Source organism: Chelon labrosus, assembly GCF_963514085.1.
Source record: "Chelon labrosus genome assembly, chromosome: 20".
Lineage (NCBI taxonomy): Eukaryota > Metazoa > Chordata > Actinopteri > Mugiliformes > Mugilidae > Chelon > Chelon labrosus.
The window spans coordinates 21,785,677-21,849,954 of record NC_140353.1 but is presented as its reverse complement, the minus strand read 5'-3'; the positions used below and the strand labels follow the sequence as shown (position 1 = coordinate 21,849,954).

At 41.8% G+C, this 64,278-nt stretch overlaps 4 protein-coding genes across 5 annotated transcripts; 2 read left to right on the top strand and 2 right to left on the bottom strand.

The window, feature by feature from the left end:
* Nucleotides 1-30,948: 30,948 nt before the first annotated feature.
* On the top strand, nt 30,949-44,872 carry rin3 (Ras and Rab interactor 3). Of its 2 annotated transcripts, none has more exons than XM_084569617.1 (14): nt 30,949-31,203; nt 34,813-35,353; nt 36,168-36,279; nt 36,406-36,478; nt 36,782-36,873; nt 38,152-39,211; nt 39,871-40,051; nt 40,157-40,328; nt 40,631-40,752; nt 40,918-41,104; nt 41,635-41,766; nt 41,901-42,067; nt 43,347-43,461; nt 43,754-44,872. In XM_084569617.1, exons 1-14 carry the CDS (start codon nt 31,169-31,171, stop codon nt 44,029-44,031), a joined length of 3,267 nt encoding a protein of 1,088 aa, XP_084425743.1. In that variant the 5' UTR covers nt 30,949-31,168; the 3' UTR covers nt 44,032-44,872. The 2 variants fall into 2 exon arrangements, with proteins under 2 accessions (XP_084425743.1, XP_084425742.1); XM_084569616.1 differs by having other exon boundaries at nt 40,631-40,779.
* A 5,449-nt stretch (nt 44,873-50,321) lies between these two features.
* On the top strand, nt 50,322-51,389 carry pth2 (parathyroid hormone 2; the record flags this gene model as incomplete). The annotated part of the gene is made up of 3 exons (XM_084569701.1): nt 50,322-50,425; nt 50,627-50,803; nt 51,199-51,389. 3 exons carry the CDS (start codon nt 50,322-50,324, stop codon nt 51,368-51,370), a joined length of 453 nt encoding a protein of 150 aa, XP_084425827.1. The 3' UTR covers nt 51,371-51,389.
* Nucleotides 51,390-52,109: 720 nt separating this feature from the next.
* Nucleotides 52,110-58,489, bottom strand: tedc1 (tubulin epsilon and delta complex 1; the record flags this gene model as incomplete). The annotated part of the gene is made up of 9 exons (XM_084568539.1): nt 52,110-52,466; nt 53,508-53,651; nt 53,970-54,056; nt 55,616-55,684; nt 56,726-56,863; nt 56,945-57,159; nt 57,308-57,392; nt 58,151-58,184; nt 58,473-58,489. 9 exons carry the CDS (start codon nt 58,487-58,489, stop codon nt 52,110-52,112), a joined length of 1,146 nt encoding a protein of 381 aa, XP_084424665.1.
* Nucleotides 58,490-59,602: 1,113 nt separating this feature from the next.
* dnal1 (dynein, axonemal, light chain 1) lies at nt 59,603-63,247 on the bottom strand. The gene is made up of 8 exons (XM_084569764.1): nt 63,069-63,247; nt 62,562-62,603; nt 62,170-62,279; nt 61,839-61,894; nt 61,683-61,738; nt 61,391-61,517; nt 61,071-61,211; nt 59,603-60,626 (listed from the first exon to the last, which is right to left on the bottom strand). Exons 1-8 carry the CDS (start codon nt 63,069-63,071, stop codon nt 60,577-60,579), a joined length of 585 nt encoding a protein of 194 aa, XP_084425890.1. The 5' UTR covers nt 63,072-63,247; the 3' UTR covers nt 59,603-60,576.
* Between the last annotated feature and the right edge of the window lie 1,031 nt (nt 63,248-64,278).

Genomic DNA, 64,278 nt, shown 5'->3' with positions numbered 1-64,278 from the left:
ACAGAAGCGGTATGAGACAGTAATATATACATATATCGATACACTGTATATATAATCTCTGTCTGCACGAAGACATTGGACCACTAGAAAGGAGCTTCACTCTTCTAAAGTCAGATCCTGGTTTTTGAAAGCACTGCTAATGCTCAGTGCAGACACAGAAAGCCATCAGCACCTTGTCAGTGGGAAGATAAATTACAGTGTTTTATGACATTACACGGTGGTGCTGTGGCATTTTTATTTGGCACATGCAGTTTTTTCTTCTAATATCTTCTCCTTTGATATTTCGGTCAATTACCACGGCTATGGCGGCATACGAACGGAAAACAAGGAACTTCACACTGAGCAGACCTACCCTGGATAATCAGGCAGCGTACAATGCAGCCGCCTACATGCTCAGAATAGGTCAAAAAGCACCTGGTGAAAAGCTAAGTGGTGTACTGTGCTGGGCTGATAAACAGAACACTAAGAAATCCTCTAATCAGCTGTTTCAGGCCTCTCCAGAAAAACACCGGCATCAGCCATGAAAATGGGCGGAAGGTGAAAGTAATGTTTTATTATTAGACCGCTATAAAACCTCAGAGGAAGGTGGTCGTCATCGTTGGTCTATTTTACAAATGATAAAGATTCTTCCGTCATCTGAGGGCGGAATTTCCACCGGGAATGGGAGACAGGTAACAGATGTGCAAATAAAGAGGCTAACATCATCTCCTTCACAACCAGGGAACTCCCTGAGCTGTGGAAGGACACCAGATGTAATTGAACTTGGAAACAACACATGAGCTGGCAGATCAGAAAAATGTCCAATGAATAGCAATGTTGGTTGTTTTGGAGGGTATGATTGAGTGTGATGATGACGAGCCATCCTGCCAATGAGAAAATGCTCCTATGGGTTGACATATTGTTACCCAATCTTCTATTATAAGAGTGGATGAGTTTTTTAGAGACTATAACTATGTCCTTTACCCAAGAATATAGAATACAATAAATCACACTGCCTTTCTAAATGAAGCTTGAGCTAGGACACCCACAGATAAGCATTTCAAGACTGGACTGAATGTAGCATTGAACTATTCAAATAAACTGTAGGGGCAAACAAAACTATTTTTATTTAAAAAAAATAAATAAAATAAAAAAGGAGAAAGGAGATCATATTTATAACAAAACGCTTGAGTTAAATGGAAATGTCAGATTAAAGATAGGTAGGAATGAAGAAAGGCTATTAAGTTGCGGAATCCAGCATCTTTAGAGCTTGACCCATACTAAAGAGAAAAGTAAAACACTTCTGCTGCAATTATTACTTCTTATTTTCCACAACAATTACATAAATATTACAAAAGTGCAATACTAAATGTATCATTTTACCCTGACTTTGAATGAATATTTTGCCAAGATTCTTGTTTTATATTCTTCTAAAAGGGATTTTTGACACTGTGCTGTAAGGGTGCTGTCAAAGGAAGTCCACATTGTTCTTTTACATCATGATCCTGCAGCGTGCTCCTGGCAAGCAGCACAGTGCTCCTAGAAAAGGGAACTAAAATAGGTGACTGGATTGGTCGCTGCTGACACAGTTCCCACCACTACTATCAGTAATATATATTCCAACAATACCCATTTTCTTTCTGTGCGTACCTCTTTGGCCCCCAACAATATCAAAAGCCATTCATCATACTAATCCAGACACTGGATCAGACCAGATATACAGTGTGTAGCAGGATCCTGGGCTGGTTCCATTCCAACGATTTAAATAGAAAATGCGTTGTTTGTTTCGTGGTCTTTGCAAGGACACAGAAGAGTATTCTGATCTGGGCAGCAGGTCAGCCATCCAAAACACCTGTTGAAGAAATCCCTCCTTTAATAATGTTACCATACAATGGATATGACGTGGTTAGGTTTAAGAACTAAATTCCTGGCTCAAACTAAGTACCTAAGTTTAGCATAACATCTGAATCTGGATTAAAATGGCTATTTCACTAATGTTAGTGAAGCGTCACCATCACAGCAATTTACAGTGGGGTGTAATGGACAATCATGGTCTTCTGCAAGATATTTTAGCAGGAGACAAATGGAATATTGTGGCGATGAATTTATTAACTGATGTGATCAGTACCAGCAGTTTCAGCATGTGTTAATTAACAACATGAGAGCAACAACCTCATCAGTCTGGGAAGACATACAGTATAATGGTGATATTGTGAAACAGACTAATAGTTCATTATGTAATTATCATGAGGTGACAACAAAACATTTTGGACTAAATACAAAGTTCATTGAAATTAACCCCACATTTTTCACAGCATGAACTGATCTTGAAAAGTTTTTAATTTTCTTTTTTTTCCAAATTAGTCCTGGAATCATAATTAATCTGGTTGCATATTTTTGCACACTACACTGTGTGACAAACAGACTGTGTCATCCGGCCCAGTAAATCACCACAGTCCCTGTGGTGACTGTGGAAGTGGCACATAGATTAACTATTCATAATGGTAGTCTCTCTCCCCGTTCTCTCTCTCTCTCTCTCTCTCTCTCTCTCTCCCTCTCTCTCTCTCTCTCTCTCTCTGTGGCCTTATTCAGAGTGTTCTAATTAATCAGCCTTAAATAGATGGACAGACCTACATTACTGACACAACTCCTCATGCACCATGTACTATTTAATACACAGACGGCACCGCAGGCAGTGTGTGTGTGTGTGTGTGTGTGTGATATTTTTCATTACCTCATTTGATTATTGTTCCATCTGACTTTGATATTACAGACATCAGAGTACATTTAAGAAGAGCACTCCAATTAAACTCGAGTTTAATTTTCCAATTTACAATCAAGATTTGTGTTTCATGTTCATTTAGCTTGGAGAAGTCCAATTTATTGCAACTTGGGAACACTTTGCACGATATACTAAGTGTGGTGGAGTTCAACCATGAAGTCAGTCATGAGAAATGTAAAGTATCTTACTACGTTTGGCTAACCATGGAGTTTGTTTCTCATTTTTAGCAGCATACTTGCATCTCGTTTCTATATTTGTTGTTGTTGTGAGTATTTGCAGGGCATTTCTGTATTTGTTGGTGTTGTATTTGCTGGTGTCATGAGTATTTGTAGTGCATGTGTTTTCAAACTGATGACGACATTTTTGTACTTTGCTTGAGTTTTGTCTACTTGCATACAATCTATTGCAGATTGCGGATGTTGCAGATTTAGTGGTCATTTTAAGTAGGTGTCTGAGAACTAAGCCAACCCTTTGATATTACAGTACATATAGTCAGTTGATCCATTTTTAACTTTGAAATGCACTGTTAACGTATGGGTTGGTTTTCACAGCATCAAGGTGACTATGTTCCATGTGGTATGTTATTTATCAAAATAATTGTTGTATTTTTACTATCAATTAGATATGGGAGAAAAATAAGCATCTTAGTTTTTTTTGTGTATGCAAATATATAAAGAAATTAAAAATAAAATAATCATCAGAATCAGTGTGACAAAAAGCATGTCAGCAGCCTATCAACATCCAACCTATCTGCTATTTCCAAAGCAATCTAAATTTTGTTCTTTTCATTTACAGTCCATTTATCATCCATTCATTTATGTGTGGACACTAGATGCTACATTAATGTGCCATGACTCATTAGTTTTGGTAGGTTTGCCTCAGTACAGTGGGATACATAGTTCTTAAGGGCCACGACACATGAAGCCGACGGCTGGTCATTGCTGCGCGGGTGATGAGAGTCTGTGGCCCTAGTGTAATGTATCCCACACTGGTGTGGCACATGTTGGACCACTGTCAGCAGCTTTTCCAGTCGGTTGAGCGTGTTGAATCAGTGATGGAACAAGTGCATGAAAAGAGAAACACAAGTGTAAAGTAAACAAAATACTCTTTTCATTTCATTTTCATCTGATCTGAGCACTGATACACATCATGGCTGTGGACAAATTAAAAATCGTAGTTAATAGTTTGCCTGCTTGAATGTTGGACCCACAGGCACTCCTTGTGTCTTCCAGGTGTGGCTCTCCCAGACCTTCACTGCCGCCACTTTCCTGCTTGTTCTGGGTTCTCTGTCTTTAGTCGTCAGTTGAGGATATTCCACCACTTCACCCTGAAATGCTCTTTTGTTGCTGTCATCGTATTGTATGATTAGGGTCAGTGTCCTGCTGAACGATGAAACGTCATTCAGTAGGTTTTGTAGTGTTTGGTTGAATGTGAACACACAGAATGCGCCTATATACATCGACACATTGCAGCAATCAACTTTGAAATCATCGAGCTGGTGTGCTCTAGCTCAAGCCACAACATAGGTGATGCTTTGGGTCATGAGTTTTTCTTTTGTCTCTATTTTGACAGTATGTTTTTTAATTCGTCTGTTGTCTTAACTCTCCAAAAGCAAAGTAGAGCCAAAGCAAGTAGAGCTCCCCCTGGTGACTGGCTGCAGTATAGGTCATAAGCTCCACCCCTCCATGTTATTGGATGGGACTTGGGCCATTTCTCTGATTTTAGGTAGTTAATATAATGCCAATGCATGTTCAAGCGTCAGTTTTTCTGATATGTTCTGTTTAGTTAGTTATTTGATGCTATAGAAACAGGATGTGACCCCATGATGAATACCAGTTGCCATGCTAACTGCTCTGTAAAGTGGCCCTGTAGGACCATGAGAGTAGGAAAAAATAAATAAACAAATGTGTATAATCCAACATTTCTTTGTAACTAGTGGAGGCAGAGCAGAGCGCAGTAGTGAGTCTTGTGGAAGTGTATACGAGTCATCAATAACGCGGCTCCGCATGACTCCACTCTTGGCCAGTACTGCACAGACTCTGGCACCAAACTCACATTGCCTTATCCCCGGGAACATAGCGTCAGTTCAGCCAATGCAAGGGAGTGGGGATGTGTTATCCATATTTATATACAGTCTATGGTTGAAATCAAAACATGTATGCCTACTTCCAAATGTGAGGTGTGTATAAGCTAGCGTTCAAGCTGCCCAAAAAATGTTTGGTTGCCTAGTGTCCAATTACTTTTCTTGTAGTAATTCCGAGTTAAATATCTCCCGCAGGGTTTATCCAATACTACACAAGATGTGGCACCAAACGTTTTAATCTCTTTGGCAGCCCCTATAGCAACGACTTGTTACTGTCACTGCGCTTTTGTGCCACACTTCTCAGAGAACAGTGTTGGCTGAATATTAGCTCTGCCTACTCTTTCTGACAAAAGGACTGCTGGGTGATGGATTAAGGATTACTCATTGTGCGGGAACGTCTCCCCAGACACCCAGTTTATAATACAGTGACTGAATGGACTCTCATTAAATTTCATCATCGGGTCATAGGCTCCAGTGTTACCTCATTTAGCAATAAATTCAACACATATGTATTAAATGAAAATGTAAAATATTGTCAGTTATGTAGCGTCCATTATTTTATTTTAGACTGTGTGTGTTGAAGCACTGAATCTCAACAATGTTGTATTGCTTACATTGGTGTAAAGGAACAGGGCAGCCTCTTTAGTGCAGTGGGGTAACCCAGACATTGTCGTACTACTTCCACAGAGACAGACAACAAACTGGCCAAAGTGAGTCACATTCCACCATCAAGATTAGTCTTTATTTGTACATTAATGCGTTTCAACAAGGCTTGGGAATATGGCACACAGTAAGTATTACATCAATCATTCCCCCCCGTGGATCCATCTCAGGTCTTAGTTGTTAATCACCACTAGGCTTTAACAGTGATCACCGTTGACAGGAACAGCAAAGTATTTAGTAGCACATGGCCTGATACTACTGGATTTTACAAAAGTCAGCAGAGGATGTGTTGAGTAATTTATCCATAGTATTTCACAGTGAAACTAGATGTCTTGCCACAGTTTAATGAGAGCAAAAATCACTATGTCTTTGATAAATCCTATTCATACACCAGTCTGGCTCATCCTTTCATTTGCTCTGATTCGTGAGCTGTATTCAAATTTAGTAGCTCAGACTAAAATCCCTTCCTAAAGACATGTAAAGCAGCAAAATGTCATTATTCCAACAGAATGCAGGTTTTCAAGTTGTAAAAAGAAAAGTACCAAATGTCTAATATATTATTAAAAAATCACATGAAGGTTACATTAACTAAGTGCCATTTAAACATCCGTTTTCAGAATGAGACCTCATCCAGAACAGAAGGTCAGTATGATGTAAGAACAAGAAGAAACAGGCAGTTTGGATCATCACACAGTTTATCCAGGTAGCTTCATAATGGCGTGACTCTGACCCACCTCTACAACATGAAACATTCAGCTTCAAATAGACAGCACAGCCCTCCATACATGACCGTGTCTTAGTGCCAGAGCTGGCAGAGATTCACCAAGAAACTGCCTGAAGCCCAACTGTGGATCTGCAGGCTCTGTGAACTTGATCTACAGCCATGTTCCAATACGGTCTTCCATATAGAATAAACTGGAGGGGATATAAGACTGCATCAGTGAAAAATATGTTAACACATACATCCTCTCCATGCCTTTATATTGCTCGGACGTGGGCGGAATGTTGTGGGATGCCATTAGAATGTGAGCTAGGCCACTTTACAGCTTCTAAAAGCTCATTCTGAATTAAATATTTCACTCCCACATCCCATAATGTAATGCTGGATTACTAACAAAGCTTGCAAATGACCTGCGACCCCAGACCCGTAGATGTGTCAGAAAGTTGTTGGTAATTTGATTACACGTGGATTCATCGTCATCAACACCAAATTTAAATACCTTTATTAGTTTTACCGTGGCCACTGGGAAATTTTGGTGAGTAAATCTCAGAAGGCTATCCCTCACTGGTGGGTTAACATCTGTACCAAAATGTTAAAGCCATAAAAAGTCCGTCTGCAGCTGTCTGTGTCTGAGTTTGAGTTCTTTCATTATTCATTTCAGTAATATTATCGATTTTATAGACATTTTACGTTTGCTTCACAGAGATCTTATACAGTGACTGCTATTGTAAACATTACTGCTGCTGCGCTAGAAACTACATTTTGTTACTGTATTGTAAACTTAATGTCTTATCATCTCCTTGTTGATGAAATGTGCTGAAATAAATGTACTGCTGCCAGGAGTAAACTGACTTCGGCTGGTATACCAGCATAGGCGTATGTTCGCTGTTCTAGAGTTAGGCGAAAACAGTGAGGCTCAGATAGTTTGAGGTTAGTTTTATTAATCGAAAAAAAAAGAAAATTGAATTGGCAATTGGAGGGATAGCTGCAGGGGAACTGGAGAGGACATGTGACCAAACTGGAGAGATGTGTTGTGTGTGTCTCTGAGAGAGGGAATGACTGACACACAATGTATCTGTGTCTGTAATCTCAGGCATTGTTCTACTTTCAGATCTTGCAGGCAAGTAACATTACAACTTCTAGTCCAAGTGCTCCTTTATGTTTTACTATATGTAGATTAGCAGCACAAATGACATAAAAGAACAACAGTACATTTTATACATTCAAATGGTCAAAGTGATTTTTTAGCTAGATTTGCATCTTTTATAACAGATTTTGTATTCCCTTATATAAGCTTGTTCATTTATTCCATTGTGATATTTTCCATTCTATCTAATCCAAAGAGAAGTGAATTTGTTGGTTCAATTTAATCTACTACCAACTCTCTGAAACAACTACAGAAACAGAAGATGATACTTTACATTATGCACTTACACTGATCAGTCATAACATTATGACCACCTTCCTAATATTGTGTAGGTCTCCCTTGTGCCTCCAAAACAGTTGTGACACACCAGAGAATGGACATAGGCCTTCTGAGGGTGTCCTGTGGTGTTTGGCAACACAATGTATGTGTATGTGTATATGTTAAGGGGTGCCTGGTCCGCTCTAGGTGGGTGGTACATGTCTAAATATCATCCACATGAATGCCAGGTCCCACCAGAACATTGAATTGTCACAAGATGGTCAATGTTATTCACTTCTCTTGTGGTTTCAATGTTGTGGCTGATTAGTGTATTCCTTCCAGAACGGGCAGCTCCAGCAGTATACTACACCTGGCTGCAGCTGCTTTGCCTGTTTGTGCTGGGTAAAGTGTAGATATGGATATGGTTTTTGCTCAGGCATTATGACGCTGTGGGTATGTCTAGCTCCACCATAAATACTCCTCACTGCTCCACTTAACACTGGCCAAGAGAGGATAACAATAGCACATGGCATTTGAACCTGCACAGCTCCTGTCAGATATAACAGATGTGTTACCACAGGAGTTCAATAAGCCCCCAATAAAATGCACACCAAACACAATTATGTCAGCTGTGCACACACAACCCCTTAGCATGTGCACCTGACAATGAATGAGTCATAACCAACCACAGCCATACAGCTACAATAATAGCGACAGCTCTGTCATCCCATGGCCACAGTCTGGCAAGAGAAGTGATCTACCTTCTCTTGTCTTCTTATGGCCCAGACACAGCTATGTCCTGCTAGCGGTCAGCTACACAATGTGTAGTACTATATTACAATACAGCTCAACCTTTCTCTGTGGATCAGAGAGAATGGAAATGTATTGCGATGTCCAATAAGATAATAAGAGGGAATCAAAAACTTAACATGAGAAAACTCAAATCTATAAGGAGGTTCATAATAGTTCCTAATATTTAAAGAAGGAATGAAAGAAAGAAATCCAAGAAAAAAAAAAACAACAACCAATATTCCAGTTAATGAACTGCTGGTATTTTCTAATTTGAATACTGTATATGGCATGAGGACCCATGGTTAAAGTCGGATGCCTATGGATTTGTGATGAAAAGGAATATGTTTTTTTAATTTGTGTTAAGTCACATTTCAACAAGCTGACACAAAAACACCTGGGGCCGGGTAATATTATTCCAGCATATATTGGATGATTTCTCCTGTAGAGGAGGTCAGTAGGTACCCATCAGGAGGGGATTCCTTTCAGGTTAATTCTGCCTTGTGCCAAAGTGTTCTCACGGTTCACTTTTCATGTTTCAAAAACTCTTTCACTGAGATTCCAAGTGTTATGATGTGGAACAGAATTATGAGGGAACATTCATGTACTGCATTCTGAGACATAGAAAATAAACATCACAAGCCGGCAGTTGTGCTCACTGTAAATCTCCACCAGCCATCAGTTCTATCCTGATCAACATTCACTTTCTAAGACATTCAGACAGTCAGAAACAAAGGCCTGCAGCTTTAAAAATAGAGATATGCTAATGAAACACCTAATTCCTCTGTGGATGTGTTTATAAATATGTGCTTAAAAGCACCAGAGAGAAATCAGTCACTGAACCTGACAGGTGCATGTAAGGCTCTACCAAATCCTTCTGGTTTACACAGAGCATCCTCTTCACCAAGGATGAAGGCTGGCAAAGCCAGTGTTCATACTGGCATCTTGTTCCAGAAACTGTAATCAAGAAATGTGGCAGCAGCACACATCTGAAGGATTGACCCTTCAAATCCTTGTGTTTTCACTGTCACTTTAACTTTGACTTGGAAGTGCTCTCACTGCCCAGTTTGAAGTTCAAGTTCAAATAATTTAATCTGCTTAGCAGGCAGTTTGCCTCTCAGGCCATGACTTCCAACACAACCTTTCACAGCCACATCATATTTGTAACAAGAATCCTCAATGTGCTGTTGACAATCATTTGTTACCCTCCACCTTCATTTCCCTGCCACGCTGGTAACAAATCTGACAGCACTGTTCTCTCCTCTGAAGGTGCTACATGTATCATTTTTAACATCAGTAAATGATTGCCACATTCATCGTGATACATTAGCATAATTATTCAACAACCAGACCACTGCAGGGATGATTGGCAGCTTTACCAGCCTCCACACTGCACTTTACATTGCGTATTGCCGCCAACTCAGATTTAGAGGGGAAATCTTCTGGATTACTTTTCTTCAGCGCAAACAGAGCTGAAGCTGTTTAATTTTCTCGCTGTGACAAATGGTGGAGGGCAGCAAGAGGCAAATGGGACCAAAATTATCTCCAACATTTTTATCCTTTTCAGTAAAGCCAAAGACGTCCTGGAGGTTGAGACGCTATGGGAGGAGTGTCTATTTTAAAAAAGGCAAAGTCCATCGATCATCTCAATCGCGGTCTCATTGTTTATGGCACTTACACCAAACTACCTGATGATTAAAAATGTTACACACAAAACCTCTAAATGAGCATAAGACTGCATTTACAATCAGTGTTTGGCTGTAAAAAATAAACTTAAACTCAGCCATTATAATACATATCAACAATTTCCACATATGAAACATAGAATATAGCATGACTCTGTAAGCATATTGCTCCAATATAACATTCACAATTTCAAATATAACTGATAAATAAAACATTTTAATTAAATGTTATTAAACCCTTTCATTTGCTGTTCATGTTTGCACATTCACCACATATATCTATATATATATTTTGCTAAATAAGTATCTCAATGTTTAAAATATATTATCGACACACTGTCAAATTCATAGAGTTGGATGTGATTATAAAATACATTATACACTGCAAAGTTCAACCCCAGCCACTTGTCAAAAGCTGTAGTTTTTAAAGTACAGAAGGTGTAGTGTTATATAGGTATTTTGATGGAAGGGCTGATTCCAGTACGGTAATAATGTTTGAATACAGGCAACCAGTCCAGGTTACCAACAGTTCCTGATATGTGAAACCTCCTTGTGTAGGTTGGGTATATCCTGTACAGTACATTCAACAGCGTAAATGTCCAACAGAACTACTTATATTTATTGTTTAGAGAGAATATATAACTAACAAGTCCACCCTGTGATCCAAAATTTGACTGATGAAGGTAATAAAGACGCCACTGTTTCTTTAAAGCCTGAGTCTCACCATCCATCTTTACAGTGCTTCTATATGATATTGTGTCAGCTAATCTATGAAAATGCAACAATTAACAACTCTTTATGCAGCCTTTACAAGGTCAAAGAAGGCAATAGCAGCAGCTAGACGCAAAATTCAGAGTATGCAGGCAAAAAACTGAAGTTATTCAAGCCATTGGTTTCTACAGAAAGTTAAAGATCTTTCAGCTTCAGGTGTTGCATCTCTCAAAGGATTAAACAACATTTCTTTCATCAGTTAACCAGATGATGATGAGGAGGGTGATGATGATGATGAAGATGATGATGAAGGTGAGGGCCTATGGGTCTCGCCGCCTTCCTGTTCCGTGAACCTTACCAATGATGATGATGTCATTTCCTTATCTTTTTCCTTCCTGCTTCCAGTGCAAACTGACCGCTGGGCTGGTTTAAACTGCCACGTCACCTTCTTTGTGGTCGACTGCTCTGCTGTTGTCGTCGTTTTGACTGATGCAGAGACAGGTGGAGTTGCCGTGGGTATGGCAGATGTTGCTGCCGTGCTGGTGGAAACCGCAGCGGCTGTTCCTGATTTGCCGTTGTTGTTCCTGTCCTGTTCGGTGAAGAGCTCGCTCAGCACTTCAGGCTCAGTGGTTTCCCCAAACAGGTCCCAGCCTGGTTCAGCGGGCAGCCGCTTGGGCCGTGCTACGCCAGCAGATTTGTTACCGGACGTGGAGATTCTAGAGGAACGGCTAGGATCAGAGTCCGACAGGTCTGAGTCCCAGTCGCTGTCCCCGGCCACCGAGTCGCAACCTAGTACTGACAGGTCAACAGGTCCAGAGCCAGAACTCTCTGAATCTGACTCCCTGGAAGACAGACAGAAAGAAAAATAAATAAGACATTCTACTCTAGTAAGACAGACTAAAAGCAAGTATTTCACAGATTCTGAACTCTGCACCATGACTCAAGAAATCTAATAAAAACTATTAAAATATAACTAGAATCAAACATATTGCTCATAACAGCCTGGACCAAGCCCTGTCTCTCCTCCTGTTTCATCTGACAGTTTGCCAGACACTTCTTCAGGGCCTTCCAACTCCTCCCCACCAGCATTTTTGTGACCAAACGTCTCCTGCTGCAGTTTGATGATCTCCTCCTAAAAATAGATTTACGCTTCTGTGTTGGATATAGGTGTAGGTATGGAATACCTTGCTACCTCACAATATGGTGACGCAGACCGCAACAACCGTTTAGTTCCAATCGCCAAGGACACAGCGTGACTGAAAAGCTCCCGACTAGCATTTTAGCAACGTAATTACAGAGCAATGCCAATACACCCGCGCACGTATAAAGGCTTACAGTGGTACAGGCCCCTTATTGACACTATGACGTAGGTTCTGAGCAGATCCGTCGCAGAAGTATAAATGAACATGAACATATATAAATGAACATGGCTCACCATCGCCCAAACAAACAACATAAATTGAAGCTGACCTCTTAAAAATGTGTGCCTCAGCCAGACATTCTCAGCTTACCCTAGTGAGGAAATGCATTTCACAAATATATTGTGATTTACAGGCTCAATTTATCAGAGGACATACATTTCAAATGTCAAGCAAATGCAAAAACTGGATGGATGGGTGGACATATGTGCCAATTATGAAATAGTTTTGTGTTGTTTTCTGATCCCCACTAAATTACAAATACTGAAATGTATATAAAAGCTACAGTATAGTAAACACAGATATGAAGGTATACATACCTGCCACTGTAGGGTGTGGTTCCTGCAGGGCCCAGTAGGAGGCAGTCTGGAGCGGCCAAGTAGACAAAGCTGTCAGTGCAAAGAAAATCTCCTTCCTCTGGTTTTTGTGGGGCAAGATGAGTCAACTTGGTATACTCAGGGTTTGACTGGTCCACAATTGTTTTTGTGATGTCCGTATGTGGCGGCACGCCATCTTGTTTTTTATGATGACTGGAAATTTCTGTCGCTGTGGTGACGTCGGCCCCGAAGGCAGGCCTTGCAGACACAGCGAGGTAAACAAAGCTGTCCGACTGGACAAAGGGATCTAAGTCGCCACAGTCTAGTCCCGAGGTTCTGATTGGCTTCTGACTAGGGTCTAGAAGGTGTTTGACAGGTTGTTTTGAGGGTGACAGAGGGAGAGGGGAGTCTCTTCCCATGATGGTCACTTTTTTCCTGGGTGGCATTTCTTCACCTTGTGGGGCATTTAGAGTCACAGAGCCCTTAAAGGCTGTTTGTTTTGATGGGGACTTGGTTGAAACCATTCCTATTTTACCATACGTTCTTCCATTCTCGTCTTTTCCTCTCTCTTCATCTCCTGCCATTGTTCCACACCCCACTTCCTCTCGTTCGCCATCTCCTTCAATGTCTTCATGTGAGGCTGTGTCGAGGAGTGATGGGTAGCACCACTGTAGGTCTGCACTCTCCTCCCTCCCCCATTCCTTCAACCCTCCATCTTCCCCATCTTTCTCCAGTGATGTGTTGCTGCTGCCTAGGTCGGAGCCACTGATTGGCTGGTCACTGTCAGAGCCGGCCTCCTCTTGGCTTTGATTAGATAAGGAGAGGAAGACACCGCTGGAGTCAGATTCTAGCGTCAGATTGGAGTCTGGAGAGCTGTCCTCTTTAGTGGAGCTAGAAAGAAAACACAAAAAAACTGAAATGACTTCTTCATTCTCATGTGTCTGCTAAGGTTCTGTGGCTCCTAATGGTCTCTCTTTACTGCTGGTTACCACGGATGCCATCAAACTTGTTATAAAATACTTTTTCACATCAGGGCCATTGATTTGTTTTTATCGCACAGCCCTAGGACATCTCACGCTCACAGATGTATTTGGTGATGGATACATCATTACAAATACATTAGCACTCTCATTTGGACGAGATTGTGGCATGGTTTGGTTTGTCATGGCAGTTTGACTGATATCATGATCTGGTAAAGACAAGGGTAATTTGATAATGTAGCTTCCTCATCAACCTAGAAGCTGCGTCTGACTCATACAACCATTTCAATTATTTCTCAATGGTCCACACTGCAAATCATAGCCAGAACAATTATACATCAGCTGTACGGTGACATATGAAGCTCAATCTTTATTAGAAAATTATCATTATGCATCTAATTACAGACATACAATATAGATTGTATATTCTTGGCTTTTAGTGCTTTTTAAAGTCAGCTGGAAATACACTGTCAACTCTGAGGTTTAGAACTGAATTTCAGTTTCATGCAACAATCCCATGCTGCTCATATGTACTTATTGCCTATTCTCCACTCTCGCTATGGGCAGGTACTCATCTAGTTTCCCCATTATGTGGAGTACATGGTAATGACAGATGAACAACAATGATAAAGCAACACACTGAAAGTTCACGGACTGGTCACCAAACAACCACGTACACACAAAGTAAACACAGAGTTGCAATGGAAAGCTGGCTGGCTTTCCATTGCAACAATACAAGTGAAACACAACACAAAATTTATCAAATAACTAAATGCTGAAGCAAATCAAAAAATTGTGGACATGATTAAAGAACCAAAGTACCACTGTTTATTTAGTTTGTTTGTGAGGAAACAAAAACATTTCATATTCATAATCTCAGTAACACCTGTCTTGTCCAGTTTACTTGCTGTTCATTCTGACTTGTTGATTAGACATGGCGTGCTTCAAGGCTCAGTTCTTGGGCCACTGCCATTTTGGTCATTGATAACACTCATGGTTCAGAATTTACTTACATGTTGAATCCAAACGCGATCAATTTTAAACTGCGAGAAATCTCGACACCACACTGCACGGTACACTGCCGCAAGTCAAAATCTGGTCCTGATATATTTCATTGCTCTGTGAGTATATATCAAAAATATAAAAAAATAATGAGAAATGAGAAATGGAAGAAAAAAAAAAAACATCCAGATGTTATATTTTTCTGTTTAGATTAGTGCTGAAAATCTCAGAAATCATAAGATAAGATAATCCTTTATTTATCCCTATTCTCCGTGTCACTGTGGTGACACCAACAGAATGTATCTAAAATATCCGCATTAACTGAACTTAGCACACAAGCCAGTAAATATCAGCATGTAATAGAAAACAGAATTGAACTGAAAATCCAAGCCCAGCTTGTGACCAATGCATATATAACCCCGTCTATTTGTATTCTTGGTTTTGTGCAATGACCCCCGAGTCACCCAGGATGTATGTAACGTCTGGTGCAGAGTAATTAGGCGTTTCTGACAATGGCAATGTTCATGGGATTACCTTGTGCCAACAGTGGAAGTCCCAGTAGATTTGGTTGACCAGTCAACCGGTCTGTCTGTGTCTGTAGCTGGTGAGGCCATAGCACTGAGCTCCAAACTGACCTGCGATCTGCTGCCCACCCCTGAAAAGTAGAGCATATATTAAACAATATCAAGCAAGAGAAAGAGGGCAACATATTCAAGGTACTACAGCATCAATCATCCGCCGCTCATGTCTCCAGATATTGGCTCGATACCGATTAGTCAGAATTTTGTTCTGCAGCAAAGGCCCTTAGTAAGATAGAGATCAAGTAGATGTAGAATGAACATTTATTGAGGAAACGTAAACATGAATGTGCAAGGTAATAGTTTGGTGGAGAAGAAGAAATTCAAGAAATTGTGAAAGCCCACATTCACTCAAAAAGACCGGAAAGCGCGGGAACAGATCTTCCTTGTTGAGCTTCCACCTAAGCTTCATAAAAACGTCTCACATATAGGTGTCTACGATGATAAGTATCAGCTGAGGCGAGCAAACAGCTTTCACAGCTGCTTAGGCACAAGGCAGTCAAGTACATAAACTGTTCTCTTCAAGCTGAACGGGCCGATGTGTCACCGCCGATACAGTTCATAAGGCATTTCAAGATCACCTCCTTCATTTCTTCCATCCGCTCTGAGTTTAACTTCCCCCTAGGGGGTAAGGTATTGTTACCCCCTGCTGTGTCATTGCTGTCCATATTTAGCATTTACATACAGTGATATCTAGTCCACATAAGTCTCCACCACAGTACAAAGTTACTGAGAGGTAACTGAGATCTGTCTATAAAATAGATCCCTGTTAAGCATTTGAGTCATACATGCATTCATTTATTACACATTGAGGTTATTTTTTTTTTAAAACTGGAGTCCATCCCTTACCTCCTTTGACTGAGAATAATCTTAAAGCTAAGATGATCTTAGAACTAAGAAAGCCAAATATTTTAATACATCCATTTTATATTATACAAAATCTGTCATGTTATTGTATCATTGTATAGATGTACCTGGTGATGTTGTTATGAAATAATGTGTACAGTGACACAGTATTAAGCAGTGTGTCCAGTCAGACAGGAACAATATATTCAATATACTGTATAATAATATAAGATGGATTATTTTTAGCAAGGCTCGTTTTCCGAGGGAGCCAGGATAGACAAGACAAAACAAAACTGAATCACTTTAATTCGAGAAGCGTGTTCTCATTTGAAGCTCCCCTTGGGGACAATGTCTTCTTAGTCATTTTATTTTAAGTGGACAGTACAATAATAGAAAGCTACATTTCCTGAGCCCCAGTGATCATGTCACAGCTTCTCCCTCACCCATCTTCTTTTACCTCTTTTACCTTGATATTCTTTATTGAAGCCATATTAAGAGATAACCCTGACATTTATTAGAAAAAATTATTTAATATGGTCACTGCAAAATGTTGCATTGGTTTTAAATGAAACAAGATTGTTTCAGATAAAAATACCAAAATACAGCATACAAATTATCCCAGCCTAAGATTTTAGCCACTCAAAAACTTGTCTTTTAATTTAATTAGATTTGTCAGTTTATCTCTATTTTCACTGATACAGCTTGATTTCCTAATTGTCAAATTACATTTTTGTTTTGGAACTGAAACGAATCAATTTGTGATTGTGATTTCTGATGTTTGATAATTGTGCATAACTCCAGGATAGCACCCCAAACCTCCCCCAGACCTAAGTTTAATCTAGCATGGTTATTTGGTGATTTGGCTAATTGCTAATTTCTTACAACTGATAATAATCTTCATCACTAAAGTTCATCAGTGAAGGTAGGTCCAGCATTGTTACCTGATCTTCTACCCTTGTCTTGCAACGACGCTGGAAATCACAACACACTTTCGTTATCAGTTCACAATGTGCAGCCTGTACTGGCCTGCCTTTTCTCAAGCCCTTATTGCATGGTAGAAGACCACAGCTGTTAAACTCCATGTTTTCAGTTTGGTCCTCAGCAGCAATTGTCTCAATGACAGGTGAACTTACACATAAAATCATGCATTATACTTTACATAGTAGTTTCCCAATACCAGTATACAGGCCAATAAATTAAAAATGTGAAGGATAAAAACAAACCAAATGCAGCTACCTGTGATCAGAGCAGCTTTCTCTCTCTGTGGCCCAGGGTGTGTTTGGTACATGTCAGCTCGTTCCCTCTGTGGCTCTAGCAGCGTTGGGTATAAATCCTGGGTGTCTCTATGAGGCTGAGACAGATCTAAATGCTCCAGGTCAGAGTCCAGCTCCCTGGCTCTCCTTTCTAACTCCGTCAGGCTGAGCTCCGAGGCTGCTGAGGAAGGGGGGTGGGAGCCGCCAAACCCAACAGGGGGCCGGAGGAGAGGCCAACGCGGTAGGGAGCCTGAGAAGGAATCGGTATCTCCTCCTCCTCCCCCTCCTCCTGCTCCTCCTTTTTCCCAGCCATCATCCCACAGTGTGTTGACCATCTCGAGGACTGCATCCCAGCTCTCCATGCCCCTCTCCTGCCCAGGTGGCCCCCCTTCTCCTTCCTCCACCTCACCCTCTTCTTTTTGTAAATTAGCCACAGCCTCATCCAAGTCTTCCCCATGCCACTCTTGTATTCCAACCTTAATCTTCATAGCCCTATCCTCCGTTTTTTCAGATGCTATTTTGACAGTCTTTTTCACTTCCATTGTTTGGTTTGCATGTTCTTGGAGTTTTTCTTCCCCTCTCTCCAACCTTTCTTGATCAGTTTCTTCCACCAGCCCCACACAAACAGTAACCTTCTCTTTCTCCTTTCCCACTTTCTCCTCCTTTTTGTCTTTCTCTTCTCTCCTGTCCTTCTCTCTCATCTCTTCCTGTCCCATCCCTTCTTCCTTATCAGTCATCTCTTTGCTCTGCTCTCCTTGTTTTTCCTTGCTCTTGGACTTCTTTGAGTCTTCTTGCTCTCTACAGACCCTCCAGTGCTCCAAGGTCTGCTCCCTCAGGGAAGCTCTGCCCACCAAACCTTGCCCCGGTTCTGGATGAGAGGGCTCTTTAAGTGAGCACCGTCCCACAATACTTGAACTGTTCATTACATTAGTTAATGGGTTCTCTGACAAGTGGCCTGGACGGGGGTGGAGGTGGGCATGTGGTCGCCTCTTCTCCAGTGCCGAAAGGACAGAAGGGAGTGGGGGGAGAATAGGGAGATTGTGGAGTGCCCCACCCTGACGGACAGTCCTCTTTCTAACAATGATTCGGCGAGGCCAGGTGGACTCGATGCCCTCAGCTGGGCTTGTTGATTCCAGGTCTTCGAGTCCTCTGCTTTGCCGAGGACTGGCTAAACCTGGTCGCAGCCCTGTGGCCGTGCCAGGTCGAGACCTGGAACTGGACTTGGATGATTTGGATTTCTGAGATTTTGAGCTTTTCTTTACATGGCTAGATTCAGTTTTATCAGTGTCCAGTGGCTTTTTCTCAGCTTGATCTGCAGTTTTAGAAACTTCAGTTTTATCTCCAGCCACAACAACTGTCTGTGCATTATCTGTGGTCCTAGAACTATTCTTGGCTTCGCTGACATGCCCAGTCTCACTCCTTTTTTCAGTCTCACTACCAACATCAGACACTGCCTTGGGCTTAGATGTAGGAACAGTTTTAGCATCTGTCTCAATTTTAGCTTCCAATCTGGACTCTACTACTGAACCAACCACATTATCAACTTTAGCTATAACTTCAGCTTCAGGTCTAATCCTGTTTTCTATCTGTTTCGAACTAGCTTTAACCTCAACATTTGCCACAAGCTCTGGCTTAATCCCTGGACCAGAGCCAGCTTCTATCTCAACTTGATCTCCATGCCCAACCTTGTTCTCTGTGTCAGCCACATCTGGGGGTATAGCTTCAGCAATAGTTTCTGGTTTAGTCATGTACCTTCCAGTTTTCTCTCCGCTCTTTGACCCTCCTCTGTGTCCCTCCTTGTGCATAGCAGGAGCCATATTTTCTATCTCTGCCCCAGATTGCACTTTTCCTTCCAAATCTCGACCCCCTGGCCTTGTTTTCACCTGGGAGCCCATTCTTTTTTCAGGCATGTTTTTAATGCTAGCCCTGGATCCATTGTCATATTTGTTCCAACTTCCAGCTCTATGGTGTTCTTGTCCTCCAGCCCTGATCTCAGCCTCTGACATATTTGGATTCCCAACCTCACTTACCAACCTTGGTCCACACCCAGATTTACTGTCAACTAACACTAGGCCCACACTCCCATTGTCATATCTGGGGACCATCCCTCCACCTACACTTTCAGGGCCAACTTTTGACCCAGCTCTATTCCTGCCTACTGCCCCAGTGCCCATTCTGGGAGCAGCACTTGGGGAGGGTGAAGGTGAGGGCTGGGGGAGCAACAGGGGTGTTGTGTCTAGACCTTGGTCGGACTCTAAAAACACAGAGTCTCTGTCTGAACGCAGAGGAACTGGTCTGCCATATCCAAAGGTTCCAAAAGATGTTTCCCTCCTCTCTCTTTCTCTTGCTCTCTCCCTCTCAAGCCTTCCCCTTTCCCTCTCTCTTTCCCACTCTCTCTGGGCCCATCCTCGCTCCATCTCCCTTTCTCTCTCCCTTTCCCATTCCCTTTCCCGTTCACTGCGGCCCCATCCTCCTCCTCGTTCCCTTAGGTCCTGCTCAAGGTCATGAGCAGACAGTTGGACCAGTGGGGAACGGTAGGGTGATCGTCTAAGCTCATGGGGTGGTGACATCCTAAGGCTCTGAGTTTGGGAGTAATGCCTCGGCTGGATTACATGAGGAGGGGAACAACGCAAACTCTGAGTCTGACTGGGGCGAGGTTTGGCAGGCGAGAAAAAGACCGGAGTATGGTAACCTGAAGAGAGAGGTGAGCCGGAGAACGGTGAGATGAGGGGGGAGGTGAGAGAGGTAGACTGGCCCCCAGGGGGAGCATAGTGCCCTGGGTTCAGATATCCACCACCTCTGTCCATCATTTCTGTTGTAGTAAGCTCCATACACTCAATGTGTTTTTGCGGTGGCAAGACTTTCCAGGACTGTCGTCCATCTCTGCTCTTTGTGCTGTCTCCATGGTGATGGTGGTGGTGATGGTGATGTTTCTTTGAGGAGGAGGACACTCCTGGTGCTGAGAATGAAGACACAGATGGAGAAACTGATCGAGTGAAGCGTCCTGGTGAATGGCAGCCGCTGCTATCTGCATCCTGACATCCAAGCTTCAGTGAATCAAAGATGGCTCGCTCATCCAGCCGCCTCACAAAGGAGGGGTTTGGAGTTAAAGAGCGGGGCTGTGAATCAAACATGTCAGCTGGGGACCTGCTGACTCTGAGGGACCCACTTGCAGAATAGCTAAAACTTCCCTCTCCCCCACCATCTCGCCTTACAGAACCTCCAGAGTGGTGGTGGTGATGACTGTCAATTTGTTGATTGATGCACATGGTATCGTATATGGATCGTTGGGGTACGTAGCCATCTCCGTATCCCCCTTCCATTCCCCCATCTCGCCCTCCCACCCCCCCATTCCCAGCTCCATGTTTCTCCAGGCAGCAAGAGCTTTTCCTGAAGCACCCAGGACGGCTAAGAGGCTTGCCCATGATTGGTTGGATGGCTGATGGTGGGAGGGGTTGGTGGGAGGCACGTGTGAAGCTTGAAGAGCGAATTGTGAAGTCGTTAATTTCACTACATCGGGAAAAAAAGTTTGCAAAATGTTTTTCAGAATGTGCAAGGTGCACAGCAGATGTTTTTGAGAGGGCCGGGGTAAAATAGGATCTGGAGAAATGTCATATTAAAAATGTTAGCTTTTTCTTTCCTATTAAAATACTGAAGCGTATTCCTTTAATGAGAACTCCAAAAAATTATCCATCGCATAAATGCAATGCAATGCAAAGAACGTAATGTCCAAATGAAATTTAAAAATGGAATCCTACTTTGAGAAATATTCCAACCAGTTTTTGGAAAGATAAGTGAAAATATGTCCAGTTTTTATGTCCACGAAGCTACTGTTCCGTTCTGTTTTCGATGTGACTGCATTTGTATTTATTCTGGCTGTTTATTGTTCTGGCTGTCTGTTCAGAGCCAATTAAATCTTTATCCAGCAGAGCGTTAGTCCATCTGACACAGAGCGACAGAGACAGCGAGTACAGTGGATGGAGAACTGAATCCAGTCAAAGCTTCTCCTCTCATTCTGGCTGTGTTTGTTGATTACCGTCGGCTCGCTGTGGAAGGCAAAGCAAAGAACAAAAATTAATTAAATTGAAGACAGCTTAAAAAAAATCTTGTCACACATGTAAAAAAAAGTCAATATATTAACATATCCAGTTTAACTACATATCTATATATCTCTATATATCGTAGAGTACATATCTACATTGATATCTAAACTCAACATTTTTACAAAATTGTGTTTGAAAGGCAAAGAAGTTACATCATGGAGGCTTTAGATCCACAGGTTTTGGAGCATGACCAACTCTTTTAATTAAAAATTATGACATCCTTTGCTGTTTTTATCAAGTTGTTTATCATTTTTGTTATCATGAAAGTGACTCTTATATTGATATGAGAGTAGCTGCTTTAGCTTGGCATAGCATTAGGATTTCAACTAATACAGAGGAAAAAAATTGCTTTATATTGGTGCTCAAAAGACTTCATAGTCCTGTGACGCATCTACCCATTTGCGGGTAGACAATTTACACAAGTGCAAAGAACTGGGAGCAACTTGAGTTTAAGCTTCTTGCTCAAGAACACTTTCGCATGTTGTCCGTGTTCCAGTAATTGAACCGCTAACCCTGTAGTACGTGGACATCCTGCCAGCTGCTCTACATACAGCTCTACCTACTGAGCCACAGCCGTTCACACAGTTTGATCTTTGTTGGAGCATAATCAGTTCCCAACTGAGCGACTCAAGAACAACTTTGCCCTGCAAACATTTTGTGGGCAGGGGAAATTTTGGCTGTCTTCCAGGTTATAGATGTATAGCATTTTACATACAAGTGAGAAGCAGCAAACACTTTCCTTTATCCTATTGATTAGAATATTAAAATCAATGTTAAATGATGCAATCAACTGAAAAAGCACTAACGTAAAAGCCTCCATGCATTACTGGATTGCCGATATCAGTATGCAAGGCAGTGGACAGGTGCTCCAAAAGATGGACTAAACCGATAATAGATAATACTTTAGATGAATTTGTAAGAATTATATGGTCTATTGTTGTGAAACTTAAAGGGCGAAAAAAGCAGGTGACCACATCGGAAAATAAAACCTCCGTATGATCTGTGTTTCCCCTCCAAAGATGGGGTAAACACAGAGCTCAATATTCGAATGCAAGCATAAGATATACTGTTTATTGTACTAAAAGACATAGGAAACCAACAGCTTTCACAAGCTTTTTGTTCCTCCCAGTTAAGACAACTTCAACTCAAACTGTAATTTTTTCCTGTGAGCCAAGCACTAAGCTATCTATGGAGGAGAAAATAATCAGTTTGGTTAGTTTTGAAGGTTTTATATCTCAGAAACACATTCAGTACAACGCACCAATAGCTATCACAACTAGAAGGCTGAAATATTCCCCGTAGCTAGGATTCTCTTGTTGTTTATTCCCAAAGCAAGTAAACTGAATCTCTTATTGGCAAATTCCTTCAGTTTCATAGACGTCATTTCTATGAACATATGTTGTCTTTGCAGCAAAGACACCAAAATAAAAAAGCCTTAAAAAAACTAAGGATTCATTTCAAAGTTGGACAGATTGTAATGCGACAGCCTGCATAAAGAAGCCTTAAAGCCCCATGCAAACTTAGTGCCAAAAATATAGTCAAGATGACGTCAGTAATCCTTTAAAGCTGCTTCATCCAATATGAGAAATAATTCACCATGGTATGACCATGTGAACATTTAGTTTGCTGTTGATATTCCTTCTTCATAATATACCAAACTAGTTAGTGAGCAGCGAGCAAGCTTTGCAGGAGATAACAACATTTGATGGTTAGCTTCAATTCTTGTAGAAACTCACCAACATGAACACTAGAAAAAGACATTCTAAGCTGGACCATCCACTGTCTCACTGTCTGATTTCACCAACACCGAACGCAACCACTTTAGTGGAAAATAAGTTAAAACTTAATTTACTCAAAACTCAAAACCTTTATCTCACATAATTAAAAGAACAGGTTGGTATTCTGTTTTTAGGAAAAAAAATAACAATCCATCTTCCAGCCTAAGTCTAATGTTTAAGGACTGTCTAATTAGCATGTATTAGTGACTCACAAACAAGTCAACCTCCTTCAAAGGAGCCTATTGATAGTTGAGGATCCTTCCTCTTTCTGTCTCTATCTCTTTCTCTATCTTTCCAGTGTGCCTTCGTTTTTAGCATCCTCTCTTGCTCTCTCTTGCTCCCTTTCATCTCTGCTGCTGCCACCTGCTCTATTTTCTCCCGATCAATAGAAAAGCCAGAACCTTATCAACATGGTCACAGTCGGCAAAAGGCATCAGTCAATCCAGCCCGTCGATCTCGGTCCCATCCTGGTAATGTGTTGTTATTCTGCCTCAAATCAGCATCCTCATTTGTTTTTCTCAGTGGCATCTCTGCCCCTGTCGTTTCTCTCTCACTCTCTTTTTCTGTATCTCTGCCGTTTTTCTCTTTTTCTGTCGCTCGTCTCCCTCTCTTGCTGCCTCTCCCCCCTCTCTCTCTCTGCTGTGAATCATGCCTTCTGTCAGTGGAAGGTTTTTTTGACAAGCGCTCTTTCTGCCAACCAACACACCAACGCAAACCCTCCTCCGCCTCTCCCTTTTACTCTCTCTCCCTTCTAGCTTTTCTTCTCCTCAATCCAGCCTCCCTCCACCTCTCGCTCTCTCCTTCTCTTCCTCTCCCTCTCTCTCTTTCTTTCTCCCTCTCTCTCTCCCTCCCATTTGCACTCCACACAGCTTCGGGGCTTTTAGATCTTTGAAGCTGCAAAGAGACCAACTTCTCCCCTCCATCTGCCTCTCCATCTCATCTCTCTTTCTCATCCCTCATTCACCATCGTTCTTTATGGTTATCATTCTATCTTTCGCTCTCCCCCTTCTCTCATTCCCTTCTAGATTTAGTATGACCTGAGTGGGTTACCCTTGGGAAATCATCACCATCTCACGTTTAGAAATGAGGTAACAAAGGAGAAGAGGACAGAACGAAGGACAGATCTATCTATCTATCTATCTATCTATCCCACATATCTGTGTTTTTCAGTCTCCCACACACTCTTTTCTTCACTGGCTCACTCCATCCCTCTTGTAGCCCTCTCAGTTTGCCCTCTACCTCCCACTCTTCACCTCAGCGTTAATGCAACACGCATCACCGTGGAGGCGGCAGGGAGAGAGAGAGAGACAGAGAAAGAAAGTGCAACAATGGATACTCACATACTGTACAGTGCAATTTGAAGGCATCACCATCAGCAACATCATTTGACCACATACAGACTTGTGGGGGAAAAAAATCTATCTTTCATTATTAGGAGATGCTCTAGTAATACCCATAATGGATGCTTTTTGCTCCTTTCTGTCTTCTATAAGTAGCCTATGCCTTTGCTTTCCTTAACAGTCTCTTACAAACAGTGCGTGCAAACTGATGTCCGTCTGGTTCCATTTCGTGTTGAAAGACCAGAAAAGAAAGGACAGAGTAGTTAGTGCAGCAGTGACAGCAGCAGCCATGCATGGGGGAAAAAAGCGCCACCTTCAGAATTGAAAACTTCATCCAAAATTAAATAAATAAATGAAATTAAAGGAATACTCCACAGTGGTTTCAATAGATCAGAAATACACTGCTGTAACACTTGAAGACTGCAAACCCTAGCCAAGGCTCAATAAACCTCTACAATGAATATTTGTATTAAGGATTGGGTATGAATTGACAGAGGCAGATGTCAATATACACATAGGATGCAGGGCATTTTACTCTACACTGTAAAAATGAACGTGACATTGATCTCTGGTGGTGGTCTCACGCAGAGACATTGTAGATTGTGTGTTGAGTACATCATATAGTTGAGAGAGTTCATTCTTAACCTCAGAAACAACAGGAAATGTACTTCTGAAAATCTACATTTCCATGACAACACGGTAAAATCTGGTGACCTGGCCTGCTAAATTTGAGGACAATGTTTTTTTTTTTTTTATAATTAGACCAAACCTGCATGAATGGGCAACCATGTCCAGAAAAACTGAATCATCCAGATATGTAATTTACTAAATCAGGCGGCGGCAGCGATTCTTTTATTGGTCAATTTGGATGAAACTGGAACAGGGCCAAACGTTTGGATTGTTTTTGATTGTATGAAGTGAAGTCCCACATCAGACTCTCTCAATTTTAGGCAATGGATAGATTCATAAAGCAGAAGATACTCAGCCATAGCAGTCCTTCTGTAAGTGAGTCTGTGTATGAATTGAAATTCATTCATTCATTCATCTTCTGTAACCGCTTATTCCTGTTAAGGGTCGCGGGGTCTGCTGGAGCCTATCCCAGCTGTCATCGGGCGAGAGGCGGGGTACACCCTGGACAGGTCGCCAGTCTATCGCAGGGCTACCGTAGAGAGACAGACAACCATTCACACTCACATCCACACCTACAGCCAATTTAGAATCACCAATTAACCTAATGAGCATGTCTTTGGACTGTGGGAGGAAGCTGGAGTACCCGGAGAGAACCCACGCAGACACAGGGAGAACATGCAAACTCCACACAGAAAGGCCCAGTCGACCCATGGATTCGAACCCAGGGCCTTCTTGAACTGAAATTAGCTAAGTGAAATCAAATGCTGACAAATACCATAAACAGTCAATGTAATTTCTGAAAGGCCAAGGTTTCAGATCCAAGCTGTATTGTTCAGTCTTGTTAAAACTGGGCCAGTCGTTTCCATGGTTTGTGTGATTGACAGAGACAAAGACGGACTGTCCTAATGGTGGTTTTCTATGTGGGCCTGAGTGGTTTGTATGTGTGTGTGGTCTTGTTTTTATTAACTTGTGGGGACAGAGTTACATGGAGCATGCTATCATTTTGAGGATGTTAACATCTTGAGAGTTAACATGAGAGGACATGTTAAGTTAAAGTAAGGGTTGGGGTAAGTGTTAGGGAATGCATAAAGAAAGGTGTGTGTGTGTCTGTGTGCTCTTGTGCAGCTAGCTTTATGAGGACCACAGTTTTTTCACCATCAAAGTGGGGACATTTTGGCCGGTCCTCACTAGTTTCAGGGTTAAGATTCGGTTGTATGGTAAAGGTTATAATTAGGTTATGTATAGGGTTAGGAGCTAGGGAATGCATTACATCAATGAATGTCCTCACTAAGATAGCCATACAAACGTGTGTGTGTGTATGCTTCTTTGCTGAAGAGGAGAACTGAGACAGGAGACAGAGACAGGGGAGAAAACTCTCTGTCAACACAGTAAAAAAAAAAAAAAAAAAAAAAAACATCTGTGTGAAGAAAGCGAAGATTGACTGTGCCTGAAAATCTGTGTCCACAGCGGACAGCTGGGCATGTTGAGTCTGATAAGACCAGCAGCTGTGAGAGCATAAAGCGTGAAGCAAGTTTAAAAGTTATGTTTGTATTTTTAGTCTGTTTCCCGGTGTGTTATTATAGCCAATGACAGTAAAGTTTTGAGCTTCGTCTAAAGCCACGAGCATTGTCTTGTAATCCAAAGAATTGAAGCAGCGGACGCAGTTTGTCATGGCTGTCCTCACTGTGAAGGGCAGGTGTTACCAGCATAGTACTTGATTCTAAGCTGCACCTTCACACTGACACAAGGGTGTTGAGGTTGAACATAATTATGACTTTGGATTTTTAGGTTATGAGAGAGAAAAAAAATCATAATCATAAACTACCCAGGATAATGTGGTAAGTGTGGTCATTGTAGCCTGTTAACAACCCTCAGGTGTTACCAGGGAAACCAAGTAGTGGCTTGTGAAAAATGTAAAAGTTTGATCGCAAAATGCACACAAAAATATAAATGAAAATTCCCAAGGCAGATTGTATGCCCTCAACTGTCAGCAGTTCATTGTCAGGAGTGTAGGTTTATTCCTTCATAGGGACAAAGTTCTGTCCGCTCATACTAGCAAGAGAACACCTATGTACCTATATAACAGTCTGGCAACAGCCGTGTTGATAACACCATATACTCTATATCCTTGACACATAACTCATTCACATTTCTGATGGAGCTCCTCAGCTCCTCAGGTGAGGAGACTGCGGTGCATTATTGTTTGGTGGTTGAATGTCCTGGATAATAATTGGTGGACAATAAGTTCCCACATTAGGAATTATAGTACTGATTCTCTGATGTCTCCTCAAGCACCAGCAGGAGGTTCTGATTTGTCCAGTGCTTAGATTTATGACCAAGTGTAAAACTAACAGTAACACCAACCTTTAGCATTTATTGTGTTTAATATCAATTAGTAAATGTTATTATGCTAACATAGTAATAATAGATAAAAATGGACACAAACATGCTAGCATGCAGATATTTAGCATCCAGCTGAAGGCACTCCAGTTTACAGCATCACAAACCTCACAAACATATCTGTGTTAACTACATACACTGATCAGGCATAACATTATGACCACCTTCCTAATAGTGTGTAGGTCCCCCTTGTGCCTCCAAAACAGTTGTGACTCATCAGAGAATGGACATGGGCCTTCTGAGGGTGTGGTGTCTGGCAACATGACCTTTGGGTCCTATGGGTTGAGGGGAGGGGCCTCTGTGGATCATCCCACAGATACTTGATCAGTTTGGGATCTAGTGAATTTGGAGGCCAGGTCAACACTTTGTGCTGTTCTTCATGTTTTTTTGAGATGTTGAGTTGAGTTTTAAGTTTTTCTCCATTAAAGTCTCCTTTGAGTGAATTTCCTTTAAATCTGTTTAACTTAACCGTGTAACTGCTAATCTTAGTACCACCCTATTGTCAGTAATTATGTACCTATAAAATGTGATTTCTTTAACATTCCATGTGAGTACTTAAACTGTCTATGTTTAGATATGTATATTAAATATCCCTCAAGGGTATGCGAATTGTAATCGGCCAATAAGGGGTTTTATTACGTCTGTTTGTTCCATCTCCATCAGGAGGCAACCTCATGCTGTATGAACCGACAGCTGCTCCACTCTTTCATCACTCCACAATGATCATCATCAGAATGCTGAAACGCAGTCAAATCCTGCAGCCAGCCCCTGGTAAACAAGTGAATCACCTAAATCAAATGCCTGGTATCTATTTCAGCTGAGGCAGAAAAGAGTCTTCGTGTTCAGTAAGCGGATAAAAGACAAAGTCCTGGTTAGAAACCTACTCAGAGGCACCACAGTAGGCTTCGGGCGCAGCATATGGTGGCCTGTAACTGACACAAATAATACAAATCGTATTTTCACAGTATGAGTTGCCAAGCAGAGCAGAAGGCCAAAAGAAAAATCTTATAAGATATATAACGTTACATATACTGTACAATATTACAACTAAAAACTAACTGTATACAGGATAGCGATTCGTAGACCACGGTTACTGTATTGATTACTGTATATCTACAGGGATTAATTATGGGTTCGGCAGGTTGAGTAATTAAAAAATGTCATTCTAATTAATAGCAGATGGGTTGTGGGTGAGTGGACTAACAGCCTATGTCATAAATATAAGAAAATATTTGCTAAATACATTCTCTAAAGGTGATTGTCTTTAATCAGGCATGAATGAGAAAACTGGGAAATAAAGGTAATATGTGATCAGGTGCAGGCTCTCTGAAGTAGAGAAGGTAATTTGTAGGGGCGGGGTGGATAGTTTAAGTGTGCCTGCCTTCAAATAGAGTCTGGCTGATAATCAGAAGGAAAAGTGTTTAATGTTTTAATGAAAAGGGCTAATGAACTCAACGCACTGAGGTGACTGTGGCAGTCCCTGATCGGACACCAAATGCGCATCATGAGCAATAATTACACAAGCACAGGCGTACAAAACACTTGACAGCACACTAGATTTTAATTAGATTTCAGTTATCATGTACTGCTGGATTGTTCAGTTTGGATGAATCCCCAACCCAAAACCTCTGGCTCCAGTGTACTTTAACACTGATTTTGTCTTCAAAGGTGCACTTACCACCATTTAATATTAACATATGAACAAAATTGCGCAGATTGAACCCACAGGCCATTTTAAGGAGCAGATAAAGGACTAGCTGGCGAACACAGGGGAATCTTTGAAATCTAAACAGCTAACGCAAATGCCATTAGAACTTGCTAACAGTTTGCAGTTTATTCTGCTGCCCCCAAGTGGCCAAAGAAATAAATAAATCAATAAATGAAGCTTTACTGCTACTGTTTAATATTTCAGAAGAACAACTTCAGGACCTTCGAATCTAATTGGCCGTGTAGAGTTTGCATGTTCTCCCTGTGTCTGCGTGGGTTTTCTCCGGGTTGTCTATCTCTCTGTGTTAGCCCTGGACTGGAGACCTGTCCAGGGTGTTGCTCAATGACAACCCCCCCATGAATGAATGAACTTCAGGACCCAGCTGCCAACCTTTAAGCCAGTTCACAATTATCAATGAGATCAATGAATGCAGCTTTATTCATGTAGGTCAGAGTTAGGGTTCCCCCCTCTCATGGCATGTCTTTGATGAAACAGCACCAAGAAAATGATTGAGCATGTTTCTTGGTGTGTAGGTTTTGTTGTTGTTTTCCAGGCCATCACAACTGTAACTACAGTGTGCGGTGTTCTGTATCACAGCTCCATCCAGTGGTTGCTCACCGATAATGAAAAGCCATCTTCACACCAGACTGACGATGTTCAGCTGAGCGGAGAAAGAGGGAGAGTCTGCAGAGTCAAAGCACGTACGGTCACCGTTGTTCACACAGGAAGCAGCTGCACGGCAACCACACATGGCTGCACTGTGACTGCACGGTTGTGGAAGTGTGTATTTGACAATAGGTCCATGCACCTTTACCACAGTGGGTTATACAGTAAAAGCCCCCTGGGAGCTCATCAGAGTTAGGAGCTGGGGGCGGGGGGTATTTTCCTTGTGTGCTTGTGTGCTTTAGCTTCCTGATCGACAGGAACAGTTCATTTAACTACAGCATTCAAACTGTGTTTTCAGTTTTGTCTTTTTATAGCTGACAGTGTGCAATATTTTGTTAAGTAACGCTTAAGTAACTCTAGTCCAACTTCCACTGATCAGCCACAACATTAAACCCACTGACAGGAGAAGTAAATAACATTGACCATCTTGTGATAATTCAGTGTTCTGCTGGGAAACTATTGGACCTGGCATTCATGTGGATGTATCTTAGACATGTAGCACCCACCATGTTTTGGAGGCACAAGGGAGATCTACACAATATTAGGAAGGTGGTCATAATGTTATGCATGATCAGTGTATACGCTGTTCAGAAGACAAAAAACAATAATAAAAAGCCCAGTGACAAAAAAAAAAACAAGTAACTGAGAGGAGGTGGGGAAGACAAGAACCGAAAGCGGTCAGTTTATATAGCGAATGTTACAGGGGGAGGTGAAGATGAGGCAGGGAAGAAAGAGGGAAAATGGAGGGAGGGGTGGCAAAAAACAGTGAAGCTTGCAAGACACATTCCGCAGTTTGAGAGGGGGAGCATCTGGAAAACTTAAAAAGTAGAGGGGAGGGGAGAAGAAAGAAGAGGAGGTGGCTAAAAGAGCCCTTAGGCCACACATACAGGATGTCAGTGGAGTCGTATTTCAACATGAGCTTTTGAAATTGCAAAGAAATGTAGTAAAAATGAAATGATTAGGTTACTTTATTGCTCCACAAATGCAGTGCTAGGAACAGCTATAGCACAAGAAACAATTAATGCATGAAGATCTCAGAAGCGTGTCATAAATAAATTTAAAAAAAAAAAAGAAAAAAAAAAGACAGAGAGAGCAGGGGAACTCTGACCAAAGTGCTCGGCCTCTTCCTGTCTGACGATAGCTCAGGAAGTTGAGACAAAAACAGAGGGGAGGGCTGACACAGAGAAACATATTTTCCCTCTGCCTTTTAGCTTTTCCTTATTCAGTCCTGCTCCGATCAACAGGAGGAAGAAAAGGGGGGCCAGAGAGGAGGCGTGGTTTTCGATGGAGCTGAGAGAGACAGACCAGTTGAGCACTCAATCTGTGGAATTATGATGGAAGCCAGCGTTGCATCCCAGGACACAAGGTACGTTTGGGAGCGATATGTGGCAATGTAGCTGAGTGGAAATACAGTGCAAGGACTGTATACTGTCAGGACAGGGGGGGTGGTGGAACTGTCATGGAAAGGAGGGGGGAGTAGGGGTTCGAAAGTCAGACAGCCAGAGCAGGAAAAACAGATGTGATGACTCACTGACTAATAGGTCAGTGGCTTTTCAGTGTTTAAGGAATTTGGATGTTTCACCCAGTTTCTAAAGCATGAATGCAAAACAAAATACAGTCAAATATTTGGTGAAATATATTTCACAGCTGGAGTCTGTTGTTTTTTCCACTTGTACGGCAGAATTCAAATGGTTGAAAGTTGGCAATAAGTCTTTGAAAGAGGCAGACGGACCGTAATCAGACATGGAGGATTTAAAAAGCATGTTAGAGTTCAAATGTACATTTTGTATCAGTGTTTGCATGACTTCCCTTAGATTTAAACTTAAGAATTTGTTATGTGTCCTTACTAGCCAATCTTAGTTTTTGGCCTTGACTGAACTTTGTTATCATGCTGAATCACTGTCAAAGAACATTTTCAGGTTTAGTTTGAATAACAATTCCTGCTGTGTTTTATTTAGATCGTTTCCCATATGGAATAACTGTGGGAGTTCTGGTCACGTTAGGGTTTTGTTCAATTTATTTATAGAAGAATTAGAGCCATGAATCTTCTAACGCTTAGCATCCTAAAGGAGATTTTAGGTCATCCAAATCACTGTTACATAAAGTATTGATACTGCTACTTAGACTTAAATTGCAGATGAATTTTGGCACATAAAAACACTATTTCATAAACTATTTAACAGAAAAGTAACGTATACTTAAAGTATTGGAAGAAGTAATACAGACAGTGGCAAACAAATTAATTATAGCATTACTCCGTTATTTTATTGTTAGTACTATGAACCCACTGCAGTTGGGTGAGATCTTTTATATATGTTGTTATATAATGTTAACTAGTCTACATATTGTGGAGTAATTTGAGCTAAGGAGTAACTGTATCGGAGTAAAAAGCATATCCTCTGGGACGGCAAAGACAGCTGACATCACACTTTTAAAACCAGTGCTCCTCAGTGCTTTGGGAAAATATTCATTCTAACGTCCCCCTGACCGCATGAGTAGTAAATACGAGTGCGTTGTGTTTCCAAAAGGCTTTAAAAATCCAAGTCAGTATGTTCCAGGATGTCTGAGCTGAAAATTTTTACTGACATCTACGTTTTCAAGAGCCATCACAGCTCTGAAATGTAGCTGACCTGACAGTTTTTCTAACGTTCCCCTGTGAGCCAGCATGACGTGTTTGACACTAACAGGACTTTTGGGGTGTGTTGTGGAGTCATATGATTTCCTCAGCTTTGCAGGCTACTCCATTTTAAGTTATCAAAGTTAAAACCTGGATCAAAGTGGCATGATACATTTCAACAGAGGGAATTCAATATTTATTTGGCAGAAAGTAGCGCAGAATTGAAACGTCTGTGTGAGGTCTGCGGATTATCCAGAACAGCTGAGGTGTTTACAGAAATTGAAGAGGCTTTAAGGCGTGTTGCTGGATGAGTCTGGGGCTAAACATTCTCATGGCTGGCTTCAGGACTGGTTGAGAGGCGGTGTCCGTGATGACTTTCAGCTTCCCTCTCATCACTTCTCTGCCGCTGCCTCTGCACCTCTCAGTACAATCCCCACCACAGAGTTTGCATTTTTCACAGTCTTGCCCAGTTTCCTAACACCTCACCCCCTAGCCCACTACACCAAAGACAATAACACCGACCACCACACACTAGCAGAACATCTGCAGCAGCCTAGCCGACGCATTAAAGGATCTGAGCCCGCTACCTCCTTTCCTACACAGGTGTTGGGCCCAGGCTTGTTGCTAGAGAAGCAGCGACACTCTCCTCACAGAACCTGAGGTAGTCGGTTACACAGGCGTGAGGCGTTCATGGTCTTCCCTGTTATCTTGTAACACTCCATCAGGACCTCACCTGACTCCAGAGACCATTACTGGACAGTCCTGGTGCTCATCGATGTAGAAGTTCATCAAATAAAAGAGAGAATTCACTGATATAGCAGCTTCTTTATAGCAGAATCCTTATGGTAAATTACCTGCTATAATTTGCATCAGTTAGGTAACTGAAGCTTACAAAAGGGGAAGTGAGCTGTCTGATCGGCCATTTAAGCACCTATAGTAAGAGATGTTGCGGCAGTGTTTCCTTATTTCATGTGCCCTGTGTTTTGAGTCAGTTTAAGCACACATGCTGGGGTATCTAATGCGGGGCAGGGTAAACAAATATAGGTCCTTGAGTTATTTAAAGGAAAACCACCAGACTACTAGAGTTATGTTCTCTGTCGTCTAAAGGCAAGGTAGAGATAGTCGACAGCCTGTTGGTGTTGTCCAGAAAATAATGTGGGTCACACAGACAGGTGGAAACTGGAAAAAATAAATAAATAAACTAGTCTGACTACAAGAGACAGTAACCATCTCAGTTTGGATGTTGCAGCTTTCATATGTTGAAATGTTGCAGGGTTTAGTAACCTTTCTGCGGCAGGAACAACACATCAGTCTAAAAAAAAATAATCCTCTGCCGCATGCTGATGTATGTCTGTGGCTTCTGATTTTCTCCTCCTCTCCTCATTTTTCTTCCATGTCCCAGGTAACCTTGAGTTCTGCTCAAGGTTGCTTCCTAGTAATAGGGAGGTTTTTTTTTTCCCCCTGCCACTCTCTCTCCTTAGTGTTTGCTCCATATATCCGCACTGCTTTGTCTAACAATGCACATGTTTCACTTGACCCTCTACTTCCTTCCTGGTGTTGGCTCACTGTTTTAAAAATGATGAGTGGAGACAAAAACAGCCATTAGCCCCGTGTGGCTAAAAGTACTGACCAGCAGCTAACTGAACAGCGAACATAAAAAGAAAAGAATTAAAAACAGATGTGTATTTTAACAGACCGATGCAAAGAGAAATAACTTCAGATGCTGTCCCCTCTTTTCTGGCTTTTGTCATCTTTCATCATTTTGTTTTTACCTCCCATTTATATTAGCCTTTCTTTCCCTTTCCAGCATCAGCAGGCAGCTGCTTTCAGTCACTAAGTTCTGTTCCATTGGTTTGAACGTTGCAGACAGTCATTAGCCTGGAAGCCAGAACATCTTCCTCACCTACACATTTTTCTGTGACAGAAAGTTGGTCTGAGTTCACTGGGCCAATCAAATCATTTGGGCGTGCTTTTGGACAGAAGAGTAACAGTGACATACTTGTCACTGTTACTCTTCTGAAACACACCCCATAATAAAATCCAAACTAAGTACATTTTTTGGTTTTGGTCTTTTCATGGAATTCGTTTTTATACAGGTTCATCCTTTCGACAAGTTAAAGCCAGAGACAGCTTTCTGTTTGGTGCCATAAAGCCATCTCTGCAAAACTATGTAACACATTCCCTAAAGCAAACAGCTGACTGGTATTCTTCTCAACAACAGCCTCAGTCATTCACAGTAATGATACACATCACGTGTCACAAACCTCACGCATTACACAGGATCAAGTGTTTTCCTTGTCCCTGCAGTCACGTTCTCTCCATCCCTGATCATCAGCCTTTTTTTTCTTTTTTCTACAGCCCTCTGACAGGAGCACTTGGCACACCATCAATCCCACCGTCTTCTCCACTTTCTCCTCCTTCGTTTCCCTCACACCGTCCAGCCAGGCCATGTCGACCCAGACCACCACCTCCCACAGTGAGGTCCTCCCAGCTCCCCTCGCGGCCTCCTCTACCTCCATCCACCCCTCCATCCCTCCCTCCTCCGCTCCCTCCTGTCCAAGCGCCCCCTCCGCCGATCTCCTCCAACCCTCTTCCCCCATCTTGTCCTCCTCCTGTCTCCCCTCCGGACTCCCATTCCCCCCTGGTCTCTCTCCAGTCAACGGTCTCCTCTGATCTCCCGCCCTCTTTTTCTCCTCCTTCTCTTCCTCCTCCATTATCTCCCACAGTCTCGTGCTCTTCTTTACTCCCTCCTCCATCTCCCCCTGCCATCCCTCCATCCTCACAAGCTCCCTCGTTGCTGAGTTCTACAGATCGGCTGGTTGGGAGCACCTCTGTTTGGCAGCCCAAAGGACTCAGCCAAGACCAAATCACTAGTATAATGGAGAAGGAGACAGCTGGGGTGAGACACACATCTTTAAACACTCTTTTCACTGTTGTCTTTTGACAGTCAACCAGAAGACTTTAGTTTGTCTACTTATCCTGTTGCACATGTTCTGTGGAAGTGGGTGGGTTTACAAGCCGCTGATTACTACAAGTGGAATTCCCCAACAGAACTGTTTCAAATAAATGAATAGTTCAGCATTCTGGGTAGCTAATTACTGTATGCGCTGTATTTAGTCTTGAAGTTAGATGGAAAATCACTACCGTATTTCACACAATGTCTACGTCAGCGTGTGATTCATTGATCTGTCCATGTCTACACAAGTACAGTTAAAGGAAAGCATTGTGAGTGGGTGACCTACATTTTGGCAGCACTCAGAGCCCCTCAAACAAACACTGCTCTTTGGTGCATAGAGCTGAAGAAAACAGACTAAAGTGTAACACTGTGCTCTGCTCTGCTGCAGCGTGCCTATTGTGTAGACAGTCTATCTTTTCCACCAGGTGAGACAGACTAAAAAACTGAGCCGAAATATGTTTTGCCAGTTCCTTCAAAATATACATCTACCACCTCCACCACACAATTTTAGTAATTAACACGCAAAACTTTTTTAGTCAGTAAACTTTTAATGTGGGCTGTGGTTCATGTGTTATCTTTGCTGTGATTTCTGAAATTTTGATACAATAAACCTAAAACAAATAAGTAGATTGTATTTTTGCATACTTATTGTTTTGTGCACATGCTGTGCCGTGCTGTGTTACTAAAACCAGAGTCAGCATATTACTCTACCTTGCGTGACCTCAAACTTAACAGGGCCTCATGCTGGTATTTGCAGGCGTTCCTGTTGCACAGTACAGCGGACAAGGCCACGATGATATCAGTACGGCTGCCTGGCGAGCAGGGAGCAGCGCTCGTACACAACCTGGACGTCAAACAACACAAGACGCGTATGTTTTACACGCTAGATCAACTTCTGCTGCCGGCAGCTACAATTAAAATTTGAGATTGTTAAAATTTCAACAGCAAGTTTTGTGTGTTGCAAAGAAGTTTGAAGGGATTGTTTTCTGTCTCAGTTGTCCACTTAGATGGTTCCTCTTTGGTGTTTGATGACATCGTCAAACTGATCTCCTTCTACTGTGCCAGCAGGTAACACACAAGTGTACATGTACATATGCATACAGTGTAGTATGGACATATACCAAAATATCATGTGTGCACCACAGTCAGCGGTGTACACCCAGGAAGAACACATGAACAGACTGCTGCATATTAGCACTTAAGGCACGCAGCACTGATCAGCACATAGTACATGTTCCCACAAACACCATGTGAACCATAAGACACGCACACACACACACAAACACGGAGACAGCAAAGGTTACGTCATATTATTACTGCCTGCTTAAACGCTCTGCTGTGTTTATGTATGCAATTTAATCTACCAATCAGGGACATCCTAGCTGTCCCCCTGAGGTTACCACAGGCCATTACCACGGCAACTACGAAGGAGGAACTGGATGTCATCTCAGCCATGGGTGCAGGTAGATGATTATCTGTCATTGGGGCATTAAAGTTGGTCAAATCACTGAACTAAATAACAGACAACGGAATATGTATCAACAACTCGGTCAAGCTGAATTGTTTAAATTAAAACACAGATGGACGATAGCATGTTGTCAGGCCAAAAAAAAACAAACATGCAGACAGAGAATAAATGTACATTTTAAAAGGCACGAAGAATATGAAAACTTTTAACCACTGAGACAAGGATTAGCCATGTTCAGTCACCGTACACTGACAACAAGATCCCAGTAAGTCACTGCACTGCTCCGAAGCCCTAACATACGGTGGCGGGCAAGAGAGTTCAGTGTGCTGCAGCTTAAGAACCACATGCAAATAGACAAAAGTAAGAAAACGCCCTCATCAGTCTGACAACTCATGCGCTACAAATACCGGCAAATATCCGCTATAAGTAGCAGGGGACCCCAAAAAGTAATGAAATGCCTCTCAATAAATGTTTAAATATTATTAATGCTGTCATTCTGCAAAAGAACTGTGTATGTTGTCAGATTATTTGAACTGACTAGCTAATAAACTAAAAGGCATGTTATGTAACATGAAAACAAAAAAATTATTCCAACACCACTGACAAGTAGTAAATGTCAATAACTCCAAAGTCATGAAACTTGAGTCCCAGTCAGGTTCATCTCTTTTTAGGGCGCCCTGGAAATATTTCCGTTGCCGTTTCTTGCAGTGTCTTTCTGTATTTGCTGGTGTTGTGATAGAGATGTTTTCTTACTTTGCTTGTTTTTTGTCTGTTTGCATGTGTCACAGTGCGTTGACCCTTCTTATCACCCTACTAAGGTTCATGAATAAATAACAGTCAGCTGACAATCTCGGTTAGAGGGTGAGTGTAGTAGACATGCTCCTAGGGAAACAACAGGGAATCATGAGGAAGTCTGAAGTAGCCTGGAGAGGATTCTATGGTGTACAGACCCACTGAGAAACTTGCCAGCGGAATTAACTGGGTGCAGTCTCTGAAGTCTCTGCAGTAGCCACATCCTTGATGCATTCAGGACTGGAACAATAGTCCAGCACATAAATCAGTGGTATTGATCTTGACATCTCTCAGCAAGAGAGTGAATAAGCATACGTTACTATCGACTTGATTATAATATTAAGATAAACTGCACCTTGCCAAGGGGAAAATATATTAAACGCGGAGGGGTGTGACTGAAACAATCCCAAACTATCCAGTAAAAGAGTGATAAATAATATGAACAAAGCAAATTTCTTAACACTGACTACTTGTTTTGCAGATTTCTGGATGTCTGATCTGAACCAGCAGAGTAAGGACATGGACCTAGTTTTACAACAGAACCACACCTTGCAGCCCAATATGTATCTGCACGTCAACCCAGTCGTTGTGGAGGAGAAGCCCAACAAAGACCCGGACCCTCTCCCCAGCTCCAAACATGACACAATCACCAATCTAAACAGCACCTCCTCCCTGCCGAATGGAGAACTGCCACAGACCGCCAGCCTACCCGTCAAAAGTCTGACTAAAGCTACATCCAACCTGGAGATTAAATACAAACGCCCTCCACCCAGACCCCCTAGCCTAGGAGCAGGGTCTGGGATGGGCCTCCTCTTCTCATCTCCCCCCTCGCATCAAGCATTACCTTCTGCAACTCCAGAAGCTGAGAAAAAAGAGGAAGGAAGGGGAGGAGTAGGGGACAGAGAAGAGAGGAAGTCAGTGTCAACATCACCTCCACCGCCGTCGAGACCTCCTGTCCCCTTGCAGAGCCGAGCTGCTCCTCCCCTGCCTCCTGCTCCTGTCCGACGCACCTCTTCCAGAAAAAGCACTGACCGAGAGGTAGGAGAGGGGACAGAGAGAGAGAAGGGACAATATCCTGCAAAGAAAGCAGAGAGAGAGGAGGGTAGAGAGAAAGGAAAAGAGAAAGCAAAAAGTAAACCAGGTCTGCTGGGAGACAGCCCTGAGCAAGAGAGCAGCAGCCAACAAGAAGTGGATGATAACAAGGACAGAGAAAACACGGGGAAAGAGGATGAGAAGGAGGAAAAAGAGGTGAAAATGGAGAAGGAGGATAAACCAAAAGCCAGCCCCCAATGTCCACCAGTGGTAAAGAAACCCTCCCGTCCAGTGCCTCCACCAAGGACAAAACCGTGTCTACAGGACTCACCTCTGAACAATCAGAGTGCTGGAATGAGAATGCCTCCTCCATCCCCAGCCCGGCGTCCAGATGTGTCACTGTACGCACCACAGGGCAGTGCTGTCCTGGGAACGGACCCTGACTCCTGCTCTACCAGTAGCACAGAGGAAGAAGGAGAGCAGAACCAGGAGCAAGAACAACAGCCCAAGTAGGTCTATGTCTGTCCCATGGATGTATTAAGAGAAATGGATACAGTGCTGCCACTTACCCACAGTCCAGTTAGGTTTCCCGAGTGCCTAGAAAACTTTTTGTGATGCCACTATGATATAAAGTTTAACAGCTGTCCAATGCTGCTGAAATTAAAAAAATAATAATAATAATAATTAACATACACATCTCCTAGTGTTCTTCACATACTTGCTGCCTGTAACTGGTAGATGTGTGAACCTCTGTTTGTTTCATCTAGGCTAGTTATTTGAGGAAAGTAATCTGACAGTCTGTCAGAAAGGCAGAATTGAGTCACATGCTGTAGATTTATTTAGTGTCTATTGCACTTTGAGGTGACTCTAACTGATTTAGGTGAATCAGTTATGAAAACTAGATTAAAAGTCTAAGGCTACGTAAATGACCCTGTAAATAGTACTATATATGCTTATATGAGGCCATGTTATTCAAATTCAATCAAATGTGTTTAACTTTAAAGAATACTTCACTGGTATGTTAATGCAGGCCAATTCATGACAAGTCTCATGAGACTCTGTATATCAGTAGGTAGATGTAGAGGAGGTATACAAGAGAGTAGGTGGTTGTGACTGTGTTGGTCAAAGGGGAGGAGTGAATACAAAATTTCTGTATATTTGTCTCCAGTCGGGTTGCAGGGAGTCGCAGTCCCAAAGCAGCAGTAAAGAGAACCCCCACCACTGTCATGCTGGACAGAGCTCGCTATCGCCTGTCCACCGTCCTCACCGGACTCATCAGCCATGACCGACGTCTCACACAACGCATCGTGGAGCTGGCCAGGGACCCCCTGAGCTACTTTGGTAACCTGGTGAGTGGACAGAGCAAGAAAGCGTCTCACCTGTATTTTTAGCTCAGTGTGTGAGCTCATACTTCGTGACTCCTCTTAACCAAAGTGTTCATGCTTCGCATTTAGGTGAAAGAGCACCGCGCTTTCACCTTGGAGACAATGTCAAACCACACGTCCTCCACTGAGCTGTTACAGGAGATCAGACAGATGATGACTCAGTTGAAGAGTTACCTACTGCAAAGTACAGAGCTCCAGGCCATGCTGGAGCCACAACATCAGTACCCTCAAGACAAACTAGGTAACTTTAATAATTAAAGTATTAAGAAGTATTATGAAGTGCTTTGTATCGCCCCCTCTTTTTCAGTTCTTATTCTATGTTATATGGAAATAGCTTATGGGAACTACCTACAATTGTCACTTCCTTTTATCATTTTATATGATACTACACCATGTTTTGTGTGGGTGAGAAGGAAAAAAAAAACATGATTTCTGCTTTTCTTGTGAGTTCAGGTCTTGGAGTTAAGAGGGGTTGCTGTCAATTGTTGTCCATTTAGCAAGATGGAAATAAGCATAATGAATATTTGATCCGTGCCTTCACAGAGAACATAGTAGAAGCTGCGCTGTGTAAAAGTGTACTTAAGCCACTGAGGGAGCCAATCTACCAGAGTCTGGAGAAACTGCACACCAACTCCGGCAGCCTCAAACAACTGGCACAGAACCAGGTGGGACTGGACATGAGCTCTGCAGTGGTAATACTAATATTAATGAAAATACAATTATTACCAATGCACACAGCTGCACTACAGTTCCAAAAATATAAACTAGACTTCAGAACTGTACAATACATTTCTATAAATATCACTTGTGTGTACTGCTGTGTGTGTCAGTCCGTTGTTCTAGGCAGCACAACGACAGCATTAGGAGTAACCACAGCTGTCCCCGAGGCCTCTGCTATGGAAAAGATCAGCCTTAAACTGAACAAACTCCATCTAGAGTACTCCCCTCAAAAAAAGATTGAGCTGCTGCTGAAGGCCTGCAAGATCATCTACGACTCCATGTCTGTCAGCTGCCCAGGTCAGAGCCTCTATCAGTGCTTTAAACTCAGACTAGCAGTGCTATTTTTTCTGGTCGCAAATGTAAGAATACACACTGTACCTCACGTGAAGACATGGTATCTTCTCCAGCCTTTTATCCAGCCTATGTGCTCTTTTTTTAATGGACGTAATGACTCAGATTAGAAACAAATAGGTCAACAGGGATCACATTGGAATTACAATTGTTGTCACCCATTCTACTTATTCTCATTTAGGAAATCGATAGAATCATGAAGAATATAAGAAAATTAAGTGAAACGTTGATGCTGTTTCCAAAGAGTTTCTACCCTGACTGGTCAAAAAAAGACCACACTTTAGTACTTCACATTTTACATCGGACTAAGGCTGTCTTTAGACTAGTGTGGATACAAGTCTTCATGCAAAGTAAAGACTGCCTCACATGAATGAGTGTTCAAACCTCAAAATTGGTTTCCTCTCTGGAGTTTACCCTGTCAAAACGTTTATGTGTGTGTACGTGGATGGGTGTGTGTGTGTTTGTGGTGTGTGTAGGGCGGGCTCATGGCGCTGATGACTTCCTGCCTGTAATGATGTACGTCCTGGCTAGATCCAATCTGTCTGCTCTGCAGCTGGATGTTGAATATATGATGGAGTTGATGGACCCATCATTAACACTAGGAGAAGGTACACCCATACATATTATATATTTCTCTCATTTTGTATACTAAGTACGTAGTCAGATATACAACAAAACATGGAATTTTAGTCACTGACCATCATTAAGAATGAAGTGTGTGTGTGTGTGTGTGTGTGTGTAGGTTCCTATTATCTGACCACCACCTATGGAGCGCTGGAGCACATTAAGACATTTGACCAGCAGAGGTCAGCAACACGGCAGCTCAGCAGAGAAGTTCAGGACTCCATCCACCGCTGGGAAAGACGACGCACGCTCAACCAGGAACGCATGTCTCAAGGATCTGTTCAGGTACACACACACACACACACAGAAACCATCGTCAATAATGGCACACTGTGGGATCAGAAAACACATGTGGTTCAGGTGGATTTGATCTACTGTGACTGACTGGCGGCCTGTCCAGATATATGCCAGTTGGGATAGGCACCAGCGCCCCCACCACCCTTTTAGCGATAAGCAGTTAGATAATGGACGTATAATGGAATGGAGGTTTCTAAGTGAGCAGTGTGTGGTGCTCTAAAACCCTTTGTGGATTCTGGATCAGTTGTGCAAGTCACAGTCGGGCAGACCAAAACTGAGCAGTAGAAGGTCAAGTCATCAGGTTCTTCCTCTGTGTTCCCAGAGGAAGAGTATCTTCTCCAAATCATTTCCCAGGAGAGGAAACAAAAACACATTTCCTGATGAATCACAGTTAGATATTTTGAAGAAACAGAATGATGTATGTAAGGAGACAAAGAAGAGAGAGAATAAACCCACTGTGACGTAGGGTTTTGGGATCATTCAAGTGTTTTGGAAACCTGCAATACCACGCTGACCAAGGAAATTTAGCTCCCAATTATTCAAAAACATCTCAGAAGAGACACGGCTGCCCTCTTCCCTCCCTACATGACTTTGCGGGCACCCACTGCCTCTCCAGAGCCAAAAATATTGTAGAGGACAATTCACGCACTGCCTACCACCCTTTTGTCCTCCTGGTCTCAGTGAGTGAATGATACAGGTCAAAAATAACTTGCACCACCAGACAATTGAACAGATTTTGTTCTCACAGTCTTTGCCTCTCCAGACTATGCAACTCATCTTGGTATTAAAATTCTGCTTTCTGAACACACTGTAGATTTTTTTTTTTTATCATGGTCTTTCGTTTGTGCTGTGAAATAGGGTTGACTGTAATTACTTCATATGAATCAAGGACCAAAGAAGACCAAGGAGTGCTGCATGCCATGGACTTTCCTCCACAGTCACTTGTATTCGACCCCAACTGAACATCCATGTGAACATCAGTTGAAGACTAAATTACTGACGTCACAAGAAGTTTTGTCAAGTGGTTGCCAGTCATTTGTATACACAGCGTAGTCAAAGTAGAAGTATCTTCACTAGTGCGCTAAGAATTCTGGTTGAACTATATGAGCAGTATGGTGCTTATATTTGGAAAAAAAAGAACTGAAAACTGAAAAGCGCAGGAGTTGCAAAGCTGTCAGAATGACGGTAATCGCTCACGCAGACTCAAGCAGAGATGACTTCATTCAGATATATTTGTCTGACCTGTCTGTGCATGTGTGTTCTGTAGGACTTCCTGACCGTGTGTTGCCCTGAGATCGGAAGCAACCCAAAAACCCTGGGTGTCCTCCCCACAACAACGATCCAACAGCTTGCTGAGCAGTGTGCAACGCGCTTTGAACAAGGTATATGTCCGCTTTCAAACTATTTAAGAGTGGAGCAACCAGGATGACATAATGAACCTGAGAGAGAGAGAGAGAATTAGAATGAAATAAAATTGACACCAAGCTAACCACATTCTTACTTTATGTATCCTAGTTACAACATAAATGTAACAGATAACTACTAATGTTGCCACTTACACTCAGTTTAGCAACTAGTAATATCCGATTAGTGTTTAACCTTACTGGTGTGTAGAATGTGTTCTTTGCATGTGGTAGTGTATGAAGAATGTAACGCCTTGTTTCTCTTTCCCAGACTCCTACATTCTCAGTATGTATAAGAATGACGTACACCAGCCCCTAGCCCCTACAGATATTGCCCTCAGTGTTAAGAACAGCTGCCAACCAGGAGCCTACTGCTTCGTCTACCACCCTATCGGCCAGCTCAACAGCCAACCCCAGCGCAGCTGTCCCACTGACCCTCCCCCAGCTCCACCCCCAGCTCCACCTGCAGAAAGCTTCCTCCCAGCTGACATAGCAACTGCCAGTGCTGCGCAGCCAGAGGTGGAGGAGGAGAGTCTGATTAGCTTGTAACTGGTGCAGCAGCACAGAGGCAAGTGCTGTATCGCTATGGTAACTACACCACTGTGGCTGACAGTGTTATCGTGGAGACTGCATCGACACAAGGAGGAGGAGAACAAAATTGAATGTTTTAATGTCGAGTCTCCCTGATTTAATTGGAGACTAAATAAACAAAGTCCAACTTTTGTGGATTAGTGCAGGCAGGGTAACAATATAGTTAGTGGTGAGACAGGTGTAGGACCACTTCCTTCTTTTCAATTAATTTAATGTGAGTTTCAGTGTCTGACTGGTCTGATGCTACAGTATACATGCATCAGCAAAAAGAGCAGTGACTAAATGAAATGACTGAAGTAAAGGACTGATTTTGTATCCCAGCAAGGGGTCTGGAACTCCAGGGACTGGAGGAGGATGTGGTTTCATAGAATGCAAAAGTACATGTAATGGTAACATGCACATATAATGTATGATCCTGTTTATTCTGTCTATACTCTACAATACTGGATGTTAATCTCTCTGATGTTCAAATGTTCTGCTTCATACAGTAGTGGACTGTTTTTGAGTTCAGTCCACCACACTTCAGTATATCAGTATTGTTTGAAAACACCTTAACATGGAAACGGCTTTTGAGTTTTTATACATAAAGCCTAGGTAGCAGTGATACGGTATCAACAAGTATCAACGAGTTCTATTTCACATTACTTCTCTAAACTCTTATACTGTGTTGTAAATAAACCAGCTTTTTTAACTTGTTTACACTGTGTCTTGGTTGTGTAGATATTTCTAAAGTAACGTTCGGACAGTATTACAGCATCACCCTAAAGTTTGGACACACCCTCTCATGCAATGTCCTGACAGTAGACAAAGAGAACCCAAACAACCCAATCTGGTATTTGTTTATCCAAGAGAATGAATCATTTGTATATATCTGTGAGCTGCAAAAGTAAATGAACCTTTGTTTCCAGTATCTGCTGTGACCCCCTTTTGCAGCAGTAACAGCAACTAAACTAACTGCTGATCAGTCACCCAGAGCGGCTGGGAGGGATAATGGGTGGAGTCTGAAGACTTTCAGAATCCTCTGAATGTCATATAACAATGGATAGTATTTGTGGCCCACGCTGAAGCCAGTGGTGTCAAAAACACAACACAAAATCCCTAAATATCACAGTATTTGGTGATTTATTAACAATTTTGGCACTTACATTTCTCCAGAAAGTGATCCGTGTCTATAAATACCATTTCCTTTTGATGAATCCTGAAACAATTCGGTGATGGGGACCCAGATGGGAGTTGACAGCATTTCTGATGAGAACATGCGGAGTGTGAGGTGACTCAGGCTTTGTGTTTGAAGCTTGTTTTCCTTTGTAAAATCTGAGTTGCGGAGCCATTGTTAAGGCCACCTGCTTCCTGTCTGCAGGTCATTATTTCCAACAAGGCCTATAACGAGGTCCTTAAATGGTGACAAACTTCCTGCCACGAACAATCTCCACCATTTCAACCTTTGTCTCGTTTCTGTTTCAGCAGGCATCCACACACAGAAAACGTTTCATGACCCAGAGGCAGAGAATCTAACAAGGTGTCTATATACAGTATGCATAGTGTTTGTTGACTTAAATGTCACAGTAATCTGAGATGCCACCACTGAATATAACAAAGAAGCCAGAGCACATATATCTAAAATGATTTGTCCAGGAAATATTTACTATGAAGCACTATCCTGCTGGACTAAGAGCCTACTATCAGTATCAAATCAAAGAATAGCTTTTGTGTACAGATGCTTTATCCAGGTTGTCCTGAAGAGAATGGTTTTCTCTAAAAGAAAAAGTAGAGAGTTTTGACCTGATAAGGTGATTTCTTAAATAGCGGGAACCCCATTACACCATGCAGCATGGTGTAATGGGTGTGTCTCATTTGCAGGGATTAAGAAAGTGATCAGAACTGAAGCAATGGTGAAAACAGCTAGAGGCCATCTATGGCATGTTCTTGAAATCAAGTGACTATTGAATGAAATAATGCATTACAGTGAATTTCTTTGTCAGCCTAAATATGCATGCTTCCCACTGGATGAAAGACATGTTTTTTAATGAAATATCATTATTGAATCGATGTTAATGGATGTGGTACACATCAACTCTAATAACTTTTACCATCTGATCGATCTTCTAGCATTTGTACGCAAATGGAAGTGGCAGATTATCTTACCAGACTTACAGAGATTTATAAACTATGGTTGTATTGTAAAACCGAGTGTGATTAGGAGCAACAACCCTCCTACTGTATGGGGCTGCAGTGGGCACAGCTACCTGCTAAGAGGACCCGTAAGGAAAAGGAGACTTCATGGAAGAACTGAAGAGAACTGAAGCCGGACACTGGGTTAGGGACTGTCCAAAGAATCTTCAAGAGATGGATTGAGGGGTGGAGTCAGATGAAGATCTTTCTGGTTCTGACAGAGAGATGGAGATGAGACATCAATCTACACATCAGACACGTGAGAACACTTGCACGGTCACTGATTATACTATGTACACCTGATTGATTAGACTATTGACTGTCTTGAATTTGAACAAAAGCTAAAGATAAGCTTGTTGGTTGAAGACCATTCTTATTCTCTCCATACCACACAACTTCTTGTTGTCTTCCATTCTATGAAGATGATGTTGCAGCTTAGATGTGATATGTAGTTGCTACACTCAGACACATTTAGTTTAGACTTTCCTACATGTTTATTATCTTTTCATTCTTACAGCAGGCTGTTGCGGATGAGTGGATGCTAACTACCTGCTCCATTGGTCTCTCTTTCACCTGGACAGGGGGAATGCTGCTGTGTTTTCTTTTTTTCATGTTTTTTGATTTCTCCAGCGATCTCAACACTATTCAGCCCCTACTGCTGAGAGACAAACAGCGATGGGAGTGAACTCACTCACACCTCATTTCCTGGATAACTGACTATCTCACTGGGAGACCCCAGTATGTCAGGCTGAGAAACTGCACCTTTAGATCAACACAGGCAAAACTAAGGAGATGGGGCTGGATTTTCAGAGGTCCAGGCCCCACCTGCAGCCTATAACTATCAATGGAGACTGTGGGGAGATAGTTCAGACTTATAAGTACCTGGGTCTACAGCAAGATCACAAACTGGACTGGTCGGCTAACATAGACTCAGTGTACAAGAAAGGTCAGAGCCGGCTCTATTTCCTCAGGAGGCTAAGGTCTTTTAACATCTGCCAGAAGCTGCTTAAGATGTTTTATCAGACTGTCATGGCCAAGGGAAGCAGCATTAAGAAGAAGGGCACCTCACGGCTAGATACGCTGATAAGGAGGTATGTAGCTCTGATAAGGAGGTAGGTAGCCCTGTGGTGGGGCAGAGCTGAATACTCTGGCATCGGTGGCATAGGCAAGGACCTTGAACAAAGTCCACCATAATCAGAAAGAGAAGCTGTTTCACTGACAGGTTGAGGACATTGTTTGTCTCTCAGGCCATAAGACTCCACAACACAACTTGACTGTGGTTGCTCTGCTACTATTCATTCATTCATTCATCTTCTGTACTCACGGGGGTCTGCTGGAGCCTATCCCAGCTGTCATCGGGCGAGAGGCGGGGGTACACCCTGGACAGGTCACCAGTCCATTGCAGGGCTAACACAGAGAGACAGACAACCATTCACACTCACACTCACACCTACGGCCAATTTAGAATCACCAATGAACCTAATGAGCATGTCTTTGGATGGCGGGAGGAAGCCGGAGTACCCGGAGAGAACCCACGCAGACACAGGGAGAACATGCAAACTCCACACAGAAAGGCCCAATCGGCCCATGGATTCGAACCTGGGACCTTCCCACTGTGAGGCATAACCACTGTGCTGCTCGCTCAGCTACAACATTATGACCTCTGAAAGGTGAAAGAAATAACATTGACCATCTTGTGACAATACAATGTTCTGCTGGGAAACTTTTGGACCTGGCATTCATGTGGATGTTACTTAGACATGTAGCACCCACCTAGACCAGACCAGGCATCCCCACCCCATAGCAATGACACTCCTTGATGGCAAAAACAGCACAAGGTGTTGACCTGGCCTTCAAATTCACTAGATCCCAAACTGATCAAGTATCTGTGGGATGATCCACAGAGGCCCCTCCCCTCAACCCATAGGACCCAAAGGCCCCCACTAACAACATTCTGTTGCCAGACACCACAGGACACCATCAGAAGGCCCATGTCCATTCTCTGAAGAGTCACAAGTGTTTTAGAGGTACAAGGGAGACCTACACAATATTAGGAAGATGGTCATAATGATATGCCTGACTATATGATGACTATATAATCAATGCAGTTCTTTCATCATTGATATTTATGTTAGTTCTTTCTGATTATGTTTGATTATGAATATACACAGCAGTATATTAGAATGTTCATTTAAAGTTTTTGTGATAAATTAAATCATGTGAGTGTTAAATGCTCAAATTGACATTGTTTCACACAGTCAGTAGGCACAGATTTTGTAATTTGTGCTGTAGTATACTTATGTTCTTTCAGGACCTTTGCGTGGAACATCTACCTTGAGTAGATAACAATTTTAAAACTGATCTGTACTGTGTATTCTTCTACTGTGTACAGCTGTCTTAATTTCCAAAAGAAATGTCCACTACACTACCAGCTGGTGATCCCAGCAGCTATTTCAAAGACTAAACATGAATTCTGAGAAACTCAGCTAAAATGCCACATCAAGGTTAATTGTGTTTCTACCGCCAGTACCATTAAAAAAAAATAAAATAAAATAAAAAATATTCCAGGATGAATTTCAATTTCCCGTGGTTTCGCTTTATCTTAATATTCTGTTATGAAATACAGAATTCTGTTCATGTATGACTATATTCCCCAGTGTCATTTTTTATTGTAGACAAAGCATTTTCATTGAGAGAAACGTCTGTTACTTGGTTCATCCATAGAGTATGAATGAACACTCTTGCACGTATATACACACCAACACTATAATGATTTTCAGTAATAAGATGCTGGGCTCTCTACAACAGCACCATGACTAAGAGTCTTTGAAACAGGACACTAACAAGCTAACTTCCACTTCCACAGGGATTGTCTTCTTGCACGCTAAACTCAGAGTGGGATTGATCTGGTGAAGGGTGGGTACACTTGAGAATATGCGTGGGTGGTTTAGGGGGATGGGGGGTTAAAGCACTCCAGTCCAGGGTATATAAGTATGTAAGACAAGACACTGATGGTTTTCAGCCATCATCAACCTGCAAACACCATAGCAGCAACAAATATAGGACGAGGAAAAATCTGTTTAAGTAGAAACTTCTTTCTTCTTAGAGGAGATAAAAACATATTTTCAAGAAATTGGTAGAGTAACAAACTGAAAGTACCTTATTGCACATACCGATTCTTTTGCTGTGGCTTGGTGGTGGTTCTTCCAGCAACACATCTCTTCTAGTTGGACAACTGTCCTCCAACCTGAAGTCCAGCGCTGAGAAGCTGCCTGCTGCTACCAACATTTACAGACAGACAGACTGACGCAGGTAAGAAATCATCAAACTACTGGACTGCTGACAACTTTACAACCAAAAAATTTGCATGAAGCCAAGGTTCTTTAAAGCTTGGGTGCAGAATACTTTATCAGTATATTGTTTTTAAGTGAATTCACAGTTTTTTTAGTTTGTGTAACTCTGATCGCCAGACGTTCTATTTTCATGGTCTGCGTTGGATCACAATTTAAAATCGGAAAAGGAGCTTTAACACAACATTTAACATAATATACTTTAAAACAGTCTACTTTTTTGGTAAAGTCATGGAAAGCACTCCTATATACAGTGGTGGTTTAAAAAAACAATAAAGCAACAATATCTTGATGTATTTAAAAGTTATGACCTTGTTCTGCCAAACAAATGTGTTTTTTATTTTGAATTTTTTGGCTATTATGCCGCCAAAAGAACTGAATGCAAACTGCATTTATTTTTCTTCATTTGATCATTCATTCATTCATTCATTCATCTTCTGTAACCGCTTTGTCCTGTGAAGGGTTGCGGGAGGGCTGGGTCGCAGGCGAGAGGCAGGGTACACCCTGGACAGGTCTCCAGTCTATCGTAGGGCTAACACAGAGAAACAGACAACCATTTCATTTGATCATTATTCTGTTATTCTTATTTATCCATATGAGCTTATAACAGGGAGAGTGAACAACAGTTTGTTATGTACAGCATGTGTACATATGTATGTGTCTTGAACTCGATCATTTAAAAGTCATGTAAAAAATGTGAAGGGTGGTTTTGTTTTGTTTTGTAGAATGTCCGAGCTTCCAGCTTTTCCTCGTATGTCCTTCCTCTTGCTTAGCATTTTGGGTATGACCTTGGTGACATCAGGCTTCCCTCAGCCACGACTACCTCTCAGGTACTTTTTTATTCCATCTCATTAAGGCTGCAGCGAACTATGGTTGTTATAGGTACACATGTTGCAAGTGATTAAAGTATTGAATATTTTACAATCTTAACATAATCATATGTTATCATAATCTATTATTTTCTATTGAGTAATACATTCTAATGCCAGCTTTGAACAAACCCGGTTACGTGTCAATGTATACGATTCCAGAAGTCCTGACGATTCAGATGAAGCTAAACGAGATGACTGGGATGTCCTCTTCCCTTCCATCTCTCTCCGGGATTGGAGCATCCAGATGATGTCAGCACCCAGCCTCAGAGCAGCAGCAGACAAGGCAGGTCTGATGAGGGAAGCGTGGCTCTTTTCCCCGGAGAGGACAGAGGCAAGGTAACTGGACAGAGAGGAAAAACACTAAGATGAAATTATAATCAAACAAACTTTAATCACCACACAACATCTCTTGTGTGTAATTCATTAAAGAAAAAGATTTTGAAGGGCGTTTGGGTAGCACCATGTCTTAACAGGGACAGATTTTGTTTCAGTTTGTCCCGTTTCCAGTCTGTATGTTAACTTAGGCTATTTGGCTCCTGGTTATATTGTATTATTAACACGTTGTGCTGACGGCCTGATCTGAATTTCCCTCTATGTAGTGTTCCTTTAAAGAGAAGATCAAATATTGGTTGCTTGTGTTGTGAAACATGTCTGACCATGTGATACTGTACCTGTGGTACCTAGCTTGTTTTGTGCTCACTAATCTCTAAAGTCTGGTCTGTTATCACTAGCGTGGAGGGGCCATGGCCTTCTGAATGGTCTCAAGGGCCCGGGATGGTGAAGAGGAACATGGTGGTGGCTGACGATGCTGCCTTCAGAGAGAAGAGTAAGCTCCTCACTTCCATGGAGAGACAGAAGTGGCTCAACTCCTACATGCAGAAACTACTGGTGGTTAATTCTTAGTCATAATCCAGCATTCAATAGTTTATACCATCATTTACCTCAAAATCAGAGTGACTCTCTGTACCCCACGCTAAAAAAAAAGGAACGTTTTAAAACATTTAAGGGATAGTTCAGCTAGTCAACTTTTGAAAACAGAAGACAAACATCAAACACTATTTCTATTTCTTGCACCATTTTATTGCATCCCTGCACAAAACAGTAATGAAGCTATTGATTTCCCAAAAGACAGTTAGATGAACAATAGAGATGTTTTTGTATGTTGAAATTTGAAGTGAGTTTGTTTGTCCTGCTGATTCTGTTCAGTGAATTAATAAATATGAAAATGATGTTTTGGACGTCTGTGGCTTTTGTTTAACTTCATATAACAACTTGCAACTGATGTTACATGATGCTGCGGATTGTTGCGATTGCTGTACTGCTGTAGAATTTTGAATACATCCTCACCAATGTCACCAGCACAACACACCAACCCCAACTCCCACTGCACTCGAAACTTTAAAACTTCTAAAAATTAGATCGACCTCCAAATCTTAAAGTAATGGGCTCTCCTTACTTCATTCAGTGGTTCTTGCCATAACATAGATTACCGCAGTATTTGAATGAAGCTGTTTGTGTGAGCCTTGAACACACACAACTTTGTCACAAAAATTTCAGACAAACAGACAAGTCCTTATCGATGTGACTAGACCATTTCATTCACTACTGTGAAATGGCATCACCCAGTTAAAAACATAACAGTCTACGGTGGTATCAACACCAGTTCATCTAGCCTGCCAATCGCCTCCTGCAGCTGCATCCTGTTGGCTTGTCTCTGCCTGTCCCTCCTCTCCAGCAGCAGAGCCTCTGCATGGAGAAGCATCTCTGCAGCCTCAGATGCCGGGAGTTCATCTGGAGTCTCGGTCCTGCTGTGGGGTCCCTTTGTTGGGCGGCTGCCGTGTCTGACAGGCTTCTCATCCTGCAGCCTGGCTCGATAGACCTGGGTGAGGGAGGGCAAGGAGGGGAGAGAAGAGAGAAGAGGAGGGAGGGAAGAGCCACCCTGTAACCTCTCTCCTACTTCTCTGTCCTTAACGTCCCCCATCCCTCTCCTCTGTTCTTCCTAGGAGAGAATATAAATGTAATTCAGACACATACAGTACCATTTAGAAACATACAGCAAGACCACACAACTGTCACTGCTTTGCATAACAGAGTATTGTGGCGTGGTGGTTAGAGAGGCAGCTTTGGGCCCCAAGGGTCACAGGTTTGCACCATGCGAGAGAACCCACGCAGACACAGGGAGAACATGCAAACTCTACACAGAAAGCCTGGATTCAAACCCAGAACCTTCTTGCTGAGAGGCATCAGTGCTAACCACAGCATCACTGCGCCGGATGTGTAAAATTGTCAAATTTAATTCTTGAACTAGGTCAAAGGCAAAATTATTTAGGTACATTTCATATATGGAAGTACTGAAGTTTCATGATGCTAATTGTCTTTACTACTTAATGGCCTAGAACATGAAACAAATGATTAACTTGTAATGTTACACTTATTTTGCATTACTTTGCAAACTCACACAATCCCCACAGACCTCCTCCTGAGACCATGCTAAAATGTCTGTGTCTCTTTCTGTAACTCACACATTTTAATTACATCAAGTCTTTAGGTTATGCATATTTAAAGGAATGGCCACTTTGAGGTGGGCACCATCAAGGATTGCTAGCCGTCTGCCTCGGTGTCACCTGCCCGTCTCGGCTCTACTCACGCTCCACCTCTCTGCTCTTATTTGAATCAGCCCAGAGTTAAGCCAGAGAGACACAATGCCGAGATGGCAATGGCCAGAGCAACAATGAGCTCCAAAACCACTCTTCAGGAAACCTATTGGTTTCTAGAGGTGTCACTTCCTTTAGAGTAATTACAACCCAGTAGGAACTTATTGTTGATGTATCTTCATTCACTTTCATTTTCAGTAACTTTATTTCTCCACACAGATCATTTTAGGTAAATGTGCAGCTGGAGTAGACGGCACAATCTCACTGGGAAAAAAATGTCGGACATTTATTCAAATTTTGACTAATCTACATTCTCCTTAATCTCCCTTCTCAAACAAAAAATGCCAGATCCAAACATTAGTGTAGACACTACGTGTGTTGCACACCTGTGCAGCGGGAAGCCTCAGTAGCATGTTGTCCAATTTTTCCAGCCCCCGGTTTCCGTGGTGACACACTCTTCGAGTTCCATTGGGTGAACGTGTAGGCCTCCGGACAACGGGATCTGTCAGATGGCAGTCTACCACACTCTCCTACACACACGTACGCACGTACACAAACACACGGTTAACTTCACATTTCCTGGCATATATGGCTGCTGGCATCTTGGAGAACACAGAAGAGAACTGAACAAAATCAGTAGTTTGGGAGCAATACTAATATAACTGGGTCAGAGCAAAACAACGTCAGTGTTGCAGTCAATCATAAATTCCCTCTGGTGTGAAACTGCATGTTTCCCTTTTCAAAAATGTATGATTTGCTTATTGCAAGATACTCCATCACATCAAGAAGTGTGCACCTAATTACTAAGAATTATTAATCGGGCTGATGTGTTGTTGAATTGAACGCACCATCCAGGTCCAGAAGACTGTCTCTACTTGTTTCCACTTCAAATAGACTTCCAGCAGGTCACAGAGCTTCTGGATACAAACACAGTCCTATGACAAACAGACACATGTATACACTTTAAAATTGAGTTTTAAAAGCACCCTAAAGTATACAAAATGTATACAGAGAACACAGTCTTTTTGAATATGATGCCACAAGGTTGATGCCACAAGGCTGGCACAAAGATAGGTTGGCAGATTTATGTTTGGACAGTTTTGCCCATTCCTCTTTGCAGCAACTCTCAAGCTCCTTCAGGTTGGAAGCGTCGATTCACAGCCATTTTCTCTCCAGAGATTTTCAATCGGATTCAAGTCTGCGCTCTGGCTGGGCCACTCAAGGATATTCACAGAGTTGTCCTGAAGCCAATCTTTTGATATATTGGCTGTGTGCTTAAGGTCACTGTCCTGCTGAAAGATGAACCGTCGCTGAGTGGTGCCTGGTTTCCTCTAGATAGATAGATAGATACTTTATTAATCCCTAAACATCTCTAAACATGACGCCTGGTATTCACGCCAAAGAGTTCAATCTTTGTCTCATCAGACCAGAGAATTTTGTTTCTCATAGTCTGAGAGTCCTTCTGGTGCCTTTTGGCAAATTCTAGGCAGGCTTCCATGTACCTTTTACTAAGGAGTGGCTACCATCTGGCCACTCTACCATACAGGCCTGATTGGTGGATTGATGCAGAGATGGTTGTCCTGCTGGAAGGTTCTCCTCTCTCCACAGAGGAATGCTGGAGCTCTGACACAGTGACCATTGGGTTCTTGGTCACCTCCCTGACTAGGGCCCCTCTCCCCCGATCGCTCAAGTTTAGACGGCTGGCCAGCTCTAGGAGGAGTCCTGGTGGTTCCAAACTTCTTCCATTTACAGATGATGGAGGCCACAGTGCCCATTGGGACCTTTAAAGCAGCAGACATCTTCCTGTACCCTTCCCCAGTTTTGTGCCTCAAGACTATCCTGTCTCGGCGGTTTACAGACAATTCCTTTGACTTCATGCTTGGTTTGTGCTCCGACATGCACTGTCAACTGTGGGACCTTATATAGACAGGTGTGGGCCTTTCCAAATCATGTCCAATGAACTGAATTTATCACAGATGGACTCCAGTCAAGCTGTAGAAGCATCTCAAGGATGATCAGCGGAAACAGGAAGCTCATGGCAAAGGCTGTGAATACTTATGTACATGTGAGTTCTCAGTTTTTTATTTTTAATAAATTTGCAAAATTCTCAAAAAGAATTTTTTTCACGTTGTCCTTATGGGGTGTTGTGTGTAGAATTTTTTAGGGAAAAAAAGAAATTTAATCCATTTTGGGATAAGGCTGTAACATAACAAAATGTGGGAAAAGTGAAGCGCTGTGAATGCTTTCCGGATGCGCTGTATATAACTATTAAAAAGTGTTACTGAATAAAACTATTTTGTAGTTAACAGCTGACTTATCAGGCTAATTTTGCTAGTTTTTGTGGTGGTGTGAGGTCATAAGAATACACATGTTCCCAACTTTAAAAACAATCACACTGGTTGCGATGAACCACTGAGGACAGAAACAGTTCAATAAACAGCAGAAAAACTGTGTAATATTAGTGATAAAGTTCTATTAGAATGCACACATTTACCTCTTTTAGCACTACAGAGTTCTGATCAGACGTTGAAGATGCAGCGGAGGGGCGGCTGGCAGAAAAAACCTGGGGACACATTGATTTCCAAACTTCACAATTTGTTCCACAAACTGTTCAATCAACCTATTAAAGCAGCCAGACTTGCTTTGTTTTCACGCTTTTAAAGGTATAATCTGCAAAATTTTCTGATTGTCTTGCTGATGCACAATCTACGTACATCCCATTCTTGTAAATGCTATGTCTCAGAAATTATATTGCTATTCAAAGGTCAGAGGTCACCCTAACCTCAGAAAACACAGTAATGGCCTTCACGCAACATGCCATATGCTGACTATGACCTAATTTGACAAAAGATAAAATACTAGATGATATTTTATACCCAAACAGTCAAAGGTCATATTCATGGTGACATAAAAATATATATGTTAGAAAGTTTTGTTCACTGCATACATTATATGACATTTTATCAGAGGCATACAAGCATGAGGAGGCAATTCTAGTTTACTTACTTTACGTTACTTTTTTTTTTTTAAAAAGCAACCAAGTTAGATAGATTGTTAGATAGAAAGGTTACACACGTCTCCATTTCTCGCCTCTGCTCTGTGCCTGTGTAATTTATACAAATGCATAAATGCATGTAGAGCTGCAGGTCTGTCTATTTGGCTGAAGGCTGAGCTACACAGAAAGAGGCCACAGTACACAAGATAAGGAGCGCACTTCGCCTGCAGCTGCAGACCATTCACACAGACCTGATTTGTTCTCGCTGATGTCACTCCCTTTCTTCATTCACTCTGCTGGCTCTCTCAACCCCCACTGCCCTCTCTAACTCCCTGAGCCACAGAGGAGGGGGCATGTCGAACAGCGACTGACATTATGTCTTACATTTCATTAGCTGAAATCAACACTTGATATACCTTGATCACTGGAAATAATGTCACACCAACTTTTCTGATTTCATGCAACAAGAAAGAAGTCTTGCATGCTATTTGAAATGTATTTCAAATACATATGCTCCAAAGCCTCTCAGCTGCTTAACTTTGAACGGTGTTTTCACTGGCAGATACAGAATTACAGCTTGTGGAAATAGAAAAGGAAAGATGTCCTCACAGCATGAAGAACACGAGTTCGCTCTTGTAGCATGGACAGCAGGGTCCGTCCCTGATGTCTCAGACACCCAGTGAGCCACTGAAGTCTCCTCAGGGAGGGCGAGTCCAACTGGAGCTCACTGGAAAGCTGAGGGTTAACCTAAAATAAAAGATTCCTGATATACAAGGAATACAAATATTCCTATCATTATGCTCTTAATAGTATGCCAGTCATACTTACAGGTATAGATGTGAGTAGTGCTTTGTCCAGTTGCTGTACTCGCAGTGTCAGCAGTTTCTCCAGAGTTCCTGCAGCGAGCAGCCAGCCCAGAGCAAGGAGGAGATCTCTGCTTGAGAAACTGCTCCCCTCATCTCCTTGTCCTCCCTCCCTCTCATACATCCAGTCAGCATGGTAGCCAGTCTGCCACAGGCCTGTAGCCACCAGCTTCCTGCGCTCTGATTCACAGACAAAGAAAGTACATTCTGACAAGTCCACATAACTCTTTTCAACTCCTCGACAATTCAAGTGTTAGACAAGGAAACACAAAGCTTTCTAATGCCAAATAGCTGAAATATTTCTTTAATTTCTCAAAAATTCCCCAACCTCCACTTAGCTGTGTGTTGCCTTCAGGGCAAATAGTGCCAGTTGTTTGAAGGATGTTGGCAAGAAGCTGCCAAAACTGATCCTCCTGGAAAAGAACAAACAGAAAGATGGCTATACACTGAATAAATGTGTACAATACCCTATTCTGCTACTGTTTAAGATAAAATTTTACATTTACATGTCAACTTGCTTATTATTTCCAAATGTCCAGAACACCAGAATAGCAATATAATCCCAATCTGTAATAAAACTTGTTTGGCTCTAACAGAGAGCAAGAGGAGGAAATTTGTACTAAATTTAAACAGGAATAAACAGCTTGTTGCAGGGGTGGAGCAGCAATTTTAAAAGTGGGGGGGTTCTAGGGGTAGCACATGAGCACCGCAACCGCCTTTGGCCCCTGTTTCAGTCTCTTTCTAGATTTTCTTCATCAGGATATGCAAATAATATTGCATTGCCTGGACTTCCCTTCCGTTTCTGAGAGCAATAACAGGGATGAGTTGATGTAGGGGATTTTCTTCATTGAAAAGAAAGTCTTAAGATCCAACAAATACCTTTAAGTTACGTAAATGAACACATATGGCATTAATGCAAGAATATGTACTACTACAAAATTGAATTAGTGCATTTATGGATTGACAGCTTTCTGTTTTCCTCCTGTCACCTAATTACATGACAACTTGAGTGGAAAAATAAGTCAATCTTCTGCTGCCTTTTCCTTTTTGGCATTCCTAACAAAAAGAATAATGCTTGCAAAACTTTGCATTAACTTTGTTTGCCACCTGGCTTGCTTAATAGTTTCGTTATTTACAGAGAAAATTCGACATTATTAACTAGTTAAATTACCGTTTCATACCGCTGCTCTGTTTTCTGTCTGCTGCTGCGAGTGAATGGTCGGCAGCTCCGTGTTAGCGTTTACTTTGCCGGGCGAAGGAACTAGTGGGTTTGGTCAAATGACTGTGATTGGCTGGATGGCTGTCAATCAATCTAACTGTCTGGGGGACTGAGGTGCGCTCCATTTCAGTACGCTGGTACACAGCCAGGGCGGGCAAACGGTTTAATACCTTAGGAAAAAGTGGGGGGGATGAAATCAGCTTGTTGAAAAAGTGGGGGTGTTGCAACACCCCCATCCCCCACGGGTGTGACGCCCATGGCTTGTTGAACTCACCTGTTAAATACAACCATATTTTATACTCTGATCCGATACTTGGAATATAAACTATGCCCTGGGTAACAAGTAACAAATGTAGTAGAGTAACGAGTACAATATTACCATCTCAACAGTAGTGAAGTAAATACAGCAAGAAGCACGGAATGAAAATATTTCCAAACTGCACTTAAATTTAGCACTTGAAAACATTTACGCAGTTATGTCAACCCCGCAACAGATGAGGGACGCACCTCGAGTCCATCTCCAAATTTTGCCCGTCTGAAGGTCTCCGGTGCGGGTACAGCGTCCAGGCCGGCGGCCGCTAGAAGTCTGCAAAGAACTCCGATCACCTGCTTCACTTCCACACTCACAGACGACTTACTGCGCTGCAGACACCTGACACACTACACATATATTAACAGATATGGTATTAGCTCAATGTCATACCGAGTGTAGAAGAAACACGTTCACATTTAAAACTAAAAGAAGGACATTTCTACCGCTTTGAAATTCAGGTCTTGATATTTCGCGGCGAATACAATCACTTCCGGGTACGAAGCCGTTGCCAAGGAAGCGAATGAAAGAAATGTTGATTGGGTTAACATTAACCAATTACAAACGTCCTTCTTAGAGAGGCGGTTCGAATGGATTAAATCTATACAGTCTATGATTAAATCACGTCTGTTAAATGGCAATGAAATATGCATTCAGATTTTATGAAATAGAGGATGCATTAAATGTCTCCATGATTGTTACAGTACTGATTACATCATCAGGCTTTTATTTATTACAGCCCATGTTTAACTGTTTTCTGCAGAGCAACATAAAATGTTTGTTTTCATCATGATTCATCTACTGTTTAGTTACTCAATCAATCCAAAGATAGTTTGGTTTTTAAAAACTTTACAAGTCCCCATCACAATTACCCATAGTTCAAAGTGTGTGTTTACTCCAAACAACAGTCCAAAACTATAAATTATTAGAATAAAAAAAAATATAAAAGAAGTAAAGGGATCCGTCAAATTACAAAATCTGCTAGAATACTCCAAATAAAAAAAAAAAATGTGTCAAAGATATAAACTGCTGGAAAGATGACTTAGAAAACCTTTGTGTATGGATTATAAAAGAATGCTAGCAATAAATAAGATTACAACAACAGTATTTATTCAAAATATAAAAATTATTAAAAATTATAAACATTCAACAATTGTGTGTACAAACTTGCCTAAAATAAGTTAAAACATAAAAATCAGTTTACACAGACATTAGTTAATTTAGGAAACCTTAGCTCCACAATCAAGTTGACAGGAAAACTTGCCTATTTTCTTCCCTTAAAATAAATCTGAATTTGATCAAGAAATGTGACCTCAGTATCAAATAGACAGAAACATCTCAAACACCACAGCACCAAAGAGAGCTGTGGATGGGTTTTGGTCATGGATGCTTTCACCCTCAGTATGTGTTCAATTATGTGCTTATAAAGGAAGAGCTCAATGTAACTTCTCTGCCTATTTTAAAGCTATGACTGCTTACTAAATTGTGGTTTAAATACCAAAAGTAGGAAGCAATCCACGTAACTTTTTTGTAACCATTAGAAGTTCCATGGTTTAGTCCAATTTTATGTTAATGGAGAATAATGCAGCAAATACTTATCTGGCCCTCTCTCCATGGAGATGTTAAGCTCTCTAGTTTGTGTTCTACACTGTGCTTTAGTTCTTGAAAGAAAGATACAGAGAGTCACATAAGTTTTACACTCTAAAACACTGACTGTCTGACTGGCCCACAGATGGTAGTGCAGCAGTCAATTTTCCGTTAACAAGAACAATTCATATCAGCTTCGATATCATCTACAGTAAAAAATTAGGATTAGGATTGCATTAGGAATCCTTGGAAAATCACACAGTTGCATTGCATTCTGGTCCCAAACCCACAAGCCCTGTACTGTCAGTCTTTTTTAAGTGTAAAACAAACACATTATGTGTTGGTTATTTTATGCTGTTAATCTACAACAAAGTCCAAAAAAAAAAAAAAAACTTTATAGAAAAGCACCATGACAGACCATACAAAACTTAAAAAAATGGAAGACCCACAGGAAAGGAGGTTGGAACTAAGCAGATAGTTCTCAGCTCTCTCCATCTCCTTCATCCACTTCTTGTTTGATGACCGGGGTCCCTGGAAACAACAGAAAAAGTGATCACCAATCAAATCTCACACTAAACTGCTTATTACTACTACTGTTTGTGCCTTGTAAGCAACAAATGTTAGTATTCACTTATTTTTAGCCTTCTCACTTTATGGACCTCCAAGTGCTAACATTCACAAGTCTTAATTTAACCTTTGCTGTTTTCTAGGAATATCTCAAAGCTAAAACAAAGGCAACTGGAATTGTTTGAGTTTTCTTGAGGATGTTTCACTCGTCCAAGTGGTTCTTCAGTTCCAGCTGCCTTAGTTTTGGCTCTGTTTTAGATGTACCCTGACTTGGATGACCAAGAATCTTCTAGGAAGTTTGTCATTTTCACTATTTAGCGATGTCTATATTGTAAGGGGATACCAACAGCCCTTGAAAGATTGATTGTGAGTAGATATTCTTACACACATGGCTACTGAAACACTTACCATCTAGTTTCTTCAGAATAGGAAGTCTTTTACAGGCTTCGTCCATCCACGTTCCCTCAGCTGAATACTTGTCCTCCAGAGGATTTCCAACAAACACCAGGTCTTCGAGGCATGGCAGGTCAGCCAGTCTCACAAACTCCACTACACAACGTATAACACACATCACACACCACAATGTGGATTCCAGTAAATTCCAACAAATCGCTTAAACAATAAGTGACCTCTGCTAAAAAGAAATGTTTGGAAATATATATCAAAAATAGCTACATATGTTGATTTAAAAATTGAACGTGTTGGCTGTATTTATCAAGGCAGCTTACCCCAATCTTTGACCAGGTTGTTGGACATGTAGAGGACTTTTAGGTTCTTCATGCAATGGACTCCCTTCAGTTTCTCTATCAAGTTGTAAGAGATCCATAACTCTTCTAAAGTGTCACCCACTGCTTCCTGCACACATGCAGAAAAACAAAACTGATGGAAAACGCCATACATTCAAAGTATGAAATAAGCATGTGAACCAGTTTCTTTCAGAGGCTTAACGGAAAAAGAACGAATTATAGGAGGCCAAAAATAAAACAACTGGAAATAAAGTGGGATTCCCATCTAACTTACCAGCCCAGTTAATGCCTTTATATTATTTCTCCCTAATGACAATATCTTCAAGTTCTCTGTAAAGACACAACACAACATCACAGAACAACATAATTTGATTTGTTCATTATGGTTTGTTTTTTGTGAGGGTGCAGTAAGTGCACAGTCAGTACTCACTCAAGCCATTGAGATTGGTTATTTTCTCAATGCAGTTTGTGGACAGAGACAGCTTCCTGGGGAGGACACAGCAGCACAATGCAACACATGAACACAGACTATGATGGAAACAAAATGGCTATGGGCTCAAATTAATGATTGGTTTCGGGAGAATTAACTATGAGTGAGAAAACAGTAGCTCAAACAACGATCCATCCCATCTGCATATCTTCGTTTGATGTTTGTTGGATAAAACAATAATAGAAAGGCTGTGTAGTATCAAACAACACATTCTCGCTGAGAATCTGGTACATCAGCACAGAATGAGCCACTGTATGGCTACAGGACTTACTCGCAGTTGGTGAGTGTGGACAGCGAAGCGTCCATTTTCTCAATAGGAGGAATCTGACTATACAGTTTTATGGCTTTAGCCTCACTCGCTTTTTCCCCTGATTTTTCCTCCTACAAACACAAACAGAGAAAGTGGGAAAGAAGTGTGTGTGGTATGTGTGTGAGTGTGTGTGTCCAAGAGCGTGTGAGTGAGTGAGAGAGAGAGAGAGAGAGAGAGAGAGGGGGACACAAATGACCAATGCAATTATAAGAACCACAAGAACAAGCAAGCAACTGCACATTTAATGCTCTTCCACATAACAGTAAGTATACAACAAAAAGAACACAAAATACTACTGCACAGCATTGCATGTTATTCTGTTTGTGTTACAGCTGTGGGTATTTGTCACTCACCCACTTAGCCAGGGCTTCTTTCACAGTCGTTGCTTTGGCCTGCTAAAATGGCATTCAGTTAGACAGAGACAGGCTGGATTATACTGTGATGACAAAATGCTATGGACAAGCTAGCAGCATTACGAAAACACACACAGTGTTTAAAAAGACTATAAATGGTCAGTATCTCAAAAATATGTAATTATATTTTTATTTTTGGTGTTTTTCCAGCTATAACCATAAACTATGGTTATTATAGTTATACACTATAACCACAACATGACACGATATGAGACATCGCTAGGAAACACATGTATCTATACGTTTAGGACTGAATTGATGTTAGCCAGACATTTAACTAGCTAACTAGCTAATTAAAGTTAGCCCATGTTAGCTCACAGCTACACCAGTGTCGTACGTAAGGTCAGTTATAACTCTCAGACACTAAGTCATAACATGTTCACATAGGTGGCCCATGGTTTAAACACCAAATAGCAACGAAAATGTGACAAAACCACAAACACTCACCATGTTGACGATTGATGTCGGCTCTGGTTGCTATGGCACTCCTCCTGACAGCGTACAAGCTGCGCCTGCGCACTCAAATTTGACTGGCTCGTGATTGACCCAGTTTCAAAAACCTGAATTTAATTGCAAATTTGAGTCTATAATTGTATCCAAACATATCTGATATAGACACTGCGGTATCAATCCCTCCATTAGGATGATCGTGCAGATGCAAATATGCAACTAATATCCAGCCGTCAAATACACATGCCTGCGTTTCAGTAGCGAACACCCTTTTAAATAACGTTGCAATAGCGCCCTCCTGTGGTAAACGGCTGTGCATACATCCATTCACTGAGTCAACAAAGGATATTTCATGGAAACTTCAACTGCTATTTTAAGTCAGTACTGACTATGAACTACATATATGGCGCCCTACGGTGTACACACAATATAAAATAAAAAACGTTATGTCACGACTCAGTAAACCCAATGATGCTTGTATATCCATATATTACATCACTTAATAGCAAACATTAATTGTTAGAAATTAAATTAGACAAAGTAATAAGTAGCCTCATCCTATGTAATTCTTGTGCTAACCAAATTTGCGTGAATACCATGAAAACATCTGTGGAATATAGGCCAAGCAAATACAACAATAATGCAATAAATAGTACATTTGTAAATGTTTGAAACAACTAATTCAGCGTTCTGAAAATGAAGGTCCACTATGGTCTCTGATACCAGGTGAATGCCTCGGACAGGATTTAAAGGAACACATGCACTGCAATGGTTTTCACTTGAATTGTCTGAGGAGTCTCTACATCCAAACAACAGCATGGTTTCTAGCAGTAGAGACGTCATTTTAAACTAGCAGGACATTAGCCTATATTCTTATCATTCTTATAATACTCTGTCATGATGACCCCAATTGCAACAATTCTACTAACCCATGTCACTGTGTCCACAAAGACAGCATCATTATTTAGTGTCCTGTAGCTCAACCACTAATGATCCTATATGTGCGTGTGTGTGTGTGTGTGTGCACCACTGTGAGCCCCAGCAGCCTCATGATTCATGTTAAATAGTTGGACTTGCTGCTTCTTGACCTTCCTACTGTAGTGACTTAAGAAGACAGTATTTCTCTTTGGTGACTCTTTTTGCACTGGGATTGAATCAGTTCCATTCTTCATCACAGGTTTCAGTGAAACATTGAAGCTTTAAAAAA

What these genes read in the sequence shown, in the direction of transcription:
- rin3 (XM_084569616.1), top strand. Translation starts at nt 31,169, where the DNA reads ATGATGGAAGCCAGCGTTGCATCCCAGGACACAAG. An exon ending in GTACCCTCAAGACAAACTAG is followed by an intron (nt 40,329 to 40,630) that starts GTAACTTTAATA and finishes GTGCCTTCACAG; the next exon opens with AGAACATAGTAGAAGCTGCG. An exon ending in TGCAACGCGCTTTGAACAAG is followed by an intron (nt 43,462 to 43,753) that starts GTATATGTCCGC and finishes TCTCTTTCCCAG; the next exon opens with ACTCCTACATTCTCAGTATG.
- dnal1 (XM_084569764.1), bottom strand. An exon ending in AAGAAGCCCTGGCTAAGTGG is followed by an intron (nt 62,280 to 62,561) that starts GTGAGTGACAAA and finishes TTGTGTTTGTAG; the next exon opens with GAGGAAAAATCAGGGGAAAA. An exon ending in AACCAATCTCAATGGCTTGA is followed by an intron (nt 61,739 to 61,838) that starts GTGAGTACTGAC and finishes GTGTCTTTACAG; the next exon opens with AGAACTTGAAGATATTGTCA.